The sequence below is a fragment of the Lonchura striata genome, chromosome 1A (genome assembly GCF_050655825.1).
Source record: "Lonchura striata isolate lonStrDom1 chromosome 1A, ASM5065582v1, whole genome shotgun sequence".
Classification (NCBI taxonomy): Eukaryota; Metazoa; Chordata; class Aves; order Passeriformes; family Estrildidae; genus Lonchura; species Lonchura striata.
In genome coordinates, this window is record NC_140741.1 from 25,536,475 (window position 1) to 25,608,563 (window position 72,089).

The following is a 72,089-nucleotide window of genomic DNA, read 5'->3' on the forward strand; positions in this document are numbered from 1 at the left end:
AATCTCATGAAAGTAAGGTGGCAAAGCAATAAACATGCAGAAAAGCTCGGTAAATAGGAAACAGAAAACTAAAATGCATAAAAGGTTAGTGCATCAGATGAAGTATTATGCGTCATTTTTCCTTTTACCACACTTAAGAACATGTCAAATATTTGTGCAGTTCTGCAGACACCTCCAGCTGAATGGCCTGGCAACTTCTCCTTGTCCAGGACAGACAAAGTTTCAAAAGTAGTATGTTCTTGGACTTATGCCACCTTATTCTGATTCCTCCTGGGAGAACAAAGCAGGTGACTGACAAGGATTATAAAACTTTGATATTAAATTCTTCCAATTTCCAGCTTTTTCCTACTAATACAGCATTGGGTTTGCTCTCCTATTGAGCTTCTTTGTCAGTCTCTGGGTCTTAACACTGTTACCAATAATTTGCCAAGCTTTTTGAATTTTTTAATGCTATCACTAAGATGAGAGTCACAGAATATCATCTAGTCCTAACTGGCAAAGATGGGGGAAGAGCTGTACATGCTAATAGATTAGCCGATCCAGTACATTGTATCTCTGGGCAAGAATCTCCAGCAAATGAACAGCTCCTAGGCTTCGCTGAATTACAACAACAATGCTTTCTTGTTCATTACCTGAAAATTCCTCCTAGCATAGAAACAAGGGCAAAATAAGAATGCTATATGCAGTTTTTGTTTAGGCATTATGTTATTGTAGTTATTGCAGTTGCTATTAGTGGACATTTCCCAGTATGTCCTAATATACATCTCCCATTCTGTAGCTTGTTATACTGGTTGGATGTGGTGTTATTGCTGATCCAAGACCTGAAGTCCATATTCTGCAATAAAGTAGCACCCACTGTATTCCTCTGGGCCTAGCACTATAATTTTTTGTTTAGGACTGAAGATGTTAAGACTTTGTTCCTCACTAGCTCCTGTTGACTGCAATTTCTGTGATTCTCTCCTTATTTCTCCTTCTTGGTGTTGTCTTATGAATCTATGTGTACTTAGTCTGGCTGGGATGGAGAAAAATTTCTTCATAGCAGGCTGTACAGTGCTGGGGTTTGGGTTTGTGATTAAAAACTTGCTGATAACACACCAGCCTTCAGCTATTTTTGCAGTGCTTGCACAATGACAAGAATTCATCTTTTTCCCACTCTGCCTGCTTTGGAGACTAGGCTGGGTAGTTAATAAATTGTGAGGGGACACAGGCAGGACATCTGACTAATACTGGCTAAGGAGATCCTCCATGCAACATCATGCTACGCTTAGCAATCAAAACTCAAGGAGAGGAGGAAGAAAAGAAAAATACTTTTATGACACTTGTCCTCCAAAATAACCACTGGCATTCAAAGTCCCTGCTTTCCAGGAGGGAGCTAAACATCTGGCTGCTGCTGAGAGAGAAGTAGTGGGCAAATTCTTCCTTTGCTTTGCCTGCATGCACAACTTTTCTTCACCTACTAAACTATTTTTATCTTGATCCACAAGTCTCCTCAGCTCCTTTCTATCTTCTTTCCATCCCACAGAAGACAGGAGGGAGGGAGTGGCTGTAGGAGCTTGGCTGCTGGCCAGAGTCCACCCACACCACATGCAAATACCAGGTTTCCACAGGGAACAGCAAAATTAGTTGCTCAAAAGGCCACTGCCCATGGCTGTTGATTGCAGTGAGCTGTTATAAGTACAAGCTGGTACAGCCATCCCTTAACCTCCCTTTGTATTTTACAACTAAGATGATTTTTATTTCCCATTTATGTGTCCTGTCCTGTCATGAGTCCATGACTAATGAACACAGGGGGAAGTTCAAGCTCCTAGAATTATTTAAAAGAAGAGTTTTACTTCTGTTAAACCAAATATCTATGAATGGGTACAACCTGATTTTTCTAGTCCAAACTATGTACTCCTAAATGTTTCTCATATTTAACTGACACTGACCATGCCAAGTGCTTTTAGTCACTGCGGGCACCAGATTTTACCAATATTTGTTGTGAAACAGTTGATGTAGAACATGTGACAATTTTTCTTGTGGGTTTGGAGAGAGAAATGTTTGAAAAGTGATTCTACTATATTGATGTTTTTGATGTATTGTCCCAAGTGCTTAGCATGGTCAAATAATCAGCAAAATTCAAATGTAATGATTTTCTTTTCTCCGAACTGGCAGCACCCACCCACAAATTCAAGCAAGGGAACAAGTGAATGAATGAATGAATGAATGAATGAATGAATGAATGAATGAATGAATGAGTGAAATGCCAGACTGAAGGCTTAGAAAACGAGCTCTTCCCTTTTAATATCAAAGCTGGAATTTAGCAAGTTGATTACATGTTTCTGTGCCTTTTCAATTTTGAGTATGTACTAACTAAGGCCATTTCTTTGGAGGCCCCTGGAAGTCAGTACATGGGACACTGACTTTTTCTCTGTAAATGGCCATTAATTCCTCTCCAAGGGATATTATCTTTCCTGGTCTCTTCAATCAACTGCACATCCCCCAGGTTTTCTGCATAATTTTATATTTTGACTAAACCAAAAAAGCATGTTTGCAACTGTCCATGGTAAAAAATACACCACAGTAGACCCAACTACAATTATCCTTGGCCTACTGATGTTCCTCAATTTTTCTGGGGCCATTCTGGTTGCTTTTTAAGTGTAGGGTTAATCACCAGTTTCAGTGCTATGTGAAAACACACCTTCCCTATGACCTGGAGAACTCCTCCAGACTTTGAGGTCAGTGTCCAAGAGAAGCTTTTGTTATTCTAGAGGCATTTCAGTCTCCTAAGCATGAAAGGGTACATAAAGCCTTCCTAGGCTACAAGCGTCAAAGTTCTCTTCCCAAGAGAGACCATGAGCATTTTCAAAGCTGTTATCTTGGTGCTTACTGTCCTAAATGGTTTCTTTGCTTATTTTCAAATACATTGATATTTTGTTTTGTTCTGTTTTGTTTTGCTTTGTTTTGTTTTGTGGCTGTTCTTTGAACTAAGATTAGGCAAGCTTGTTATTCTTCTGTTTACCTAAGAGCAACTCACCAAGATTAAGGTTACCTACTCTTCTGGTACGTACTCCATCATATGTATGTGCTTACCTCCAAGAGTTTGTCCCTGCCTGCCTGCCTTCAATGAGTTTAGCACTGCAAACTGCTGGGTGGGAAAGGCCAGTGTTTGTTTCAAGCTGCTTGGCACCAACTTCGCAGGGCCAGGCTCCAGCTGGCTCCTGCAGTTACCTCCACTCTGTGTTTTGAAACATGAGAGCATCTGACACACACCAATTACATCTAAGACAAATAGCCAGAGGCAGTGCTTTCTTACATGGCTCTCTTGGAGTGGACATAATAGGTTATCAGCTGACAGTCTCTCTAGGAATTTTCCAAGGGGGCTTTACATTTTACTGGGATGACACTCAGGACACTTAAATGCAGGGATCTTCATTCACTTTGTATCTCCTTGGGACACGTATTATGCCGTTTGGTGATAGATGAGTGAAGGGAAGGTTTCCCCTACAACTCTCTTTCTAAAATATGTCATTCTAAGTAAGTAATACAGACACATTGATCCTTTTGGGGCCTTGCTCCAGTACAAAAAATGTTTTGGATTAAATTTGTCTTCACTAACTCCTTGATCGTTTCCTATTTTGCATATTTTCCAGACCTCATTGAGTAATTTCAAACAATATAACCCACTGGGTGTTGTGAGCTTTCTTATAGGAGAGACAGAATATAATTTAGGAAAAGCTTTGGACAATATATCTCAAATGCAGAATTGTGACAAAGTTCCTAATTAGTCAAGTGCAATTGTGCCCAGAATGTGTCTTTGTAAGAATCTATCCCAAAGAAGAGCAGAAATCTTTTAAATTCAAAGCAGATAGATTTTATTAGACTATTAGAGGGATGGAGCACCTCTCCTGTGAGAAAAGGCTGAATGAGTTGGGGTTGTTCAGCCTGGAGAAGCGAAAGCTTTGTGGAGACCTTATTATGACCTAGTACTTGAAAGGAGCCTAAAAGAAAGATGGGGACAAACATCTTAGGAAGCCTGTTGTGACAGGACAAGGGGTAATGGGGTAATGGTTTTAAACTGAAGGAGAGTGATTTAGATTAGATATAAGAAAGAAGTGTTTTTAAAATGAGGATAGTAAAACCCTGTCACAAGTTTCTCAGAGAGTTGGGAGATGTTCCATCTGTGGAAACATTCAGTCAGGTTGGACGGGGCTGAGTAATCTTATCTAGTTGAAGATATTCCTGCTCATTATAGGGGAGTTGGACTAGATAGCCTTTCAAAGATTACTTCCAACTCAAACCATTATATGATTCATGGATTCCTATACCTTTTTTTTGTTTGTTTGTTTGTTTTCTACTTGAGTGTTTTCAATTTTTTTCTTGAGAGATATCTACCAAGTTTGGACTATTACATATTCTTAGAACAAGAGAAGACTGTTGAAAGACTTTTACAGATATCAATTTCTCTCCTTAAATTTGTCCTTCAGCAAAAGCATTTTTTTAGATTGCTATTATTTTAATTCCAAATTTTTTGTAGGAATTTTCCTCAAATAAATCTTTGTAGTCCAAGGCTTGTGCTCCTAGTCTGCTCTCTGGAGACTGTTTCCTAGTAACCAACATCCCTGTACTGGGAGATCTCGCACATTTTTCACTATATCTTGAGAAGGGAAAAAATCAGTTTTATTCAATAAATAGATTCTGACAGCAAAAGTGACCTAGGCATCAAATAAGCAAGCTAGGAAAAAGCGTGCATACTATTCTTATAAAACCAAAACAAGAAGAGTTACATGGGGTAGTTTTTTGAGGAAAAACTAAAAGAAATGTCAATTATTTATTGATAAATATTATAACACAGTAGTTTTCAAAAAGGATAAGATACCAGAACACTGGCTTACAACCAGAACCCTGTTATAGTATTAGTAGAAACATAATGTTAAAGGCAATTTTGAAGGGAAATGTGAAATGTATTTCAGAGGCAGAAGAAAGCATTTTTCTAAAGTCTGAGAGTTGTTTCTCCTCTCCAGCCCCTAAATATTGGCAAAGAATGCCAATTTTTAAAGCAATTTTACATTTGACATAAGACATTGGCTCATGGCTTTCCTTTTTCATCTCTTGGGTATTGTGCCTGTTTTGGTAAGTAGTTAGACAGTCTGCTAAGAATTATAGACCATTTCCCTATTCCTAATGATGGAAATAGAGGCATCTGTATCTAGGTTTCCATGTTGGGACTAGATCTAGGATGATCATGTAAGAATATTAAACCACTGCATTTACTCCAGCTTAAGAGACTTAGCAGGTAATTTTGAGGTATGCCAAATCATTAACTATGCCCTCCACCAGAGTGTTCTGGTTTCAGCTCAGACAGACTTACTTTTCTTCCCAGTAGCTGTCACAGTTCTGTGTTTTGGATGTCAGATGAGCATAATGTTGCTAACACACCAATGTTTCAGTTGTTGCTAAGCAATATTTACTCTAACTCAAGGACTTTTCAGCTTCTAACACCACCCCACTAGTGAGTAGGCTGGAGCACACATGAAGCTGAGAAGAGATACAGCCAGAACAGTTGACCCTAACTGGCCCAAAAGATATTCCATACCCTATGACATGCTCTGGGTATAAGCTAAGGGGGAAGCTGCCCAGGGACTGCTGCTCAGGAACAGTCTGGGCACAGGTTAGCAGGTGGTGAATAACTGCATCATACATAACTTTTTTGTATTAAAAAATAAATATATATAATAATAATAATCATTATTATCATCATCAATAACCATAAATTCCTTTTTTACTCTATTAAGCTGCCTTTATTTCAGCCCACAACTTTTACTTTTTCCCAATTCTGTCCCTCATTCCACAGGGTTGGAACAGGGAGTGAGTATATGGCTGTGTGGTGTTTAGCTGCCTGTCAGGTTAAACCACAACACAGAAAAAGCCATGGAAGTCTAGGTTTTGGACAAAGAACATCTCCATTGTATATTTTTACAACATCTAGTTGGACAGAACTGTAGCCACAACTTGAGCTCTTATTGTTATTTACAAACTCTGATAAAAGCAATGTTGTAGCCATTTATAATTCCTTCGACAGTCTACTTTAAATGTGGACTAATAAGTTTTCTTATAAAAGTTATATTTTAAAACATATTTTCCCTTTTAAATAGAAGTGTGGGTCTCTGCAATAAATGTTCTTTTCAGTTCTTCAATTGCATTGCTCTTTATTATTGCTTGCACATATGTTAAAACTATGGTCTAAATGTGAACAATAAATCTTACGCTAAAGTCTCTTAACTTTGGATTGTTTTCTAGCTATAAGGAATGACCCTTGAAAGGAGGAAAAGTTTAATTTCATCTTTGGATAACACTCTACCTTTGGATAACACTCTACTGCTACATGTAATACACATAGATTGCAAAAAATATCTGAGTGCTTTATACAGACAAAAAAAAATTGTTTGCATCCAATTCAGTTAATGTTCCTGTTTTGCAGATGGATGACTGCTGGTGTTCCAGTGGATCCTAATGATTTCCACCATAGGCAGCTACATGAAGCAGATATTTTTTTTTTTAAATGAGCTCTTTAAAGGCAGAGACTGAATGCCAACTTGAATGCAAGGCTCTTCAGTCCACTTACTGTCTTCAGCAAGGTAGGAACAGACCTGTCTTGCAATCTAACTCACACTCATCTTCAATCAAACCAACGTGCTCTCGCTTTCCCTTCCAGTTGGTAATATGCAAAATGCAGGGACATTGCCAGTTCCACCTGCTCCCTCCAGGGCTCCCAAATGCTGTGTTGTAAGCTCCTCACCTAGGCTGACTTCCCAGTTTCTTTGTCACAAGTTTAGGTCCATGAGGAGATGAACCACAGCAAGTATTCTTCCTTACTTTTTGTAAAGTTTTTATGGTGCTTTCAGAAAGCTCATGCACAAAACTTATTCCAATTGATTTGGAAAAGAGCAATGCTGGAGGTGAATGGAAAGATTAATGGCAAATCACAACATATTGATTTAAATAGTGTGGCTGTGTTGCACTCTTATATGGCTTTGATTTCCAGCAGGCATGAGGAGCAAAGAGACTCTCTCCATTTAGGACAGTATACTCATGAAATATGCACCAATCTTTGTAACACAAACTCATATTTCATATGCAAAGTCAGAAAATACCTGTGCAAAGACTGGGAAGCACAAATGGAAATGTTCTGTCACAGGACAGAGCTGGCAGTCCCCTGTGAGATGCTGCTGAGAGCATAATGGGTATACTGGCTCCTGTTCTGGACTTCTTTTTGTGAGGTGCATGCAGACAAGTTGCTTCAGAGTCTGTTTCCATGGGGATGCTCTGGGACTTCCTTATTACATGAGTTAATCAAAATTATGTAAAGGTATGAATTATAAAGTTGGTTAGTTTCATCTGTCATCAAACTCTCCTCCCCTTAAAAAATAACATGCCAAAGGCCTAAGGGACATGATAACCATCTACAAGCTTATTGTGACTGCTATTTTTACAACTTCCTGCATAATGGGGCTCTAGCCTGGTACTGAAGTTGCTACCTAGTATAAGCAACCAAAAAAATTGCTTTCTCTGTATTCACAGCTATTAAATACTAGCATAAGAGGAATTATCTATCATATTCAAGAAGAGTGTGATTAGATGAAATGGGGCTGATTTCCAATTGGAAATGGGTGATTTCTAAAATGTCTTAATATAATGATAAAGAACAGTTCCCTTACCAGTGAGCTCAATTACTCCCCCCACCCCAAGAAATGTGGAAGCAAATACTGGAGATGGCTGTTGGGAGTTTTCAGGAGGTTTTGGAAGTAGGATATATGGACAAATAGAAAACCATCAAGTACATACACAAGCTTTGGCAGCTCTCAAAACTTTAGGGTGCTTCAAAGGATAGTGCTTCCTCTAGAGTCACAGGTATGGCTCCTCCTGCTGACAGTGTATCCCTGGGCTGAATAGTATTATAGTAGTACAGAGACCATTTTTTCCAGCTCATTTATGCCAGACACTATGGATTCACTCAACTGAAAGACCTCCTATGGAGTCCTAGAAAGCAGAAGTCAGTGAAACTCTTTTTGCTTCCCAGGCACATTTCTAGGTTACAGCAAAGAATGCTTCAGACCTTCAATAGGACACTCAGGTGCCTTAGCAGGCAGCAAACTGCTTTCTACTTGAAGCTCAGAGCAGAGGCAGAGCTGTGTCTTGGTGGCCAGAACAGTCTGCTTTGTTCTGCAGCCAGTTCTTCATGCAAAGAGCTGTCATGCTTGAGCACAGCCACTGCCATCTGCTGGGTGTGTATGGCCCATTTGATGGTCTGGTGATCACTGATCACCGATTAGAAAAATTGGCCAGAGCAAGTACTCAAGGGAGAAGGCCAAAAATGTTGCACAGGCAGCTTATGTATGCCTGTGCTTGGAGAGATCATTGTGAGACAGGCTGAGAGGTCAAAGCAATGGGACTAGGCAGGGCTCCGAGTTATCATCTCAAGTCTTTTTTTCTGTATTTCTAAAGGTTGGTGGGTAATGACTGGAACAGCACAACATGTTACAGGTATGTGAATTGCTGTTTGGTAAAAGGCAAGGAGGACAGCAGAAGATTATCTTAGATTTTGGCATCAGAAACAACATTTTTAGCACTTTGCAGTCCACTCCTACTTTTCATTACACTCTCTGGCCTTCCTGAGTTTACTGGGTAGACTTTGGATCCACACATTGAATATGGAGGCTCTCTTTTCAATGATGAGAAGTGCACTGGCAGATCCACTTGGTCATCTGGAATCATAGTTGCCAATGCAATGCGCTAAGCTCTGTTTAGCACTGGAGGAGAAGAATAAAAGAGAAAATGAGGATGTGAGGATGTCAGTCTCCTGTTGCCATGTATACTTTCACTGCACAGGTGGAGTTCAGGAGCTCAGACCTTAATATGACATGTCTAATTCCCCTTAGTGCATCAAATGCTGGACATCTCAAATGATGGCACCCAGCATTCCAGACAATTTCTGTAACTTCCCTGTGCCTCAGTTTGCCCAGATGAGAAAGGGATAGATAATGTGTCAATGATTAATGTATTCATTTTTTAAGTGCTTGGAGAGCTGCAGAAGAAAAACCTTATATTCTGTGAAAGCTCAGGATGATAGAATTACAGAGAATATTATTTGATCTCCTAATCTCCTACTTAGGTATGAAATTTCTTCTTGCAATTCCTGCACCAATTCCATTGATACTTGATTAGCTAGAAGACACTTCCTAGAAAGGCTTTTGAGTGTGATTTAAAGTCTGCAGATCATCACAGACTCCACTATATTTTTTATAAATACTTTAGGGTTAAGCAGTTAATTAGTTAAGTGGAAAGTGGTTAAGGGTTAATTACATTAATTTAATAATTCCTTAAAAATGTCTTCTTTCCAGCCTGATCTTTATTTCACCTCAGAAGTAAATTATCATGTGTTAATTCTTAAAGCTTTTCTTAAAAAATGTGTGGATTTCAAAAGAGGCTATTTCTAGGTGATGAAAAATAGATCACTTAAACAGGAAATAGGTAATTTTAATGTGTTAAAGTTCAAACATGCATTATAGTATGTTTGATAAAATACAATAAAAACATGCCTGTTGCTTAGGCTAGCTACTATACAATATGGTGAAATACTAATTAGTAAGTTGCCCATACACCTACATAAGCCTACAACACACTATAATCAACACATCTGAAGCCACCAAATGGATCAATCATTTTGGTCCTCACCATAATCAAATTCTTTTGCTTCACCAGCCTTGTACACTGAGAAAACCTATCAATGTCTGACATATCTTGATGTACCCTGGGATGTGCTTCTTTCAAAATATGTTCCACATACCTAATAAACAATGTATAAAGTCCACAGTAGAGATTCAGCAGTACATTTCCATTACAGCACAAAACAAGAAGCAAGGGAAAGGCTGTGTGGGAGGTGTAAATAATAATGAGTGGTGGAGAATTACACAGAATTTGAGGATTGATCTGAACCTGTTAACTCTTTCTTTCAGGCTTTTTTTTTTTTTTTTTTCCCTGGTTTTTCTATTCTTACAAAGAATGTGTAACAGTAGTCCTGATTTTTTTTTTTTTTTTTCATTTGTTTGACACTTTTTTTTAACACCAGTATTATTCACTTCTTTGGACTTTTCATTTCAGCATCTTTTTAGTGGTGTTTAGCATACACATCTAAATGAACAGCTGGAAACTATTTGCAAGCAGCATACTCTTCTCCATTGCATCAAGCTATGAATCACTGGCTCCCTCATGAGTAGTTACTGAGCAGGTTCATCAGTGGTGTAAATGTGTTATTTGCCTGTGTGACTGCTTACCAATGACAGCAACAGGTTCCGGGTAAGCCTGCTGTAAAGATCAGTGAATCAGGAGCAGTTATGAGAATTTAGCTTGAGTCCTGGCAGACCAACAAGAAATAATTCAAAAAACACTGACTCACTTTTTCCTGAGTTAAACAGTGTTTTTCTTCCTGTAGGCTTGAAAAAAGACAATCAATAGAACTGGTTTTGAGATCTGTTTATTCTACCTGCATAGCAACTTCTCACCAAGTTTCATGCAGAAATCCCAAATTATCTGGTCTGGAAAGCAGCAAGTTGGATACAATAATGTTGAAAATAAGATGGTAGTGTAGAGGATTGAGTATTGCTATCAGCTTGGAGCAGTGAACAAGGCTGATGGTAATTTCTTCAGTCAATTTTTAAATAAAGCCCAAATATTCTTCCTCAGTTCAAGCTGGAATCTTTCATAGTAGTTCCACATCTCTAATCTGATGTTAGACTTAGTGACATCCTAATGGTCTTATATGGATGTGTGATTTATGAACATGTTCTCTACTGGTATTGTCCTGATATTGCTGTTCCCTGTATAAAAAATACTACATTTTTTCATCTTTCAGATGAAATATAAGTTTATGTTAATCAACATTAAAGCAATGATGAAAAAAAGGAATGAAATATATATCATTATTATGCATGGCTTTAATAACATTCCCAGAGCCATTCAGACAAATCATTCACAATTCAACATGCTCTTTGCAAAGGAGAAGTGTTCTTGGGTGACCATTCCAACACATGAAGACAAATAGGAGCTTTATTTGCTGGGATCCTTAATAGGAGCTGTGACCACCTGGTCTGAATGAAAGTCTAAAAACAGAAGTGCCAGTAATAGAGTATACCTTGACTGAGGGTCAGTGGCCATCATCTCATCAGTCTGCACACTGCTAGACCCCTATGGGAAAGGCTCATCTCCTTTCTGCTTGGAGGTAGTCATTGCTATTTGTCTTTCACTTCTTTTATAGACACCATATTGTCCATAATTTTCAGTACATGATTCGGAAAAAATCATGGGTAATACCATTGCAAGATCTCACACAGGAAATCAAAGTCCTATTTTCACACAGGAGAAAAATTGTTGGAGTAATAAGAGCAGGAAAAGAAGGAGAAACAGTAGAAGAAAAACATTTAGTTCCTAGCAGTCTAAGTCAATAAAAGCAACAATTGGTCTGGGTTTGGTGCTACTTAAATATCAATATTAAAATTAACAATGAAATACTAATATTTCCCTTCCATCTCTTCTTAGCATATCCCCCTCAGTAAATCAAGTTTTGTTAAGTAGCAAATATGGTTTGAACAAAAGCTCTCAGAGACAGAATTTATATAGAGTAAAGTTGACTCAATTTCTCAGTAATGGAGATAAAAAAGCACTTCACTGTCTTTTTGAAACATGATAATGATGCTTCTTTGTCTTTCCCCCTGCATAAAAGCATTTAAAGCTATAAATACTGGGAATCTGTAATGGAAGCATGATAAAAAGTTTCTTGAAAGATTTCTTCATGGCACACAGGAGAATACAGGGATTTCTTTCTTTTGGGGGGCCTGAGTTCAAATCCACAGGTCATGCTTGAAAATGTTGCTTACCATCCACTCAACCTGTGCTTGTTAAGAGCAAAGAGTACTCCAAATGGTACAACTTCCTGCTTTCTCTGAAAAAATTGTCCTTATGTAAGGAGGGACTTGAGGGCATTTTAATGGACAAGACCAGCTTGTGGGAAAGGCCAACCAGTCTTTGGACTGCATTAGTGTCAAAGGACAAGATTTTTTCACTCTATTCAGCACTTGTGAGAGAATTAAGAAAATTCCAGTTAGATACAGGGAAAAATAAATTCCTAATAGAATGATAGCAGTCAAATATGGGAACAGTGGCCTGGTAGATACTGGGCTGATGAGCAGTAATGGAATAGCATAGACAGTGTTTAGTGACACCCTGCTAGAAGTTCTCCACTCACTACCTTGCAGACTTTCACAAAGTGTAGCTGGGCACATTTTTACTTCCAAGGCTGAAAAGGCCAGGTAAATTAGTGATGTCATCATAGGGGTTTGTTAATTCAAAACTGTGGGACAAGTGTAATCTTGCCTGGCACTTGCCTTCTAGAGGTCTTTTCTTCAGAAGGAACTTTTTTGATGTATTGCCTTTTATTTTTCCTTTCTGTTTTCCCTCCAAAAATCAATGCTAAGTTTCATGATGTCCCATCAGATCGGTAAAATAAAAGAAGCATGTAGGGATATTAATGAGTCTTTATACAACTGAAATATTTTTTTTCCACCTTGACGGGCTAAAATACAGTGAGAAAGGCTGCTGAACCCTCTTTGAATTTCTACCTCTTTGTAGGGAAAAGTCAGAACTGGTGCTCACGTTTGCCTACAGATCAGCTCCCTGCCCAGGCCCCCTCCTAATTTGCTTGCCATTTCTGCACTGTGCCACCACAGTGATGGGGGTCTTGGCTTCCACAGGGCTTGCATCCATCTTTATTCTGAGGATCTGCTAAGAGCTGACCCAGAGATGAAACAACCATTAAGATGCCATCGACCACATTTTAGGAATTCACTAAATGTTGTGAATAAAGGTATAGATTTTATTGTCAGACTGCACAAACAGGGCCCTCATTGAGATATTGGAATTGATGCTGGCTGAATCTGAAATGACTGAAAAAATAAAGAAACGTGGAAAGCATCTAGTGTTTGTTTCAGATATGTGAGAGGAGACCCCGGTGATAAATCATGTGTTGAAACAAAGGAGATTTAACAAAAGCTAACAAATTGGCTCTGATTTGCCTTCCATGGGAGGATATAGATCTGTGATTCTTAAGGGGCTCAGAGGGTCTTTCACTTTATTCCTTATCTCTACCTTAGGAGCTTTGTCCTGAGAGACATATTTTACATGGGACAGATGCATGTAAAAGGAAAGATGGGGAAATGTGTGCAATAAAATGAAAGAATAAAGAGGAGAGAGTGGATAAAAGAGAACTTGTTAAAGTTGTAATCATCAAGAAGGATATGTAAGACATAAGATCACACAGTGAATTTCAACAGCTCATATGAGGAACGTCTTGCAAGTGACTGTCAAAAGCAGGCTGTCTGTGACCCACCAGAACACAGACACAGAGAGGAGCTGTGATCTCAAGATGCATTGAGGCAAGATTAATACTGAGAAATATGGGCTGGTGGAGTGTCCAGTTTCGGCTAGCTGTGATGTAGATGGGTTAATTTAACCTAGAATAGCCACAGAAACAGATTGCTAAAATACAAGGGGGACACTGAAGCCTTTTCCTGCACAAGACAGGAATCAAGCTTGGTTTATTTAGCTCTTATTTAGGGCTGATAGAGAATAGTGATTGCTGCCTAGCAATACATCATGTGGATAAACACTGTAGGAAGGGCGACTGCTGTCTGCCAAATCTAAAGGATATCAATACAAGACCAAATGGCTTTAGAGGATGGTCCCTTGTCAACAATGTGATGGAGGAAAGGAAAAAAATATCATCCCTTGCTTGATGCTTGCTCATTCAATCTATAAAAAGGAATGATGGCCAGCTTGCAAATGATGGATGCAGGGTAGATTAAATAATTCAGGTGGCTTTCTGTCCAGCTTCCTCTCTGCTAAGAAAATTGAAGACAAACAAATGAGGCTTCCTCTACTCCTAATGCAACATTACTTAATTCCTTCATCTCTCCCTACAACAGAGGAAACCACATGTGCTCACTGGCTTTCTTCAAAATCCCTCAACTTTGGTTTCTTATAAAAGCCTCTTGTTGACTTTCTGATACAGATTCTTGTCCTGGAGAGCTGAAGAAGAGTCAAAGATCAAATAAGGTCCCATGGGTGTCATACAGTTTCCTGGGATCCGTGTTCTTTGTTTCAAGGAGTGTGTAGCAGAGCTGTGTCTGCACCAACTTTAAAAAAATGAGTGAATAAGAGTACCATGTAAAGCCATTTTAGCATGATTTGCAGAACCAACTCATGCATATGTTTGTAAGTGCTCCAGTATCTTCCAAAACTGAAGATATTGGTGAACATCAAGAATACAAGTTCAGCATATTCATTTCATAGGTAACAAGAAAACATCTTAAAGGAATGCAGCCATGCCAATCTAAAACACTCTAAAATTATTTAACTATCAATCCAAGACCAGAGAGAGTCACACCATATAAACTTAGCTACCAGGCGAGCAACTGCAAGCCCTAATTTCAATCTAATTTAAACCATTTAAAAGGATATTTGCTTTGTTATTCTCAATACAATAAGGAATAGATACTTGATAAATTTTTTAGCTAAAATACAGATATCTTTTTAATAAGGCTGTTAGGCTGTTTTCTCATCTTCTTTATCGCTCATCCATGTAAATCTAAGTCTGCTGCTCTTTTTAATGTAACTCCTGACTTGGACAAAAAAAAACAACATATAAAATTTCTAAAAGAATACCACATCTACCTGCAATATTTATTGGGTTCTCTGCCTTTGGATGGGGTGATCTGGCATTTGATTAATGGATGAAAAAGTAGCCTATTTTCACTAGTTCACTGATATTTGCCTCTGGTGAAACTCTGTGAACTAACATTCTATCACTGCACCTGGAAAATCACAACCAAATTTCTGTCTTCAGTGAGAGCCAGCCTTGAGAAACCAATTTTTCTATCTAGGATAGAAATGGTTTCCTAATGGACTGATATCCATCAGGACTTTGATTTCCATTCCTAAGCTTCTGGCTTATATAACCAGCAGCGTTTGACATACAAGAGTAATGAAGGAATTATGTTGTATGGACATGCCAGAAGAGCATGGTCCCCTGCCTCAAAGGATATGCTGTCAAAGTATGATAAGAAACAACAGGATTTTTCACTTTTGAGGTACAGTTAACATTCTCTTCTCCCTATTCATTTGTCAAAAAATAAATATGGACCACTAGAATTCCTGAAGGAGAGCTTTTCATGCACAGCAATGATGAAAGGATAAATATTATGTTTCCCAAAAATGACCTGTGGACTTAAGGAGCACAATATAATCTTATTCTAAAAATCTCAAAAATCTTTAGAGATCCAAGACCTGTGAGTGTCCTGCCCTCTTGTATTACAGTCCAGTTGAGTGGATACTCAAGTGGAGAAAAAACATAACTATGAATTGTTATCCTTAAAGGAACAAGGAACTAAGTGGGTCTCTTTTACTGAAGTCTCCCTTTTCACTTTGTCTAAACATGGAACTTGTTGGACTACATTTCTTGAGTTCTAACTGCTCTTCCCCACATTAGAGACTGAAACTAGGCTTTATGGCTGGGTACTTCTAAAAAGAGAAGAGTTTTAAGTATTCTGCCATTTTAAGAATGCTGAGAAGGAAACCATCTTTTACAGGGATTATTTCAGGTTGATAGCAGCAGAGTCAAGTGCTGTGATTAGGAAGACTAGTTTCTGCAGTGTCAATTCAGATAGATTATTACAACACTTTGCCATTGTAAAAGGATGTGCTCTGCATAGTGCAGAGAGTGTTATCTGAGTGGTTTTCAGCAGAGTAAGACAAACTGAACTTTACAGTGGTTAAGGACTTATGATTTTCATTCTTCAGTATAGAGAGGGAAGGCAGGAAGGAGCATTGTTAAGGAAGACAGAGCCCTGGAGATCTGAAATTTCTCCTGCCACCAGCACCAGTGACTGCTGCTCAGTTTGCTGGAGCAGAAGGTTCTGCCCACCATTATTGACCCTTCCCAGAATGGCCTACATTGCCTTTGGGGAATCTCTGGAAAAAAATCAGTAGAAGAAGAGCTTTTGTCAAATATCAGTCAGATGTAAAAGCAGTAGAAATCTTTAGACGTGTCACCTTCCATTATATTTTGTGTGAAAGGACAACTGGGCAGAGAAAAGAGCAATGGCTACCAGAAAGCTACAAATCATCCATTGCTGGGACAAAAGCTACCTGCACAAGGAAGAAATGTGAAATCTGCTGAAATTTTTTACTAAGCCTGATGTGTGACACAGCTGAGAATCCAAGTAGAATTCCACAGGCTTGTAAGAAACATGGCATCTTTCATTATGGTGCTGATAGAAGTATTTATTTGGTTTTGTCTTTACCAAGAGACTCAGGAGTTGGGCTTTTCAGAAGCACCATTCACTCTTGTAGTATTTTCATTAAAATAGAAAGCACAAATTTAAACCCTTCCAGGTGTTCTTTACCTATACAATGCCAGGCAGGCAAAATTGATAAAGCACACCATCCTTTTCTTGGCATAGAACAGCCCTTAAATGGGAGGGGAGGGGAGGGGAGGGGAGGGGAGGGGAGGGGAGGGGAGGGGAGGGGAGGGGAGGGGAGGGGAGGGGAGGGGAGGGGAGGGGAGGGGAGGGGAGGAGAGGGGAGGAGAGGAGAGGAGAGGAGAGGAGAGGAGAGGAGAGGAGAGGAGAGGAGAGGAGAGGAGAGGAGAGGAGAGGAGAGGAGAGGAGAGGAGAGGAGAGGAGAGGAGAGGAGAGGAGAGGAGAGGAGAGGAGAGGAGAGGAGAGGAGAGGAGAGGAGAGGAGAGGAGAGGAGAGGAGAGGAGAGGAGAGGAGAGGAGAGGAGAGGAGAGGAGAGGAGAGGAGAGGAGAGGAGAGGAGAGGAGAGGAGAGGAGAGGAGAGGAGGTAATCAAAATTGTGACTGCCCTGCATACCCACATACATGTGCAAGTTGATCTTTCATTTCTGTTCTGATAGGACCTCCCTTTTCATCCAGCGCATTACTTAACTTCAATTTATTTTGTTTGGTTTTTATTTTAAAAAATTGCAAGAAGTAAATTCATAAGGAACAGCAATTAAATTAGCCTGTAAAGCCCCAGAAATGCCCAAATCTTGTAGCATCCTCCAGCAAATATATTATCACTGACTCTCATTTTATGTCATATTTAAGCTGTTTGTCTTCATGCCTGTTCAAACTCTTCTCACCTCCAGTATAGTGTGCAAAGGCAAATGTACACACAAGCAAGCTGTGCAAACCTTGTCAGCATATGCATCAGTGCTCTCAGCCCTCACAGGCACAAGGTGTCCTTTGTATCCTGTGCAACCTGCTTTTAAAAGTCTCATAATTTATCCTGTAAATCTGCCACTGGCGCTTACTCCAGAACATGCTCCCATCTGTATCCCCTCCTCCGTTAAAGACACATTTTTGAAAGTGTTTGCCTTATTCTGGAATGACAATTGACTTGAACAGAAAATTAAAATTTACTTGCAGATATTTTCCAGGCTTAAAAATAGTACACAAGGACTTACCCATGTCCAGCAATGAGGTTTTGTGGCCTGTTATTGGCCTGGAGTTTCTGGTGAGGCATAGGATAGTTAGAGAATTTTTTGGCAGTAGTGAAATGTTTATCAGTTTTAGCTTAGGGGATTTCTGATGAAAAATTAATGCCTAAGTGCATTCCTTCTGATTTTCTGTCTTTGCATTCTTTTAGAGGGCAAGTTTAGTGCTTGTTTTTGGAATCTCATATAATATCTATCCATCAGATAGTCATTACCTTTGCCTGTTCACTACCTTTTCCCATTGAGCTCATGCTCTTGCAGCATGCGTGACTGGATTTTTCCCTGAATTTAGCATTAGTGTTGCAGTCATCTTCAGGCTACTGGATTTCAACATTCAAATAATATTAATTATTTATGAGTTTTAATTAAAAATGAATGCTTTGTGTGCTCTCCTGGATGCTTCTTACAAATCTAGATATTTGAAATGGGAAATATATGAGTTCAAATTTTCTTAAATTTCCAAATATGCAGACTGAGTGATGGGCATGCTGACTTTGACTTAGAGAACATGAATCAGTCCAGTCTGATATCCCTTTAATAAAAGAATGGAAAGACTTTAAATGGATTTAGACACAATCTCAACATTTTTAGGACCTTTGGCTAAATGTGTCATGGGAAGGCTGGGAATCTAGGTGTCAATGACTGAACACAGCACAGAGGTGGAACTGATGTGTAATGAATATTTCTACCAGAAACAAGCAAACAACAACAAAAATCAAGACAGGAAGGAGAGAAGGAGAGAGAAATTAGAGATTTCCTAAGAATGACAGAACTTCTGTCACCCTTTTGGGAGCAAGAGCTGGGATTGGAAATTGACAGTGCAAAATTTATCTGCTCTGTGGGAAGCTCTTAGGGAGGGACAGAACTGTTTACAATGTTAAATTGAAATGTTCTCCAAAACCTTGCTCTGTCAGAAGCCTGTGTGGCACTCAAAGATTTCTTCTTCTGCTATAAGACACAGAATGTTTTTTGCTCATCTGAGGGCTTTCTGAAACAGATGGTAAGTCCCAGTGTGCCATGTAAAATTAGAGAGGAAAACTGTCTCTAGAAGAGAATGTGCAGAGAAGGGAGAAAGGTCTTTATTAGTGATCTTGTCCTTTTTACTGTAAACCTGTGTAGAGTTCTAGGGAGGACAAGGAGTCACACAGCTCTTCATTTCTGATGAGATGGAGGGTGTGGGAGCAATTTTACTCTGGGATCCAGGAATATTAAGTTGTACCCAAACCACTGGTACTGGTTTGGTGAACCAGAGCAGCTCTACTCACACAAAAAGCATGGAGTTTGCTGGACACTGCTGCTAGGATGGGTATTTTTGATGTTTTGGTGACATACAGAGTTGTAAGTATGTGCCTGTGCACAGCTTGGGAATATCACATGGAGAGAACAGCCACAGCCCTAGGACAGGCCAGTATAGACACAGTGTACATGATGTATCTTCACACAAGGACAAAACCTTCAATTTTCTACTTCCCTTTAAAACTTTGCCTGTAACTAGGCTGTACTCCTTGAAAACCAACAGAGCATTATTGGCTTTGCCACATAGTCTTTGTTGTCCTCCACAGCCTGCCAATGATGCTTTGACTGGCTAAAGTAAACTTTGCTGGCCAAATGGCTGTTTTGCTGCTTGGGTTTGTGTTTGGGTCAGTACTTGGGTCAGTGTTTGTCCTTAGGCCTTATGACATGCTCTGGCCAGGATGAAATGACTCTCTGCAGAGATATGGATTTTTTTCTGCTGTATGGGTTATCCTTTCAGAGCAGATGGGAAAGCACATACAGCATTATATCTGCAGTGCTTTAAGAGAGGGAAATCAGCATCAAGCCTGGTTATAAACAACATCTGGAGAATAAATCTCCATTAAATAAGGTTGGGGAGGAGGAGAAACTAAGGGGGCAGCTAAGTCAAATAGCAGAAATAGCAGAAAAGACCTGGCCTTAAATGCCCTCATGGACAAGCACCTATAGACTAATTAGCTACCTAATGAGATGGCTAAAATGTAAGAGTTGGCACTTTTCTGTTAAGCATTATCATAAAAATGTATTTTCCTGACCCTATTTTCATTATATCATGATGTAGTACAGCAAGTCTGGTTTTACCTCAGGCTATATTCTCCTGCACTCAGCCTTAAACCTAGTTGAGGGATAAGGGTGCCTAAATAATCTCCGTACGCCAGGCATAATCCTCCAATGGAAATGAAATGCTAAATTCAGAAACCAGCCAGGGGCATGGAATCACCAGGATATTCCTGAGAGAGGCAGTAAAAGTACCAAATCATGCTAGATATATCTGGTAACATCTATCATCATGAGCCTTTTTGGGAAGTGACAAGCAGTTGCAGGAAGGAATTCAGGTAGCCACCATGAACTCTTTACAGAGGATAAACTAGACTTGCTAGCATGGAGAAATGCTTTTACTCCTGCACATCCTTACTGCACAGAGAAAAGCAGTTAGCACAGAAAATTTGTCTTAATACAGTTTTACACTTTAGTATCCAATTTTGTTCAGGGAGGAGGTACCTGGGGATTTCCAATACATCTGTTCTAAGAGGGAGGGCAGAGGGAAATTACTTTAATTAAAGTAACAGGAGTACACTTTGAACCTTTACAGTCTGATCAAACTGGAACAGAAGGAGGAAAGTAGGGGGAGCCACAATGGAAAGGATTTATAAAACATAAATCATAAAGCAGAGGGGAGAGAACATAACAAATAGCAGGCCAGGTGCTTCTTTCCTAAGTGGTGCTGAATTTAGCCCAAATCCCTCATGCTTTTTTTCCCCTTGGCCATCTGAACAGATGTCTGTAGCCTTCAGATGAATTATAAAATATGGAGGGAGGAATTCTGCTTGGTGCTGTTGCCTTGCAAAAAAGCCACAGCTGCTGGTTTTTACTGTGTTGATATCAACTGCTCAGGAACTAGAGGGAAAGAATACAGTGAGCAGCTGGGATTTGTAGGGGACAATGGGCTCTTCCATCAACACATTCTTTTTCCTTCCTGTTGACCTCCCAGTGAGCTATCAGCTTTGCTTCCCCTCATGTTGTTTTAAATATAGGCAGCAGGGAAATAAAATGCTCTTTTTCTTATGAGTGTTCATTTTCTTACTCCCTGTGTTTACCATCCTAGGATGAAAGTTAGATTGCACCTCACTAAAAGATTTGCAGACAGAGTGAATTTCATGCAACACCTTTGGCTGATGCCTTCTCTAGGCTGCCTCTAGATGAATTCCTGCTCATCACTTCCATTTTAACCTCTTAAACTTCTCTTCAGTATGGCCTGCCTTTTCTGAAGCCCAGGCATGGAGATTGATGTGGAAACTGGGATTACCAAGGCCATAACCACATAGCCTACCAATGCCATTAAGGATCTAAATCCCTTTGTAAAGCTGAACTTCACTGAGTCTCTTTATTTCTTTGCTGTCTCTACTTCCTCATGCCATTGCCAACTTCACAGTTTATGGCTGAAGGGACAAAGCCTTCAGGCCCAGGGTGGGCAGGATGACAAAGTGTCATCAAGAAGGGTGGCAGGGTTCAGTGTTTGAATGATGAGTGAGGGATGAACTGTGGCTTTGCAGGGCACTTGGGCACATTTTACTGTCTGGGGGAAGAAAGACCATCACATTCAGCAAGTGCAATTCAGTTCAGACATAAACTAAAGGTGTAAACTTAAAAGATACAGCTTCACTCATCTACACAGATTCATAACCCAGTTAAGGGCTCTGCCTAAAAGCAAAATTCTCATGTGCTTCATCCCTGTTCAAAAGCACAGGGAAACCACTGCAACCACCATGCAAGCTGTACAATGACTTGTTGGTGTCTTGCAGCCTTAGAACCAGAAAGACAATATCATTACTTCCTACAGACTTAGCAGGAGTCTTCTTTTCAGGTTTTGAGAGCAACATATCATGGCAACACATGTGGAAGCCCTTCCTGCTTATATTTCTGGAAGCCCTTATTTCAGTCCCTGGTCACCATAATGTTATCCCTGACACACACACACACACACACACATGCTCACCAGACTCCATATTTTTGAGTTCTGATTTACAAGAAGATACAACAATTCTCTCAGCCTCGTGTCTGTGTCTGGCAGGCCATCTGGTGAGCAGGTTGCAAGAAGAATCTTTTCCATATAACTACTTCCTAATTCTTCAAATTGGATTTTTTTTCCTCTACTTCACCTTGATGAAAAAGTAATCTTGAGCTCCTCACAATTATGATCTCAAATGAGCTCTAGTGTATTCATTTCTTCTGTGAAGGATTTATTAAACAGAATGTAAAGGGGAGAACATAATAATACAACAATGAAGCTTTAATTGTCAAACTCTTTACCTTGTTGCCCTCCTGCAACCCATGAAAACCAAGAAGCAGCTGATCTTAGAAATACTAATTATTTTATAGATAATTAGCTGCAATTAGTCATAAATGCACCTGATCTCACTTAATAATGGCAAAAGGAGGCAGTGGGAGGGTGTGGGGAGAAGAAAGAACCCTTTTTAAATGTTGAGATATGTAAAGGCAACAACAGTAAGAAAATAAGCCTACAAATTAGAAGATTTGACAATGTCAGTAGTAGAAAGTAATAAGGCTGAAGAAGAGGCAGCATTCTAGAAGAGTTGAAACTTCAGTAGTTTATGTAGGGAACAAAAAGAGGCTGCATTTTGGTCTGGTTTCCTATCAGAAGTTTACATCCTTGTGCTTTGTGAGTATCACCTCTTCCTCCACTCTCTAGCAAACAGAGTGCTGAATTTTAACCCACTCATTCTGACAGAAGTGACATCATGTTTCACTGAAATAATTTGCTCATACACAAGTGCATCTCCCTTGAAGTCTGAGGCAAAGACCCTCCTGTGAATGAAAATCCAAAAAATCCATATGGAGATGAGTCTTCATTGGACACCTGGCAAAAAGTTTCAGGCAGACTTTGTACCTCCTTAAACTCCAAAGTCAGTGACCAAGAAAGATATCCTTAAAGATATGATGCTCAACTTGCACCAGTGCTCCCAGAACTCCTCATTCTCTTTTCTCACTGTAGCTCTCAGTGAGGAAAGAAGCCCCAGCCCTGCTCCCTTTTCTCTGTGACATGCAGTGTGACCAGGAGCTGTTGGTAGGTCATCAAAGGGCACGTTCACCCCTCTGGGTGCTGCAGTGCTGCTGCCAGGGCAGGGGGCATGGCAGAAGGCTCATGGGGAGAGACAGGAGGCACATACTCTGTGTGGCTCCCCAGACATGGCCCAGCTCTGTGACTCTACTGTTACTGCCACAGCTCCCCTTCCACATCTTCTGCCTTCCATGCTTGGATGTAGCTTTATAAGGACAGTGCTGCAGCTTTTCTTTTGAGCTTCCCACCCTTCAAAGGAAGACAAAAGAAACTACAAATTTTTATGGTATCTGGTAAACCCAGGGGGGTTGAATTACCAGTGCTATTTCTTACAGTGAGACCAACAAGTTACTCTGTATATACTTTAGACAATATTTTATGGCCTTTTAAATCAACATCTTCTCAGATGTCTCTCAGTATCACCTATGGCACAAATTCTTTTTCTCCAATTTTCTGTAAACTGCCATAATTAGATGGATTAGGGGAGTAAACAGTCCATCATTGACCTTCTTGAATGTAGTAGATGAAACTCTGCTCTACAGCATCACATCCCATTAAAAGCCTGCCTCACTGAACACAAGCTATTTCACAGTGACGGAGGTCTTAATAACTGTGCCTAAAGGGAAGTTATTATTGGAAAGAAATATCAGGCATATAAGCCATGGAAAATGCATGGATGATGTTAGGGCTGGAAACTCACATCATCAGGTTGTGATCCAGGCCAGCAGACAGCAGAGCAAATATGCTGTGGACTGCTGTGCATAATCTCAGAGTTCAGCATGTGTACCCCATGAACATCCCTGACTTATGTCCTGCAAACATGCAGAGAAGAACTGAATTTCATTTCTGCCTGTAGTGCCTTTTGACACGTGCCCTTTCTTATTTATGAGTTTTAACCCACAGCCTGCCACATTACCAAAGTCTCTGTACAGTACACAGCACTGCCTTACATTCCTTTTTATTCCATATGCAGATGCTTTTGACAATCCTACATCCTGGTTTCTTTTCTTTGGTCTTTTTCTTTTTTTTTTTTTTTTTTTTTTTTGCTTTCTAACATCAATGTGAGTCTCAGTTCAATAGCACAGCCATACAAAATTATCTAATTTTTTCTCTGATGTGGTTGACAGATAAAGCATTCCTTAGAGAGGTGATTTCAGCAGATTCAGTTACACCAAGAAAGGCTGCAAAGATGCAAATTCTCTCTGCTCTAAAAAAATGCAAATTCTCTCTGCTCTGTTTCATAGGACCCTCCTGTACAAGTGCTTATTATTTTACTACTTTATTCATAAAAATGTCAAATGTTTTCTGAATATTAGCATGGATGATTACTTTTTGACTCTGACAGTCACACAGCAAAATATTTTGTTGCTTTTTCCTTGCAAGTACTGACTTGTGGGACTTTTGAGGAAATGTATTGCTTTTGACAAAACTTTCTTTTTGAAAGATTTACATCCAGGATTAAAGCTATATTCATAGTTGGGTGAGACTATCCAAATTCAGATTAGCTCAATAACCCCATTAGTTGATTATTCATTTAGGATGTAATGCAGCTACAAAATTCTGGTGAACCAAGACAGCCAGGGAGCTGAAATTCTCTAGAAAAAATTGAGGCTTTAGATAATTCTGGATGTAAATTCTTCTTTCTTCACTTACCCTCTTGTTCCAAACTCATATTTAAAAAAAAAAAAAAAAAAAAAAAGTATAAAGAGGGTAAAACTTCTCTATTACTCCCTAAAGATTACTTACTTCAAACTCCAAAGGATGAAATTATTTCTCTTCCAGGCAATTTAAAAGCCTGTTTCCCACTCACTGAGCTGGTGCAGAAGACCACTCAGCTTTATACAGCATTTTCCTCTATTGCAAATAGAACCTTGAGTTCCCTATCTTTTTGCTAAGTTCTTAGAAAAACAGCAAGAGACACTTCCAAAGAGTTAGGCATATTTGGTGAATACCCTGAATCAGCTGTCATGGCCACAAATCTGCAAATACTACAAAATTCGAGTCCCAGCCTTAAACATGTAAAATGGAACTGGATGTTGCTCCAAATGGTTTGACAGGGAGACTGAAACATCACGCTGCCCTGAGTGAGTTTCTTGCTCAGTATGGCTGACCATGGCCAGCCAACATTCCACACGCTGCTTTGTGACACAGCATCACAGAATGGTTTGGGTTGGAAGGGACATTAAAGATACCTTGTTCCAACTCCTGCTGCCAAGAGCAGGGACACCTTCCACTGGGCCAGATTGTTCAGACTCACATCCCACCTGGCCTTGAACACTTCCAGAGATGGGGAATCTACAGTTTCTCTGGGAAACTTCTTTCAGTGCCTCACCACCTTCTGAGTAAAGGTGATGAACAATTTAGACTCAAATATGTTGGTGTTGTTTATCTATTGTTAATGAATAACAATCACAGCTCTAGAATAAGGACTAATTTTCACCAAAAAAAACTGAGGTTCATCAATTCATTTTTCAGCTGAACCATTTATCCATGAGTGATAAGCTTTAAAAGAATGTATCTCTACAGTAGAACTGGACATCCTAGATATGCAATAGGACCTTCAGATGTCTTAGTGTAAGCACAAAATAATGAAGTGTTTGAAATATATATTGTCTCCTAGTAGTTATAAAAAAATGCTGGAAGTCATAATGAAGTATTTCTGGAAAAATAAGACTTTCAAGAAAGCACCCAAAATTTTGGGCAGCATGAGGTTATGGTCTTCCTAGTAATAGCATCTCTGCCAGTCAGTGTGGACTCTGGATCTACCTTTCTTCTGATTCAAGAGTATGCCTTGAGTTAGCTAAGTCTGGTCCAACAAATAAGCCAAACCACAGCAAAATCGACAAACGCTGTGGCCCAATATGACATAAGGAAATGTAACATTTAGACATGATGTGCACAAACATGTATGTTTGGGAAATGGAGTGGGTCATGGAATGTGGCACATTCTTTGGATCCTGCACAGCATCTGGGTGTAAGTATAGAAAGTCTTCAACTGAGAAGGAAGGAGTTGAGGGAAAGATGGAGATGAGAGGGACAGTTAAGAGCATTTCTCTCCATGCTACTATTTTCAGCACTGCTGCAGCTAATTTGTGTTTGGATATGAGCAACTGTCATCTCTGTGCCTTTTACATCTCCATAGAAGTCAATCATGAGCTGGCATATCCCTCTGTTCTCCCCAGGTCTGACTGCTGCTGGAAAACATTTTTTCAGCCAAAACATTGCAGTTTGTAGTATGCATGATTTTAATGTGAGCACTCAGCAGTAATCTCATATCCTTTCTGTTGGAGAGTTTTGCATTGGGTCATCTAGTTTTGAATGTTGCTGAGTTTTATAGGGATGTTTTCTCAGTCTTTAAAATGAATAAAATGAGTCCTTTAAAACCCAAGCATATTTGAGGTCCATCATGCCAAAATAAACATACAATGACTTGTGAATTGCTGACATGATGCACAAAGATGCCATTTTAAGTCACACAGATCCCATACCAGAGTAAGTTTTATCCTAGATGAGGTATAGATAACACCAGTAGAAGGAAAGAGAAGTGACTAGGCAGCATATTAGATATGATAAAATATCAGTGGGAAGAGAGCTTTCAGAACCTCCATGATAATTAGCTTGAGGTTGGAGAAGATATGGAGGTCATGGACTCTTTCCAAGCTTGCTTTTACAAAGAGCAACTAGCAGCTGGAAGGAATGCTGTGAGTGGTGCTCAGCCCACCAAAGCAGCAACCAGGTGCCAGGGTGTGTGAAGATGCTACAGCAGAAAGATTTCAGATGAGTTGGAGCACTGGCCCTGTGAATCAGAGCCCGTCATGCTCAGGAAGGTGAAAAAGGGAAGCTGGAGAACTCATCAAACATCAAGCTTCTCCTCACTCCATCTCTTCCTCTAGATCATCCTTTAGTTTTAATTGCCATAACTCATCTGCCATTACTTAACTGCCTTTTCTCATCCCAAAGCACCAGGCATTCACACTGACTCCAGACAAAGCTCTTTTTCACAAAACATAATGGCAGTGTTTTCAATTCACAAAATAGTTCCTTGCAGTCTTCAGTATGGAGCCTGCCAGGGCTAGGGCTGTCTGTTCTCTGTGAGCTCGGAGTTCACAGCTTTCCAGACAGTTCAGGAAATGCTCTGATGTTTGCCCTGCTTCTCTTGGAGAGCAAAGTAATGGTTGGAAGCGCTCCTCTAAAATAAGGGGCAGGAATACAATGAAGGGGAAAAGGAAACACTGCATTCCCTTGGGCTGTGCATGCACAGGTATGGGTGTGGGTGTGTGTGGGTATGTGTGCCTTCCCTGCCCTTCCCCTTCCATCTCATTTCTTACAAACAGGCAGGAATTACAGAGAGATAAAAGGAGGTGACTTGTCTTTCTATCCTTCCCCTTTAACTATAAATTCTTAAACAGGCCCAAGAGAGTAAATTGCTTTTTCAAGCTTTATCAACAACAAAGCAACACAGCAGAGTTACAGTTCTGTGCTCAAAGATTGCGTTCATGCTTAGCATGAAGTTTCCAGACCAGGAAATAATTAAATAATTTTATATATATCTCAGGAGGGGTGACTTCCCCGTGCTGACCTCCTGATGGTATAGAATTTGTGTTTTGTGGATGTAACTCGTATCCCTGATGCATTTTTAAGTGTCTTGTCTCGTCTGAAGTAAATTGCCTTCTGTAGTCAGGATTATACAAAGATCTACCCCAACTGGGACACAGGAGAGATGTGCTGGACCATGGAGACAGTTCCACTTAGTGCAAACTATTTCACAAGGCATTTTCCAAAAATGACCATTTGGGCTTTTCAGATATGCAATACACCACAGAAAAGTAGTTTTTTAAGCTTGCTCTGTGCCATAATTCCTTACTTTAGAAACATCAGATGCTATTTCATGAGTTCTAATTTTCAATTAGTAGCAAAATTGAAAGATGGGGACCACTGAAAAGAGGACATATATCCACATATATGTACATGTGCTAGTCTGTGACAGAAAATTAGAGAAAAGGAATGCTAGTAGCCGATATCAGAAAACAACATGAAAGAGAACCATTTCCTTGAAAATTAAGAACATATATTTGCAACATTAATTTTTGTCTATTCTGTTCAAATCCATTAGGTTTTGAGCTACATTGTTCTTTCAGAAGAACTGACCCTCTTTTCTGAAAGCTAAGGATAACCAGGAAGGGTTTAATCTGGTGTTGGTTCCAAAAATGAGCCTTGAGAAGAATTTTAGTGTCCCTGTGATAAAGCCCCATTTAGAAGTACAGCATGGCAATTTCTGGTTCCTTCTCTATCAAACTGGTTTGCCTTCCCATTAAAGTAATAGAATAGAACTTAAGAAATCCAAAGCAAAGCATATCTCATCAGTTCTTTAAAAGAAGAGCTTTTTGTAACAGGAAAAAAAAAAAAAAAAAAAAAAAAAAAAAAAAAGCTTGTTTTTTTTTGAAAAACAGCTGTGCTGTATTACCAGCCACTCTTCCCACAGCTTTCTGTGGAGTGAGATGGTGAGACAGCAGCAGAAGGGGCAGAGATGTTGAGGGTCAGGTCACAGCTCTGTGATGATCCTGACTATAGAGTTTGTGGCTGAACTCTTTTACTTCCTGAAGCACATCCCCTGAAGCCAAAGGGATTAATTTCCACTAAATCTCCCAGGAAGTTAGGATTAATAAAGTTCTCATCATCTGGTCCTTTAGACATAGGCTTGGAATTAAACTCCAAACCTATGCTTGGAGTCCTCCAAGCTTCTGGTTTAGGCTGCTGTCATATTTAGCTTGATGTTACTATGCTAATTATAATTTTAGTAAAACCAGAGAATTACAGAAACTTTTAGGTTGATGAAGACCTTTAAGATTATTGAGTCCAACAATAACACCACCAAGTCTGCCACTAAACCATGTCCCTGAGTGCCACCTCTGAACAACTTTTAAGTACCTCCAGAGATAGTGATTCAACCACTTCCTAGGCAGCCTGTTCCAATGCTTGGAAACCCTTCTGGTGAAGAAATTTCCTAGTACCCGATCTAAACCTCCCCTGGTACAACTTCAGACCATTTCCTCCTGTCCTATCACACATTACCTGGGAGAAGAGACTGACCACCATGTGGCTACAGCCTCCTTTCAGGCAGTTGTAGAGAGTGACAAGGTCCCCCCTGAGCCTTCTTTTCTCCAGGTAAAACATCCCCAGCTCCCCCAGCTGCTCCTCATGCAAATTGTGCTCCAGATCTTTCAGCAGCTCCATTGCCCTTCTCTGGTTTTGCTCCAGCACCTCATTATCCTTCTCATTGTGAAGGGCCCCAGAACTGAACATGGGATTTAAGGCACCAGTGCTGACTACAGGCCTGCTTATGTTCAGTTGCTGTCAACAGCACCCCTGTGTCCTTTTCCTCCAGGCATCTTTCCAGCCAGGCTTCTGTGGAGCTCAGCCTGTGTCACTGCATGTGGTCATTGTGACCTGTTGTGACTGTAGGACCTGGTACTTCACACTGCTGCCAGCAATGTGGCAGCAACAACAACGTGTTTATCCCATTCATACAGGGGAAAAGGCCCTTTGCAGTTCTTTCATTCCTGGAAAAAAGAGCATAGGCACAAATCTGTAATCTCTGATGTAAAGATCATTAAATAGTAATCCCCCCTTTCAGTATAGGTGAAGCCCATTTTTACCATGCCTTTGTCCACCTTAGTGGACGTAACAGAAGACCTGTCATTTTTGTTACTGACTACTTCTGTCAGTGCACTAATATTGCTATTTAAGTGTTTAAAATAATAATTAGAATTTAATGAATAATGAATAAGCTGAATAATTTATTCAAATATATTTCAAAACTTGAACAACTTAGTTGATTAATATATTTAATAACTCACTCTGCCCCTATTTTTGTGAATAATATTTTTAAACTACATGAGTAATTTGTTTTTTAAAAAATGTAACATTTGTTATATAAATCATCCACTTAATATTGTTCAACCAACTCTAAATAATAGTTAATTACCAGCAAGGGCATTCTTAAATGGTCACTGGTGGCCCAAATAATCATGTCTGAGCATTCTGGGAAGACTTTTTGCTTATAAAATACTTATTGTGATTAAATATGATCTTTCTAAATCAGGAACTAATTTTTACTTTTTAGTGGACTAAAAGAAGACCAAGCAGTAGCAGAAGGGAATAAGGATATCACTCTTTTTCCTGAAACCATAGCAACATGCCCATCTTCAGATGGGATGAAAACTACCACGTATGAAGTAGTACATGACAGAAGTGAAATTATGCCCAAGTTCCTGTTTCCTCATCTCGTGTCAAACTAGAGAGAGAAACTCCAGAGAGAAAGCACTGAGCTCTGTAGAAGTGATCCTGAAAGAGAGTGTTGTACCACAGGCTAGAGGGTTTGCAGGGTGTAACTGCAGAGTTAGCATCAATTCAAATCAAGAGAGCTTTCCTCAGTTGAGATATGAAGAAGGAGAACTCCAAGACAGAAGTGTCAAATAAGCAACCCTTTCACCCAAGGGTACTTCCACAGTGAGAGTCAATGATCCCACATTAAGACCAAGAAAGCAGTAGCTCTTTGTGCTGCCTGATAATCACCAAAGGTCATGAGTGAGAGATTTTCTTGTCTATCGATCTAGCATGCTTTTCCCAACCCTGGATGCTTTTGTTCAGCTCTGATAGATTCTCAGACCCAGGACTGAGCTTCCCCAAGGAACCATGCAGTGTACTTGGTAGCATTCCAGCTTTTCATATTGAAGATAATATTTATTGCTCAGGGAGAAAGAGCTCACATTTTTTTCAATTCCTACCTGGACTGATTTAGTTGGGTTTAGACTTGAAGAAGAAAAATATAGCAAAGTGCCCTTAAAGATTAAAATTGATTTTACTTTTTACAGCTTTGCTGTAAAGCCTTGGGCTGAAGTACAATTTGCAGTTATAATTATAGTATTTTAAACACACAGTTCTTACTTGTAGCCTTTGTGGTTCTGGCTCAGATACCCCTGGATGTGTGACCTTAGGGGTTTTATTTAAGTTTTCTCTCCAGAATTATCTCATTAAAAATTTTATCATGTAAAAAATGAAGCGCACAATCCTACTTTTCTCAGTTGCCTGTAAAGCATTTTGTACAGATAAACCCAAGGGGCCAGATACAGAGCCTCTCCTAGGACCACTGGGCACTGCCACGTGAAATGAAATTCACAGGTTGTTCTTGTTCTGAGACAGTTCTTCAGGATCTTCCATGACAGGTTTATTTGTTTTGGTCGCCCACTTGTGACTACTAGTCTAAGTCCTTGACCTTTGAACATCTACCTGAGGAAAGTACAGGGTGTCTTTTATAAGGTTTGAGACCTTTGTGAAAATGAATGTCTCAAGGCACCTAGGTCAGTACTGCGTGTGAAGATACAAGGCTGGTGTGCTGGAGCACTCTTGAGCTTTGCCTTAATTTTCTTACCTACAGAGCAAGTTGCCACATTTCAGCCTGTAAGAAAACATTGTTAACTGAGGAGTTGGGGTTCCACTCTGCACCCATGTCTTGAGTTAGATGGAACCTTAACAGTCAATAGGTCAGTTGCCTGAAGATCATATTTTATTTAACATGCTCTGTGTAAGGACTGGAAGTCTTTTTATATATCCTCACACATACAAGGATTGTCTCTGCAGCAGTTGGGGTTGAAGAAAAATTCAGTCTAGCTGGTCCTGATTAATTAAGAAGGACTTGGAGAAAGAACAGTTTCTGTATCAGGCTCAGCTGGATATTTTATACAGAAAAACAAAGTACATGGATGGAAGAGTCATAAGATATGTTAATAGCATTGCCTGTGCTGGATTTATATATATTTCCAGAGGGCTGAACAAGCAATTACAGATGGGAGAATGTGGAACAGCCATGACTCTTGTTTTGAGGAAGGTTGATAAGGTTATAAGCAAGTCCTTCCAGCATTGGTAGAATGTCTACACACCACCTGGAGTCCTTGTCTTCTGGTGCAGGATACTAAGGGAATTTCACTGACTTCAGTTGCTTCAGTTGTAACCAGTGGCAGGAAATATCTTTCCCTGACATGCATTTCTCTATCTGTGAAATAATGGGTTTAAAACATGGACTCCAGTATGAGTTCTCTTGTGAGAGCCACTGCTTTAGGACATGCAGACTGTGACCTTCTCATCTCTAGTTTTATAAACTCACTATTCCATCTCCCTTGCCTTAAGCCTTTACAAATGCTCTTGAAGATATCACTCATGTTTCCAAGTATTTTTAAAGGTTTAGTTCAGCTAGAACTACACTTCTCATTTTTGTGCATAACCATAACCTGTATAACTTATCTGTTATTTGAGCAAAAGGGATTAGAAAAGTTCACAGACTTCCTCTGTGTGTGTGTGTGTGTGTGTGTGTGCACTTCCGTATGCATGCACGTGCAGGGACACATTTCTCTGTGGAAACTTTAAGTGAACTCTCAGTCCCCTAAAAACAAGTACAGCCAGTGGATTTGTTTGAGAAATTCAGCCACTGAATATTTAGTATTAGAAGAGTCAATTTCAAGCTGTGCGCTTGCAAAATCAGGCAATGAACCATACAGACATCTGCTATCTTGCCTCAATTTATAATGTCTCTGTAATGCAGAGACATTACACTAACTGGTGCAAAGTGGGTCTCAACCTTTAATTGGCAACATGGAATGCTTACAGCTCAGCTTGGCTGGACTTCCACAAATGCAGCCTATGAACGAAACCAGTGCAACCTCTCAGCTCCTTCTACAATGGTACTTCAATGTTATTTCACCTCACAAGGTAGAATAGGTAAGCAGTTCAATTTGCTGCAAATATAGACATGTTTGGGAACTTATTATATCATTTAAGTTGTCTGCTTTTATGATATAAAATCATGGCAGCTAGGTACATACAATGTTCTCATCTCAAGCATGTCCACAATAGTAAATGTTAAATTTATTGTTACAGTTGTATTACTGACCTTTCCATAATTTCAGAGAATACTGGATATGCACCAAGGTTGGGAAGATTGCCTCATAAGGTGTAGTGCTTGTTTGCTTTCCACAGTACATAATCACATTGTCAATAAATGACCAGAACTGCTCCATGCTTCCTGTGTTTACCAGATCTACATTTTGCTTTTTCACCCATGTCTCTTTTTCTAGGTTGAAGAGTCCAAGTATATACTCCCACAAGCATTTAATTTTTAGTGCAGTCAGAAAATTTGAGTTTTCTGCTATAATTTTTTTGTCTTTGAAGCCTCGTGCTCCTTGATCTTTCCTTGGCCTTACATAATAACTAGCATCTCTGCTTTTTTACAGTTCATTTTTTTGGTCCCTCTTGCTGAACTTCAGCATTCTCAGACACTTGTTCCTTTAGGGTTTGTTTTGGTTTGGTTGGGGGTTTTTTGTTTGGTTGGTTTTTTGTTTTAATAGGACACAGCTTTTTTAAAGTTTGTTTAATAATTCATTCTTATTCCTAATAAAGCTTCCTTATCCTTCTTCTAAGCTTGGCCTGCTATCTTTTGGTCTTTCTCAAATATTTATGGAAAGGTAGTGTTCTCTGTGACCATGTACCATGGCAAATTTAAAAAAATTTCAGTGCTGTCCAAAAAAAAATTCTTATATTGTAACCACTTATTTTAGCTTCTTTATAACAAGACCCCTTATTTTTTTTGTGTTGCTAGGTTTTTTGTTTTTTTTTTTTTATTCATCAGTACAATAGCAGACCTCTTGGCTCTTGCAGGAGAAACGAGAATGTTGGACATAAATAGAGTATTGCCACCATTCCCAGCAGCTCCATGATAGTAACCAAATCCTATACATTAGTGATGACTTCTCACTCCTTTTCCTTGTATTATATTTCCATAGAAAAAGAAATTGTCATTGTCTGAAAGTTCAGCCCACACATCACTCCCCACAGTGAAGTTTACTCAGTAAATGAGGGCAGTTGTAATCTTCTTTTATTGCTCATTCCTGTCTTCCTGGATCTGCTTCAGTGTGTCAATCTCTATCACCATCTTTATCAGGCAGTCTGTAATACAGCCTTAGTGCTATATCTTGCCTACATAGGACTGGATTTTGATTAATAGGGTTTCTGTTACTTGCTGACAAGATTTCCTTGATTGTTAATTTGGTTTTACTCAAAGTTTCTTTCAGGCAATACTATGATCCATTCATCTATAGAGATAATTTTGTCTTTTCAGTATAATTTTTCAGATTAGTATTACATTGTCCATCTGCTTCTCCTTCCACAAAATTGCCAATATATCTTTTATGTATTTCTATTCATTTAAATCTAAATATTCCTATCTCCCTTAACTGCTACTATTAAGGTAGATGTATGTATAAAATTACTTTTCACTTTCTTCTATCTGTGCCATTGTACATTTGTTTGTAACTTGGCAGTTTCTAGGTTTTGTACTTTGTTTCACCTGAGGATGAAGAGTTATTGTAATGTCAGGATGTTCTCCAAACCCTGTGCTCTTCAGCATCCTCCTGTGAGCACCCTCCTATGCACCATCAGCAGCTGGAACTGCCCTGGGCACACTCTCTCCCTTCCAGACATCTCTCTAGTCTTGATGGTTTTGGTATCTCTTATGTATACGATTTTCCAAACAGCATTACCTGTTCATATCTGCCTGGCCCAGAGTGAATTACAAGAATGTATTGGGGAAAACTGCCAAGGAGATCCTGATCTTTTATCTCCCTATATATCACTGGGGACCGTGGCCACCAGCTCCTTCCCAATATTTCCCAGAACTCTAGCAAAAAGCATTGTGAGATCTGATGCTTCTCAACTTACAGGCAATCAGGAAACAATATTTGCTGGAACCACAAGCCCAAACAGGGATATGTTTAATAAACACTATCCACAACACAGGTGCCCACTCCAGTCTCTCCTATGCAACAGTTTCTTGTAATGTCACCCTCACAAAATTCAAAACCAAACCTACTTCCCCTTCAGGAAGAAGGTTTTCAGACCCACAGGCACACAGACCACAGTAGCAATCACAGACAAATAACAAATAGAGAAGGAAAATGGCAAAGCAACAGTGACAATAATTGTGATCTCATAGCTGATCACAAGTCTGCAAGATGGCAGGATCCCTCATGGACTGAAGAAATTGTTCTTACACCACAAAATCAATGCACTATTTTTAAAGAAATGGAAAGGTAGAAGCACATCCTGTCTTGGACAAAGATTTTTCTCTGTTGTTTTTCCAGAGCTGACCAAAACAGGGAGGCAGAGATTTTAAACTGGTGCTATTCTGTCTCTCCTCACACCCTTTGAGGAAGATTTGTGGTGGGGCTGCAATTAGGCCCTTGCACTGCAGCTGACCTCATGTGCTGGGCTGCTTAAACTGAAACAACTCCAAGACTTTGTAAATCATGATAGAGACCAATTTCCCTTCCCTTCCCTTCCCTTCCCTTCCCTTCCCTTCCCTTCCCTTCCCTTCCCTTCCCTTCCCTTCCCTTCCCTTCCCTTCCCTTCCCTTCCCTTCCCTTCCCTTCCCTTCCCTTCCCTTCCCTTCCCTTCCCTTCCCTTCCCTTCCCTTCCCTTCCCTTCCCTTCCCTTCCCTTCCCTTCCCTTCCCTTCCCTTCCTCCTTTCCTGAGGCATTGCGTATAACAGCATTCCCTTTTCAGTTATTTTCTCTGAACTGAGGGAAATGTCACATTTTGAAATAAAACATCTGGCAAGAAGGAGAATAAAAGAGACAGGAATCAGGGAATTATTCTGGTTTGTCCAAAAAGTTGTTTTAGGGGGTTAAATGGTTGTATTGGAAAGTGTTCTGAACTGCTCTGAATTGGAAAAATTTTCACTGGATTTACAGTTAGGCCCTTGTTGGCAGAAAGACCTCAATGTTGGGAGAAAAACTCCCATATTTTTAAGTTTTCAGAAACTAGCAGGATCCTCTCTTTCATCTCAAAAGGAGTGTCTTTTTGGTTTTACTTTCTGCATTACTGTGTAGTTTCTCCCTTCTTTATCATCTGCTGCTCTCTGTAACTGGGAGATACAGCACATCATTAAGAACAAGTAAACACCATTAAAAAATTCCACCTCCTTGTCACTGCATTGTTTTGAATTAGATTATTGACTCTTGAATAATGCCAGGGTTAGAGAGAAGCAGGCAGAAATTAGTTTTGAACCCCTCTGGGTAAACAGCCTGCTTACAGCATCAAAAGAAATGGGTTTTACTCTAACTGCATGCTCTAGGTGGGAGAAATTTAAGAGCTTTTCTCAACTGTAGCTCACACTCAAATGGCCCTATTTTGGACAAGTTGCTGCTGACTAGCCAATTTTCGTCAAACACCATAAGGAACATGATATCACAACACTAGAAATTTAAGAAAGGGGCTCCACAGCATCTGTAAGAAGATGGTGGGAATTGCAATACTAGTCCTTTTTCTGCAACAGATAAAGGATCTCATAAAAATTCAGAGTGCAGTTGATTTGTGACTTTTTGAGACCATAAAATGGCTTCCTTACAAAGGAACAGAGAGATGGATCACTCTCAGCAATGCTGGGAAGATGTTTTTGTGTGAGTAGGAGGGAAAAATCACTTTAGTCAGGTAGATCCTGTGGTTCCAGGAGGTAGGGGTAAATACTTCCTTAAACATCTGATCTAGGATCTAAGATTCTGTAGTGTTTTCCTTGAAATATTTTCCAACTCAGGGTGCACACTCTTGGGTGAAAGGGAAGATGAGGTCTCTGTCAGACGCTGCTACAAGGTTGTCCCAGGAGAAATGAGGAAGAGTGTGAAGAAATTGATCACTGTTATTTAAAAGGACAGAAAATAAAAAATAAGTAAATGGTAATTCTGCAGGTAAAGTGTCATCTTGTGAGTCTTTCACAGAACAAAGTTGGCTTCCAAGGTCTTTTCTCACAGCACATCTGTCCGTGGACATGGGATATGATGGGACTTGTTTAAACAGGCATTCTCCTGCTCCTTTTGAATCAGTCTGCTTTCAGTTTTGTGTATAGAAGCTTTCTCTTATTTTTGTATCAAGAAGCACCATGGCATCTTTTAAAAATCTGTCTTTGGCATTTTGTAGCACAGACAAGATGGGGTCATAGTTTCTTGAGAGATGATGTGCTCCTGCTGTTTATTCCCTACTTAATCCTCCAAGTGTGACATCAGTCATCTCCATGCAACTCACTGAGACTTTCCAGGCACAGGATTATCAATGATATGGACTCCAGTGGGGAATGCACAGCAGGAGCAGATGCACGGTAGAGGCAGAGAAAGAAAAGCCTGTTTTCATGCAAACAAGAACTCATAATGAAGTGGATTTTTGGAAGATAAAATGTGGAAGCAGCATATGCAAAATATAGAAAATTTACTTGATATCCTGAAAAAAGGAATTGTCAGGGATCCTGGCAATTACAGTTCCATTAATTTAAATTCTATCCTTGGGGCGAAAATGAAGCAAATATGAGAGACAGGAGGAGGAAAGAGAATCACTAAACAGCTGGAGATAAAATTTTAGTACTGTAATTTCAGTAACATGACAATGGGTCCTCAGCCCAGTTGGATCCTCTAGGCGCCAGTAAAGTACAAATAATAAAAAAATAAATCTTCACAAACAGATACAAAAGGGTTTAAAATCATTAAAGTAGTAGTGCCTACTGGAAATTCAGTTGCTACACCGCACTTTGGTTTTCCATAAAGTCTTTGATATTGCATCTCCCATGAATGTACTTGAATAATTAATTGAGATTGGCTTCAGTAGGAGTACTGCCATGGGGTCTACAAATTGGCGGAAAGAACATTAGCAAATTGTAATGATAAATGGCAGTGTTTGAATTTGGGGGAGGCAGCTACTGGGGTGCCACAGAGATTGGTGTTATGTCCTACCTCATTTATCACCCTCATTAATTGGTCTGGAAGAAAAACAAACAGCACATTAATGAAATTCACATTCAATGCTGAACTGAGGGGGAGTTTTAAATCCTTGTAGGGATTAATAAAAAGCACAATCAAAAACATTCAGGAAAAAAGTGAGGTGCAAGGACAGAGAATTTTTTTTTCCCTGAAGGAAGTAATGTAAGTGCTAGGTCTTGCTTGGAATATTCAGGGGGAAAATGTTGACAAAAAACTGATTCATTTTAGAAGCCAAGTATTCTAAAATATGTAAGAACATGTCCCCTGGAAATGCATCCAGTCTTAATTACAGATCTCAGGTGATGAATTCTAATTATATGTTAAATATTTTGAAAAAAAAAATTAAAAAAAAAAAACAAATTGACCCAGAATAATCAGTTTATTAACTAACTACAGTACGGAGTGATCAGTCATTAGGCAATGTATTTTATTACCAAAATTGTGGCAACTGTCTTGTTCTGGTGTTTTTTCTTCTCTCTCCTCTTTATGTGTGTTCAAACCTTAGCAATCCTGAAGGGTCTTATTATATTTTTCCTTTATTTTTCTGGACATTTTCTCTCAATTTTTTCTCTTTGTCTTTTGCCTATTTTTGATTCTCCTTTCCTGATATAATCTGCAATTACTCACTAAGAATTAACTTCTTGGACAGACCAATTACTTGATAGATTGCAGTGCTTCCAGAAGCCAAATACATCTCAAGAGCCCTAAAAGAAAACTTTTTGTAAAATAGTGGTAGAAGCATAACAAGGCATTTTTGTATTTTCCTTTTGATTGTTCTTAGTATAATATCAAACAGATTTTGATGCTAAAATTAGCACATGCTTGGGTTTTTAGGACTGTACCTTGGTAATTGAATACTTTCAATTAAGTATGATTCACAGATTTATTTCTTACTAGATTAAGTCATAAATGTAAATCAGAAAATATTTCTCAATGTGGCATACTGCTTTAAAAAAGTCAAAATGGTTTTCGTTTCCTGCACAGAGACCTTGCATCACTGGCTGTTCAGGATTCCAATGGTGCTGCCACCAAAAGGTTGACCAAAGCAGAGAAAAACCAATTAATTAATATTCAGCATTATGTCATCAATACCTTCCAAGAAAGAGGCGCATGTCCTCCTTGAGGGGTGCAGTACTGGTTTTTAGGGAGAATCACAATACAACACATCCAGAGGAATTTTCCATCACTTTCACAGCTCTCCAGCACTGAAACCTCCTCTTCCTTGGCCCTTGGAAGTTTTGCATTGAAAGGTGGTAGAATCACAGAATGATCAAGATTGGAAGAGACCTTCAAGATCATCTAGTTCAACCACGAACCCAGCACAACCATAATCACTTCATACCCATACCCTCAGGTGCCACATCCAAATACTCCAAATCCTTCCACAGCTTCATTACTCTTCTCTGGACACTCCTCAGCACCTCCTTGTTGTGAGAGGCCCAAAACTGACAGAAGGTGCAGCCTCACCAGTGCTGAGAGGAATAATCACTGCCCGGCTCCTGCTGGCCACACAGTTGCTGATCCAGACCAGGATGCCATCGGCCTTCTTGGCCACCTGGGCACACCTGTCTCATGTTCAGCCACTGTCGACCAGCAGGCCCTTTCTGCTGAGCATCTCTCTAGACATGGGGGCATGGTGGGCAATCTTATTCAAGACACTCTGCAGTAGAGCAGATGAACACAGAATCTTCTCTACATGGCTGCAAATGCAGCTGGCACCTCCTGTGCTGTTCTGAGCACCACAACATTGAAAAGATACTGAAAAGCTGGAGGGGCTTCAGAGAAGAGGCACAATTATTATTAGGTAGTGTAAAAGCTTGATTGATATGGAAAGATTAAAAGAGCAAACTATGTACACTTTGACAAAGCAACAACTAAGAGGAGATATGATAATCATCTCCAAATAAATTCAAGGAAAATCCCAAGAGGAACAGACTTTGTGCAGACTAAGTACAATGGGGCATTGCATAATAGGATGAACTTCAGAGAAGAGAAAGTTGTGAAGTTTGAATGTTAATAAAAACTTTCTTTCGAATAAGATCTAGAAGATCTCCAGAGAAACATTTCTCCAGAAGTGCTTAGACTATAGTGGTCCCAGTACAAGAGAAGAGTTCAGCAGCCATTCCACATGGAACAAAAGAGGGAACACTCTCCTGAAGTCAGATGGCCTCTTCCTAAAGCCAGAAACCCTAAATGGCTAGCTGATAATTTTCATGAGAGAGGCATCCTCTTGTCTTTGAAGCTGCCATGGCATGTGCTGTTCAGTGAGAATATCACCGGTGCTGCATGCAGTGCCAGCCTGCTCACTGCTTCAGCAGGGTGCTGTATTCTAAGAGAAAGGCCATCTGTGAGATGTATTCAATAGATTCCTCTATTAAGAGTTGAGATACATTACTGTGTAATAAAAAACAAAGAAAGTGGAGGTGGCATTGCCCAGTATATTACAGTAAAACTATTGAACTGCTTGTCAAAGGGAGACCTTGATTGAAATATTGCAGCAAGGATATTTGAAAAGTATCTGCTGGCTCACAGCCATTAGTCAGGGCTGGATTCGTCATCATATACAGTAAACTGCTGCACCAAAGATGTTGATTTGCCAGGAAGGGCCAAGAGGGAGGGTCTTCTTTTTTTTCATTTATACAGAACACTTCAGATCTAGCCACACACAGGATTGCAAGGTTTCACCCACTGTGTCAGATGCTGATCTCTGCAGGAGAAGAACTTGAAGAGCAGAAAATAGCTTTTCAATAAAAGAATCTAGGATACATTAAGTAAGACATTACTCATTGGGTCATAAGTCCATTTCTTTAGATGCAATAGCAGTAACAGCAAAATGTCTAAGCTTCTCAGCAGTAACTCTCCTAGTTGTACTTTTACCTCACGATAGATGTGAGGTTATTTATTTAGGGGTGGCCTTACTGGGGAATGGAGGCATTGTAGCCAACTCTACTAGATCCCAGCACAGCTGAACTCTGCAGCCTGAGGATCCCAGTTTCCCTCTGTGCCTGAGCTCTCTCAGGTTACCTGACATTTATTCAGGGATGAGTGCAAAGGTTCCTGGTTACCTCTCTCTTACTTAGTCAAGTGTCCATAACCCAGCTAAACAACATATTTTTCCAGAGAAGCTAGATATTTCCATTATCTTTTTGTTCCTTTATTTACCCAAATACTGACTCCCTGTTTCTTTTTCTTCACCTTTCCTAGGCCTGTAGAATAACTGTAGTGTTAGCAATTATTTATGGGAGAGCTGCTGATGCATGTGACAAGAAATAGTGCTAATGGTGATGTCTGGAAGCCTGTAAAACAGGCTCCCCCAAGTAAACTGGTGGAAGTTGCATCACTTGGATGTTTTAAAGCCATCCTGGACAAAGCACTGTAAAATATACTGCAGGGAACAATCTTGGAATGGCAGCAAGATTAATAATGGATTACACTTTTATTCAGCCTAGAAAAAAGCCATACGAGAATATTTAGAATACTCCAGGGATGGGCTAGTTTGGCTTGTCCTTTCAGGGGTCTATATAGGCAGTGCTTCTTTGCAAACACCAGATTAGATTTGTCTTTGGGGAGGCAGAGAGGTAGAGGAAAAGGGGAAAGAGCAAATATGAGAGCATGGTGCATTGCATATATTACCCTGACCACTGTTTTTTTAGGACATTCCCCTTCATTGCCCCTGTGCTAGTCATCACTCTCACACTGCAAACCTTTCACCTAATTGAAACATTTCTTTACTCTAATAAACTTCACATCCACCTGCAAGAGTCCTGAAAATCTTGTTCTTTTCATCTTTTAGCTCCACTTCCCTGTATGTCATTGCTGGAGTCACTGGTGAACCAATGGCAGACTACTGAGAAAAGGCTGATATGCTTAACTCCCAGTATACCACCCTGATGGTTTTGTACAGATTTGGCCAAAAATACACACCATGAAGAGGTTAACAGTTCAAAGAGTTACACCACTGTGCAGAGAGCACACTTTAAACTAAGGAGAAGAGAACATAAAAGTCATAGTGATTAGTCTCTGCTAACCTGACAGGGAATGATAGATTTGATAAGTGATGCTACTTTTCCACTCCCTGCTATATAACACACCTTTAAATCAGGTTAAGGCTCACCAGACAGGAGAAATCATTGTAAAACATGTTTGGCTAGGCAGTGTCCTGCACTAAAATATCTTTCTGAGCCAAAAGTGGAGGGCTCATTTAATTTCTACAAGAAGAGGCTGAAGGAGCTGGACTTTTCAGCCAGGAGAAGCAAGGCTGAGAGGATCTAACTCACCTCCACTACTACTACTGCAGGGATACTTGCCACTGCAGCACCCAAACTGGCTGGATAGCCAAGCCCAAAGTATGGAGGTGAGTAGAGTTAAATCCAGTTGACAGCCAGTCACTAGTGGTATTCTCCAGGGCTCAGTACTGGGGTCAGTCTGGTTTAATACCTTTATCAGTAATTTAGATTCGATAGTAGTAAAAATTTCTTCATTAAAAAGATTGTTAAAACTTCCCAGGGAAGTAGTGGAGTCACCATTCCTGGACGTATTTAAAAGAAATGTAGATGTGGCACTTAAGAAGACATTTTTGGTAGTGGACTTGGCAGTGCTGCGTTAACAGTTTGATTTGTTGATCTTACAGTTTTTTTCCAATCTAAATGATTTATGGTTCTATGATACTGAAGAGTGTGCATGGTAAAAGGACAAGAGGCAAAGGTCACCATTTGCAACAATGGAAATTTCAATTTAATATAAGGAAAGATTTTTTTTACTATAGGTGTGGTGAAAGAAACACAAGAGTGGCCCAGATAACTTGTGCAATCTGAGACATTCTCAGTGCTCAGGCAGGTAAGATCCTGAGCAACCTCATCCAATTTTGTAGTTGACATTCCAGAAGCAAACCTTCAGATGTAAATAGTTGTATTATTTTCTGATTTTGCATTTTAAGATGTGTCTGGATGCTTTTGTGTTCAGATAAAAGCTCCAAAACCCTTCTGAAAGTGTAGGTCAGGCACAGCAAACAGTGTCACTTGGGAAATTACGACTTTCCATCTCTTTTGTGCCTCAGTTCTTCACTTGTTGCCCCATTCACAAAGCTCAGTGCTGCTGTGCTCCCCAAGTACTTGGGATGAAGGAAATAAATACAAATGCTTTCCATAAAAGTGAAATTCTAGGTAGGAATCACACACACATACACTCTTTAGAAAATTTAAAGCAGAATTTATTATTCTATTACTTGGCTTGCTGGCTTCTTGCCTGTCAAAATGGCTCTTGTTGATTCCCTGAAGACAGAAAACTAAGTTGACAAATGCCTGCCGGGCAGGCAGCACTAGCACCGTCATTTGCATTTTCTTAGTGGAAAATTGGAATTTGTTGTTAAACCTGAAATTTCCCATGACAAAATTTCAGTTATGCAAAAACTGGTTTTAGGTAGGACAGTCCCTAGCTAGCTCCTAATCAGAATTTATCATTTTCCTTTTCTCTTTCTCATCAACTTAGCCTTTAAATTATTACAGCTATTGTTATAAACTTAACAGACAATGTAACATAATATATATCTCCCATCAAGGCCAGGGCATCTAGGTTTTTAATGTAATAGCATTATTTAAAAATAATGGCTGAAATGTTCAGTTAAAGTCAAATGGAAGCTACTGCTTATTTCAGCTGCAGCCAGAGTTTGCTCTGTTACTTAAGGAAAGCTATTTAAAACTGTCATTTGTAAAATGAGAATACTCTTTTCTATCCATAAGGAGAAGCAACTTCTTAGCCTGGAAGGTCCAAGTTTGGTGCAGTTTGCAGCCCTGGCTGCTTCTGTCCTCTTTCTTCTCCTGACCTCATTTGACAGGAAGGCATCATTCAGCTAGGAAAGATAACATAGATAGGAAGGTAAGGTCAGATGATGAGAATTTATTTTTGCTCATATTGCTGCTGCAACCCAACAGCTTGTTGCTTGATGTTCTTACCCTTTGGTCTGTGGGGTCATTTAAATCTTGCTGAAAAAAATTCCTCCTCTCTCTTAGCTCCTATGAAACCCAGTTGCTGTATTCCTGCATCTTGGTCTCTGCTGCTTCATTTATGATGTTGGCATAGCTGACAGTTACTTTCTTGCCTGTTGGAAAAGGACTTAGACAATAGTCACCCTCCTGTCACCATGCTCAGAAGTAGCAGTATGAATGAAAATTTTCTCCCTGCTATAACTCAGACTGGTCAATCTGACTTTGTTTCCAAGAATCCATCTCAGCAATGATCTCCTGTAGACTCCAAGAAAGCTGGTGATGCTCAGCTGGTGATGCTCAGTCTTTGTAAACTCAACCTTGCTTCTCATCTTGCTAGAGTAAAGAGTGGAAATGCTCCCTGTATTTAGAGGGAGGTGGTTATAGAGGTTGGTATGGGTGTGCTCCCCTTTAAAAGACATTCTGCAAAGACCTTGTGGTGTTTGTGTTTCCCACCCAAATCTGCTTTCTATGGAAGCACTGAATTAGCCACAGGAAGGGAATGGGTCCTGGCACAGACCTCTTAGACCCACAAACAGACTAAAAGGCTTCATCTACAAGATAGGCATAGCTGGCTGAATGACAGAGTTGTCTGATAGTTCAGAGACAAACCTGAGACTCCAGCTGAAATTCATTTGATGGATGGAGTTCAGCCTCTGTTAGGCAAGAATCCACATTGAAAAGTGAATCAGCTTTGCACCTGTTTTGTCCCTAACATCTCTTGGCTAAGAAAGGCCCGCCATTGTGGTAAAGGGCATTAGAAAAATAGTAGTAAATGCTATTTAAAAAAATACTTTTATCAAATATCTTTTTCTTTCTTTGTTTTCTTTATTTCTCGTTCTTTTCCTGTCCCCCTATTGTCTGATTGTTCTAGACAACTGGGTCTGATGGCCTGGGAGAATTGATTGTGGCCATAAAATGTCCATGAGGCTGGAAGGTAGGAGCATATATAAGTATCAGATAGATCATGTGTGACATATATACATGTAAGACTCATATGCCCTAATGCTGACTCACAGTAAAGACAGCATCTAAAATGATTAAGTACAGAATAGCTTTGGTGGTCTGTGTTTCCATTTCCAATTGCTGACTTTGCTGTGTCTCCTGGAGTCACTTGAAGATATTCACCTGCCTCTGACAGGCATCTCTCCTGACTCTCATCTTCCTGCTCCCACCCCTCCAGCAGCCCCTGAGTGGCACTTGGATGATCTGCGTTCAAGGCCCTGCTTGACCATAATTTTTTTGCATGCCATTGTTTGGGGGTTTTGTGCCACTGCCACCAGTGTGTCAGCTTGTACATCTGTACAGAGAGGGAGTAACTTTGCTTGCTCTGCATTCCTGCGTGTGACTCCTAGGATGAGGCCTTACCTCCAGCTCTGAGCTGGGCTCACCTAGCTAAGCCCAGAAATAGATCATTGCCCACACCTTGCAGCAGGCTCCCATCTCACTGTGCCCCTCTGTGGGGATGTGCCCTGAGTGACTGCTCATCATGCTGACACAAACAATCCCAGCCCCTGAGGGGCTTTATGGCACATATCACACAGGTGATGTACAGCACAGCTTTTCTATTTCCTTAATGTGGAGGTGTCTCCCCTGGCCCTGTATCCAAACTGTTAATCTTGCCCTCTTTCAGAAACCTGCTTTGTGATCAAGGGAGCTTTGTGTCACATTTCACAGATGCCTAGTTGAGGCACCCAGGCTGGGATCACTGAAGAGAAAAACTTCCATTTGTTCTAAAGGCATCCCTCCAAATCTTGTCACAAGCAATCAGACAAGCTTGGCAGAAAGATCCCTTAGTTTTGTGTTATAAGCAGAAAAAAAATAGTGTATGATCTAAGCTCCTAATCATGCTTATATCTGTTTATTTTGATATTTCCCTCAGTGCATATCATAAAAAAAAATCTTAGAATATTTTTTTCTCTGACTATCTTCCTGTCTGCCTATTTTTAATTATATCAGAATTAGGTGATTGCTGCTGTGGATTATGTTTACCTGAAGAATTTGCACTGTGATGATGGTATTTTCATAACTTAGCATAAGCCTTTTGGCTTGGAAAACATTACAGTTCTGAAATGTAATGTTCCAAAGGCAAAATACCCTGAGAAATAATGATATGTCTGCAACAGCAACTTATCTGCACCTAGACACCCTCTATATTTGAAGGTAATGAATTAACAAAAGCCTTAAGATGACATCTTATGTGTAACAAATGAATCTGGAATAGAAAACAGTTAATGTGTTCGAACGACTGTGGTTAAAATTTTGAACTTATTTTTTGTCTGATGCTTGAACGATTATGGACACAGAAAGATCTTGCCCTGGTTGTCAGTGATTCTGTGGCCAGTTGACCCTGGCTGGTGCCCACCAAGGTCGTTCTATCATTCACCTCCTCAGCTGGGCAGGCGAGAGAAAATAGAGCAAGAGGCTTGTGGTTCAAGATAAAGACAGGGAGAGATCACTCACCAGTTACCATCACAGGCAAAGTAGACTGAACTTGGGAAAATTTATTTATTACCTGTCAAAATCAGAGTAGGCTAATGAGAAATAAAAGCACTTTTCCCTCATCCCAACTTCTTCCTGGTCTTAACTTCACTCCCCATTTTCTCTACCTCCTCCTCAGCCACACACGAATTTAGGGTATGGCATCGGTTGTCAGTTGATCACAAGCAGTCCCTGTCATTCCTTCCTCCTCGAGGAAGACTCCTCACACTCTTCCCCTGCTCCATCATGCAGTCCCTCCCACTGGAGATAGTCCTCCATGAACTCCTCCACCATGGGTCCTTCCCATGGACTATAGTTCTTAAACTGCTCCAGTGCAGGTCCCTTCCATGGGGTCAGTCCTTTAGGAACAGACTGCATGCATAGCAAGCCAGGAGGCCTGAAGCAGAACTACCATTGAATGTGCAAGCCCCTGCCTCACCCTGGGAAGAAACACAGAACTCAAACCCACTCCAGGTAAAGCAGCAGCCCCATGCCCCTTGCTGAGTCTTCAAAGCACCGAGGAGAAGGATGCCCTGTGCTGCCACAATTCCTTGACTGATGGCAGGGCAGCAGCTTCTGAGTCTGCTCTGCCCCAAATCAACAACAGCTCAGAAGACACCAGAGTCAAGCCTGAAGCAGCTAACAGGTGATACCTGAGTATCTGCAAGCAGAGTGCAGAGGCTTGCTTGGTGTGTTGGCTTTTGTTTGTTTTTTTAACAAAACAAAACATTATAATATACTGTTTACTATAACAATACTAAAATTAAAACGTCTGGCACAGTTGGTAACCCACTATGAACACTGCTGAACAGTGAATCTTGTTCTACCACCTGTTTGTTAGAAAGGTACCACAAAAGTGAACAGGAGAGTCAGAAGATGCAATTCAACAACTAGAAGTGGAGAAAGAATGAAAGAGCCTGCTGCCTTTCAGGGAAAGACTTAAGGAGCTCAATCTGTTTCAGTTAATCAAAAATAAGATTGAGAAGCGGTGTGGCTACAGGGTATAATTACCCACATGGGGAGAAAGTACTGGCTACAAAAGGGATCTTTAATCTAGCAGAGAGAGACATAAAAAGAACTAATTACCAGAAGGTGAAGCCCAGCAAATCTAACATAGTAATGGGGCACAACTTCTTAGGAGAACAGATGATTAATCACCAGAACAAAATACCCCGGGAAACAGTGGGTTCTCCATCTCAGTGGTGAGGCTGAATGCTGCTCTGTAAGACTTGCTTTCAGCATGAGATGCCAGACTCCCTAAGGACACTCATAGTGGAAACCTATGGCCTGTTTTGCACCAGACCAACAATTTTTCACCTCACATCCACTTTACCTCAGGATCTCTTCTGCACAAAGGCCTTCAATTCTGCACCAATAATGGTGCTTTCTCACCTTAAGTTTGCCACTTTTTCTGCTATTTCTTCCATGGCCAGTTCTGGGAACAATTCTTGGATACCCAGCCTTTTATTGTCCCTGATTGCAATGCTCTCCTCAGCCTGGACATCTGCCCAATTTTCCCCACACCACACTGTGATATCTCTCCACTTTTCTCCTCAGAGCCTGCTCTGTTGCTTTGCATGCATCCCTAAAAAAACTGTCTGTGTTACAAAACAGCTGAACAAACCAGGGCAAGGAGCCCCAGGACAAAATCTGTCACTCTCTGCTCTCACTTGCCACCCCAGAACATCCTGTCCACAGTGACATCTACACTTTGAGGGACATACAGACTCAGAAATGATTTCCCAGGCAGAATTCTCCTTGTGCTACCACTTAGCAGCCTCTGGCCTTTGGAAAGTGTCTGCACTGCCTCTCCCTTCCTACCCTGCAGATGGACATGGGAGTCAGGCTCGCCACCAACCCACCCCCACTTCTTCACTGGCAATATATTCCCTGCCACAGCCGGAGTGTTTGTAACCTGGCAAGTTCCTGCCACTCTGCAGAGAGAAGGTTTCACAGACTTGATGTAGTTTTGTGAAATGGCCCACCTGCTGGCATTTCTGGGTTAAACAGGCTTTTGAGGGAGGCTCCATTGGTGAAGCTCATTTGCCAAGAGTGGTGCAAAGCTCCAGTCCCACCAGAATCCTCATTAAACTATTCTTTTTTTTTTTTTTTAATCTTCATCTTGCAAGGCAATTTTATCTCTTTCTAGGAGTGGACATAGCTAATGCAATCTTTGCATTTATCAGCACTGGGATGGATTATTAGAAGAAACCTCAGTTTAAGGTTGCCTCAGCTTAAGGTTGCCACTCAGTTTTGGATAAGAAAAAAAAAGCTGCCTTTTATTTGGCAGAAGCCTCAGAAGGCATGCAGAGCTTCTTTCCCAGTCCCTTCTCTAGCTCTTCAATAGCGTCTGGCATCATTTTAAAGTCTCATTTCTCAAAGGAGCTGAAAGATTGAATCCATTCTCCAAGAAGAACCAAATTTCAATCTGTGCCCCTGGTGGACAGCTCATCTGAGCCAATGTCTCTGAGAATGAACAACAAAAGAGCTCTGATGGAAGGGAAGTAAATCTATGTGGAAATTGCTTAATTGGGGATCAAGCATACTCCCAAGCCTGGAGGTTTCTAAGGGATGTCACTCAGCTTTCCTTGGAGGCAACTTTATTGTCACCATTGACACTAACAAAAGAAAAACCTTTATTCTCCAATCATTTCCTCCAAAGGCAACAGCCTTTCATGAAGAGTGCTGACCCCAAAAGGGAAACCGCAGGAGAACCCTTGAACCCTGTGTGGGAATTAATGAATTTTCTTCACATGAAAATTGCTTGGAGGCTGCAGTAATAGATGCAATATAAAACTCTCTACATATAAGAAGGAGAACTTGACCCAGAGTTTCTAGGTCAGCTGTCAGAGCAATAAACCTAATATCTTGCACTCTGGAAATGAATGCTGAATAAGGGAATTGCACAGATGAGGACTGCAGCTTGTACAAGATGAAGTCTAATCCAGCCAACTTCAACTTAATTCTAACCTCAAATGCTGTTCCAAAGCTCACTCCAAAAGCACTGTCACTAGACCTGCATCATTACCATTGCCCCAGGAAGATGCCGCAAATGAAGAGTTTAGGTGGAAGCCCGGGATTCTTCTGTGGCTCTCCTATCATCAAGATTCCTGAACTTACACTTTTTTTCCCCCTCTACAGTTGGAAGGGCTAGAGGAAGTAATGAAAGAGCAATAATTCAGTACATTAAATATACATGCATGTGTATATATATTTATAAAGAGAGAGCAAGAAAAAGAGTGTTAAGAAACTGCAAATCCATGAGCCAATTACAACTGACTTCCTCCTCCCCATCATTTCATTTACAGTGCAAAATAGACCTTAAGCTCCAATTCCAAAGTAATCATTGCAGTAATTCCCTCTAGAAGAGAATCACTATTTACTACTTGCATTTTTACCTCAAATAGAAAATATCAAACTGCAAACATAGAAGAACTAGGGTCAAAAAAAGGTATCCCCATTTTTCTCAGAATGGCATACCTAGAATGTATATTGTCATGTAAAAACTGAATTGTGTATTTTCCACTGAGTTTTCAGTAGCAACAAAGTCTAGTATTTCCGGAGCCTTTGTTGGTGATATTTATGTCTCCACAGTTACATGGCATGGAGTAAGGCCACAACCCAAACATTTTATCACACAATTACTGCATGTTGATGCACAGCAGGGGGAGGCTGCGGTGATGAAAAACAGAGATACCCAAAAAGAACCATCTTTGTAACAAATGTAGCATCACTGGTGATATCAGCAGCCAAATATTGGTGATAACCTACTGGAAGTTATCAGAAATCAAGTATCAGAAGATATAAAATTACATTAGGATCATGCTTGCAGATGTATTCAGGATAACACAGTGATGTGTTTGCCATGCGAACACTCATCAATTAACAAACCTTCCAGGCCAAACTAGAACTGAAAAAAGAGACGCTAATCCAGTTTCTGAAGTGCAGCAGTTCACAAAGCATGGGCTCACTCCATATGCTCTCTCCCTCCTTGCAGAGTAAACCTCAGTATTGCGTTTGCATGTTTAATGACAGTTTTCTACAACTCCCTGAGCCTAGGAAATATTGGAGGAGCTATGAGTGATTAAATTCAACTGGAATGAAGCCAGCTCATCTCGCCATTCTTCAAAGTTGGTGGAAAATGTGCACCAGTAAGAGGTGAGGGTAGCAAGTTCTCCAGCACTAAAGAAAGCTGCCACTCTGCTTAAAGTTTGCCCCTGAGAGGCTGTCCTGCATGTGGTCATGCCTCAGCCCCTGCCAGTCTACCCAGCCTCACCCTCATCTTTCTACAATGAGATTGAATGTTTTGTGCAGTAAACAAATAACCTGAGGCTATGAATCATAAGGCTATTATTCCTTCCTGGCTTTCTGTTCTAATCCAGAGCAGAAACTTCCTAATGATGCCATCAGCTGCAAGAAAGGAAGCTTGAGCTACCATAGCCCCTGGATAAAACAGTATGCATGCAGTACACAATTGCCTGTTTGTTCAGATAAGGTATTGTTAACAGAGAGCCCTCTGACCGCCTTTAATAAGGAAAATGGTTTTGATACCTGGCCCCACTGCCACATGAGAGCCAATGGCCTGTAACACACCCACTCTTTTCCTTCCACTTACACACTAAGAGACTGATCACAAATGGCCCTTTGTAAATTATGAAAAATGAGCCTTATTTGTGCCCAGCGCAGTCCTGTCATGCATTTACTCAATCTCCACAGACCCCCTCACCCATTTCCCTCCCTCCCTCCTTTCCTAGAAGATGCTGCGTGGGTCAGGAATGTGGCAGTTCACACATGGCTCTCCATTCCCAGCTCTGCCATATGGCTCTACAGGCCAGAACCAGAGAGATCATGGCAGCTGCAGCACAGAACTTTTGGGCTTGTATACTCAGACTGGCATCCAAAATCCATGCTAAGTGCCCACAAACACTATGATGCATGGAAAGAAGGGGCTGGTGTGTCAGAGCAGCCTGAATATGACACTGAGCAATTTGGTGAGTACATAGATGTGCCAGCTTTAGCATTGTCTGTCTTTCAGGAGAGTAAGAGGGCTCTCCCTAGCATTAAAGGAATATGTTGCCATTCCTACTTTCCAAGGATGGAGAGTAGAAGTTTTGTCCCTATCCAGTGATGGGTTTGGGGCATTCTCTTCCTAGTGGGAAAGCAAGTTTTCTTCTTTGCCTAGTAAAGACAGACTCGTATATCTTTTCAACATTCATTTGAGTTGTTTAACAACCTGCCCATCTTCTAGGCTTTCCCAACCCTTATCAAAGGGTCAGACAGTAAGGAAGTACTTTTGCTCTGTTGCTCTCTACTTCATTGATTGGAGCATTTGCCTCAGCAGGTAGAATGTCTGGGTTTAGCATTTTACCCTAAGCAGTTGTTGAAATGTAAGGTAACAACTTCCCAAGGCTGAGCTTATTAGCTTGGTCACATGAATATGATTTGAAATCTTTCAAACTGGAGCTTGCCTTGCAAAGCGCTGCTGCATTGAGGAGATACCCAGAGGGCAAATGGCTGGCTCTGCTCCCTCTAGGCAAGTCCATCATTATGGGAAGTGCCACAGAAGAGCAGAGAACAGAGCATGTATGGAAATTCCAAGTGAGTGGCAGTGCTCTGATAGACCATCCCACACATACTTCTAGAGCTCTTACAAAAAATGAGCACAGATGTTATTTATAAGATCTTCAGCTGTGCCCTTCTAAGCAAATCCTTGTTTACTACCTACCTTTCAACATCTATTGCTAACATGCTGTCTCTTGTCTTCACAACCTTTGGCAGATGCCTGCAAGAGTTGCTCAGAGGCTAGAAAACAATGCCCAGTAGAAAGAGTGTCCCCAGCATTTTCCTTCAGTGGGCAACTTCCTTATCATCTGTAATCTCTGTGGGATTGGACTCAGTTTTGTTTGCCAAAGGCTCACTGTCAGTTTCAGTGTAAGAATTGCAAATGTTCATCTCTTGATCAATTGCCAAATACTTCTTCAGGAACAAGGAGAGGGATGGCTGCTTATTGATGCCAGTCTGCATCCTGAACTAGAGATTTCCAGCTCCCACAATTTAGATTGCACCCTGTTTAGAGTGCAGCAAAGAGAGGCCATAAATTACAGTAAGCTGTGAAGTCCAATCACAGAAGAAAGATCAGAATAAAATTCAGGAGTATTTTTCTTTCTTGTCCTGTGTATGCTCCCTATAGATCAGTATAGCAGTAGGAGGGAAATGTGTACACCCTGACAAGAGTTCTTTATTTGCTGGGAGTCTGGGTCCTTCCAACATGTTTTAACTTGTTGAAATATTTGAAATGTAGCCAGCTCATTATGCATTGAGATTAGTTACAGGGTATTTCAGTAATAAAAGGTAGAGGCATGTAAACCTATTTTATAAAAATCTCCTCCCCACACATGCTGGACACATGGTGGTCATTCTGCTGGAACTGCTCAAGGAATGTAAAGTTAAGCATTTCTGTAGGTCTTTCCAAAGTTGGGTTATAAGGCAAAATTAGTGGAAAAAGAGCCTTTACAGTGCATGGTTGGTATATGATTTTCAAACTTTAAATTTCAGCTAAAGAAAAATCAATTTCCTTCACAATAAAGCTGAGCACTGTGCAGAAGTACAGTTATTTACATGGCAAATCACAGTTTTCAATCTTCAGCCATTTTGCTCATAAGAGTGTGGAGAAGAGTCACAAGATACAATGGGAGAAATGCATTCTGCTTTTCATTCTCACTTATAAATATTCTGAATACTTTCTATGTAAACTTTTCAAAACTATTCACCAATGGCACATTTTAGTCCAGAAGGTAGATACTTTACAAACTACAACTATTGAAAAATACATTTTTTAAAAATAAATAACAGTTTACCCTCTTAAATATAGAAAAAGCTTCCTCTTACTTTGATAGCTGGTACTCTGTCTTCCTAAACATAGAAATAACACATCATTTTGCATCTCATACCTTGAATCTAGGCTTTTAAGACCTCTAGGATGAAAAAAGTGGCCAAATAAAAGTGAAAAATATGAAGGAACATGGAAAAAAAACAGGTGGGGTTTTTTTTGTTTTTTGGGTTTTTTTTTGTATTCACTTTTGAAGCACAAGAAGCATGAAAGTACTAGTGTTTGCAGGTGTTGCAATAAGGCATTGATTATCTGGTTTTACAGTGAGATCATTCTTCTCCAAACTGGTAAGGATTTTTATGTGATCATTGTAAAGGATTTTTCTCATGGCTTTTCTTGCACTAAACAAGAGACCCACACAACATTTGGTAGGAATTCTTTTTTGATTTTAAATGGAAGATACAGTATGATTCCTTGTGTCAGCAGATCTGCTCCATAGGAAGGGCTGGTCCTTCAAACACAGGACAGGCACTTTCCAAAACTGCACGTAAACTCTGGCTTCTGCCAGGACCAAAGCAGCTATGGAAAAACAACAGAAATGTCAACAAGCTTAACAGACCTTTCTGATAACCACTCAGCACACAGTACCAGAACATGCAATTCCAAATCTGCTCCCAAGAAAGACAACTTGCCATTTGTCAGGAGAGAAATGCTGCCTTCTTTGTTGAGATATGTAACTCCACCTGAACTGCCAAAGATTTTCTCTTTTGTTTTTTGATTCCCTGACCTTTGGAATAAATGTGTTCTTTAATATCAAAAAAGGATACCATTCTTGGCCATTTGCACAGCACATGCACTGTCCTGAATTTCAGTTTTGTGCAGATATATGTGAAATGCATATTCTGCAGTTCTGCCTAGTCCATTGTCCTACCTCTGACAGCCGTGGATGCACAGTTACAGCCAAAGAGACAGTCTCAGCTCCACCCTCACCTCAGAACCATTGCACCTTTCTTCCAATGCTGTCCCAAAGCTTCCACAGCCACTGGGGGTCCCAGGCCCTGCCTGTACAAGCACTGCACCCCTCAGTTTTGTTATGAAAACCCTGCTCTCCCAGAACCACCACTAGGTGACAGAATGCAGGGCAAATGCCTTTTGAGAGCAGAAGCTCACAACCAAATGAAAAGATGTCACACTGTATCACCTCAGGCAGACACTGTGGTAGCAGCAGTAGCATCACAGCTGCCAGTAGTATTTTCTTCCTTCCTGCTTCTCTTTGTACTGCTCTGGAGTTGCTAAGTTGATACTAACCATGCCTCAGTTGCCATTTGGGCATATGAGTATTTCAGAATGTGGCAGACTTTGCAAGGATGCAAAATGACAATCAAGTCAGATCTTGCTCCTGGGCAAAGAAGCAGACAGTCAATTCAGGCAAATATTATCAAGTGATTTTAATACATTTGTTGTTCTTACTCTTTTGGGTAATAATGAGTAACAGCTTTTGGGACAATTGCACAAAAGGTGACTGAATTCCATCAAAATATAATTTTGTAGAAGAAAAAGGATAAGGAGGAATGGAAATTATACAGTAAAATTCATGATTTATGAAAAGTTCTTCATTTTACTGTGAATCATAATAGACTCCTGCTGCTTATAACCTTACTGTAATCAAAGAGTTATAGTCATTTCTTGCACAGTTACATGCACATAACTGTGATTGAAACAAGTAAGCATTTTGTGCATGCTGTGAGGAGTAGAGGTGCCACACAATTAAATAATTTACTACAGCTGAATTAGAAACAATGAAGATGGCCTATAAATGTAGATAACATTGCCCAAGGATGTATAGCATTACCCCTTTGACCTTTTGCTGGGGTTAAGACAGAAATGGTCACAGGAATTGGAGGCAATGGGAGGACAGGTTTCTTGAATACAGAAGTCACAGGGCACTCCAGGAAGCAAGGATAATGCAGAAATCAGGGGGGGAAACCACACAACTTTGTTCTAAAGCTGAATTCTTCTGAATTGTGTCATTTTGAGTTTAGACAGTCTAATTTTTGAAGAAAAGAAACAGCAGCAGAACTATCCTTGCCCTTACTTTACCTAAGAGATCAGTATCATTGTCTTCTAAAGTGAGAAACAGCATTTAATGAAGGAGCTGCCACCAGCAATTAAAGCATCTAGATCTTCAAAGCTTACACAGCACACAGAAGCTCATGAACGTTGCAATCTTGAAATAAGGACAATCTTGAAATAAGGACAGATATCCAAATCCCTATTTAGCTAACAAAATAAGTAGCACTTGTTCTCAGATGTACCAGACCCCTCAAGGCTCCAGTCTAATTGCTTTCAGAGGCTGTGGACAAACATGCTCCTTCAGATCCAGCTGTGCTGCTGGGTTTTACTGCTGCAGCTGCTCCTCTGTGGTGTTCTCCATCCTCTTCCCACCCCTTCCCTCCTCTAGTGTTAAGCACCCTTTTGAACCAGCCCACGCAGCAGTTTGTGTCAGCATTCCATAGTTTGTGCCAAGCTAATTCATTCCCGTCAGTTTAAATTATTTAAATAGGAGGTGGCAGTAGTGATTGTAGCCCTGAGGCACAAACTTTGGGCAGCAAGACAAGGATAAATCATCATGCAGCAGCCACCTGGAAGCTGATGAAGAGAGCGAAGAAGCTCAGGTGCAGTACAGAGGTCAACTATCAGTTCAGATCGAATAAACCATTTTTTGATGATGGGAAAAGAAAAAATCCCACAGAATTATCTGCACTGGGTCACTCACATAGGGTGGATGCACTGGACCAACAGATCTTGTGCCATCCTGTATATCTGATTTCCAAGCTTCTCCCCTGTTCTGGGACGTCTCATCTGCAATTAATGCAAATACACTGTTCAAGTATGGCTACCATCTATCCACAGTACTTGGGTCATATTCTTTGATCTTCTGCCTGTACATGCTGAAGCACCAGTGACCTTCGAAATCTTTGGGGTTTGGTATTTTTTAGGGATTCAGACAAATATTTCTTGTCAAGTATCATTGTTTAGCATAATCAGCCCAGAAAAACATGAATTTTCTGTCTCCAAGACACACCTTTAGCAGCTGTGATCTGAAAGAGTGTCTAGCTCCTGACACCTGGTGTGCTCTCATCCAGGGAACACCAGTCCAAAATGTGACAGAAATATCTGGATGAAGGTATTTAACTCAAAAGGCTTGGTTGGCCCTTAAAACACTGGCTGTACTGTATTTGAAGAAGCAGCATTTGCACCTACAATATATATTCTCTTTTGGTCAGTGCCTCTGAAGAACAAATCTTGCAGCCTTTCTTATATACAAAGTGATTTAGGATGACTTTATCATCTCTCCCCTTTGCCCAACTCCAGCTGTTTGAAGATGCTGTCATGCAGTGTTTGCTAATAATATTAATGTGGAAAAATGTCAAGACAAAAAAGTAGCACTCATGCAAGAGACAGCCCAGTCTCTATATCCATGCCTTTGGGGAGCTGTGTCCAGTGATGCATGAGGCATCCCAGCAACTTTCTCATCAAGTGATTCTCAACTGCAGAGAAGTTGGGGATCCCCATCCAAATCAGCTGACCCAGCTAGAGAGGAAGTGCAATCAGTAAGAAAATGTGGGACTCAGATTCAGTCAAAGAAAGAAACTGAGAGTTTCCATCCAGGCAGACGCCTGGGAAAGAGCTGGAGAGGATATAAATAATTCTTTATCTCTCTTGTTTTTCACATTGTTTATAGTTAAGTTCTATCACTGTGTGTCAAGCACTCTGCACCAATGCTGTGGGTTGTTTTCACTTCAGGACCAATGCAGTTGGTTCTCATGAAGCTCTGTATAAAAGAGTGGTGTATTTTGAATAAATTTGAGTTTTAGTATTACAACCTTCTGGGTCAGAGTCTCTTCATTCTCGACCTGCCCCAATGGCGACAAGAAACCAAATCAAGGAAGTATTAACTAAAGTCATCTTGCTCTCACTGAGGACAGGTCATAATCCTCCCTGAGTCCCTCTGGGAACATAAGAGCTTAAATAATGACTCTCTAAGTCTCCTTTGGCAGACACAGTAATGTGACACCTCTGTCTCTCCTCAACTGGTCTTCTGCAGCTGACTGATTCCCAAGGAACAGCAGTAAACTTTCAGATTCTCCTCCAGTACATAGAGGGGCAGGGAGCATCTACCAAAGAGCTGTTCTTACATTTTCAGTTGTCTCCTATCCTGCCCCAGTCAATTATGCAGTTGTAATAGAGGAAGTTAGAAAGTGACAATATTCTGCCCCAGAGCTTGCTCCATTCATAGATGAGAGTGAAATCTGGGTTTCTCTCAGTTTTAGCATCCTCTAGATTAAATTAAAGAGACAATACTTGTGTTAACTTATCTCATAACCTGAGGAAGAATTTAAACCATTTGAAACCTCAGACAAGTTCAGAGAGTGATTCTGCAGTTATGCTTTATAACCCTGAAGAAGACAATGCAAAGGCTTATAATATCAAGCAGCCCTTTTATGTATAGAAATGCTGATTGTAATTTCTCCTACCTTTACAATGGCATGGGACATTAAGGTGAAAGTAAACACTATTTTTGCATAATTTTTCCTTGCTGTTGCAACAGGGACAGACTTACGGGGAGAAGGGCTGATGAGGCTATAGATCTGATTACAGCATATCCTGGCTGCCATGTAGTCTCTTAGCCACAGGTTTGGGAGTGGCTGCTCCTTTTTCCCCACTTTCTTAGATTGTGGTCACATTCCATTCAACTCTACACTACTAAAATTTTTTAAAGACCTTCCTGCAAATGAGAGCGAAGGGCCGTACACATTTTCTTAGATCAATCCCTCATTTGTTTTGCAGTGAACAAAATTATTTCTATGGTTCCAGTTGTGTTCCAGAGTTAATTCTGGAAACTTTCTTGAGAGGGATTAGAAGTAGAAATTATCTTCTTTTGCTCAATAGAACCTGCATGGTGCAGGGTGCTCCAAAACTTTTGTCCTCATTATATGAATTAGGTGCTAGTTGTTTACGAAGCTTCAATAAATTATGTCCTTGAATAAAGATGTTCTGCTGTCTGTGTACAACATTACTAATTTCCTTTGTACAAGAAGAATAAACATTAAGCAGTGGTATGAAGGGCACCTACAATATCCCTCCTTTATGACTCACATTCACCCATCTTCACAATCTTTTATTCTAGACTTACTGTTTGAAGTCTTTTTTGCTCTTCCCTTTCCAGAAAATATTCACACTCTGAATGGTTTGATTTGCTAGATAAATTCATCTAAATCACTGCTATTAGGAACATGGTAAACTTCTGCTCGTGTACAGATGAAGATGAAAGGTAACAGCTAGCAAGTGATTAATTCTATTACTAGGTTTCTATATCAAATTTCACACAAAACACTCCTGCTCTCAATAACTTGAATATCCCAAAAGAAATCCATGGTAATGTCATCAACAGTGTCTGAATCTTTTCACAAACTGGATGCTTTTCAATAAATATTTTAATCACCTTTCTTAATGAAGAAGAGAAGATCAGTACAATGTGCCAGTTCTGTTGCTTAGCCACTCAAAGATGGCACTGGCTTCATGTTAGGGTTGTTCACTTGGTAACTGCAGGATGCTGAGGCGTCAATCCAAGAATGTAATGAAGCATGTGGGCCTAAACATAAGCCTGAAGGTAATTTTTTAGACTGTCTTGTGTTCAATGGCATAACCCTATTCCAAGTACCTTACAGAAACAGTATGGGAAAACCAGAAGGGAAGAGAGATGGGTGTTATTTGCAAAGAGGTTTGACAGACAATTCCCAGTATGGAACAGCTAATATTACACAGCACCTGAAGTGGTGGTCTCCTGAGCAAATCCGTGGGATCTGAATAATTTATGTCAGTCTCCTTAACTTTCTGGGCAAAGCCATTGTACTGAACTGCACTTCATTGGACTGCTGTAAGTGGCACCTCTCAGCACAATAAGCCCATTGAAGCAGGGATCATGTTACTTGTCCTGCTTTTCTTCCTGTGAGACCTGTGACAATCAGTCAAAAATTACAGTTAAAATAATCCCTACATCCACTGAGAGGTGGGAAGTGGGAATTACAGACAGATATGGAGCACAGGAATTTTCTAAGCCTGAATTCACCCTGGGCCAGAGTCTAGCAGGCTGTTCAGGCACCCAAGCAGCAACTCCAGGCACAATGACCTCTGTGGGCAGAGAGGGGATTCATCTCCCTCCAGTTTCTCAGGATCAATGACCAGCAGAATCTGATTTGCCCTGTCAGCAAATCTTCTGGTTTGAGAAAATAAGAAACCTAGACCTAAAGGAATGGATCCTGACCACATAAACCACAGACTGCAAGGTTCCCACACTGAGAAAATCCTGTGATAATTGTCAGGACCTTGTGGCTCTGCAGAAGCCCATTAAAGTAGGAATGTGCCTGTGTACAAAAAGGAGGATGTGAGGGTTTGGATGCAGTAAGCTAGGCACACCTCAATTTGGGGGGACAGTCTTAAACAAGAAATTCTTGCATTTTATTTCAAGTTAATTGTGTGCATATTTCTCATCATTATCCCATCATCAGTCTAGACTATTGAAATTTTTTTTTTCCTTAATGCATTCCTATTATTTGCAAAATCACTCATGAATCTTAAACAGCTTTTTGCGTGGAATCAGCTTAGCTAATGAAAAAACAGAGAAGATTGTCATAATCTCTTGAATCTAAGGAGTAATATAGAGAACTGATTCTATCAGGTTAAGGAAGGAAGAAAGACATGAGAAAGATGGCCAGGTGCATTATGAATTTTTTGCAATATATTTCTTTAAAATATGTGGGGGAGGGAGAGGTGACAGTATTTTAACAATACCATTATTTTTCATCATCCTTCTCCTTATTATTTATGGACAGGCTGATGATGAGATTTAGCACAGGAAACAGTTTTAAGAATCCATATATTCTTGGCTAGAGTTCATGCCCTCAGACTGTGCCAGAACACCAACTGAATGTTAACTATCTAACCTAGCTATGCATTTTTAATGTAGACTTTACATTGAAATAACACCAAGCACTAATGGCAAGTCTTTTTCTTTTTTTAACACAAATACAAGGCAGTGTCCAGAAACTGTACTGAAACAGTAGGTGTAGTCAGAACCAACATACACTGCAAAAACCTGTAATTTCTTCCCAGAGACAATGTGTCATTCACAATGACAATGGCTTGAAATTAGATGTGACCACACTCATGAATAAGGTTTGCTGGACTGAGAGCTCTTCATTTAGAAGATTTAGGCAGGTCTGCAATTTATTCTAGTGCTGCCCATCTGTATGCCTCACCTATGCCACTTGAGGTGTGTTTGTCACTGACGGCAAAATGAGTCATGGCTCTTCTGCCAGTGCTCCACAGACTTGCTTTAGATGTAGAGTGGAAGTCACATCAGCCTGTCAGCCCTCCTACACCAATCTGGTGGCCCAGCATCCCATCAGTGAGGCTTTTTTGGGATCCAGGCTTTGTTCTGGGGTCTCTGCACAGCAGTGCCCTGGGGTGTTTTCAGGCACTAACTAGGTCAGAGATCTCTGACCAAGCACTGCTTTGAGTAAATGTTCCTTTAGGAACTATGAGGATTGTTACATGAAATTAAACAGAGGAGATAGTTCTTCTTTCTTTCCACGTCTTCAAGGCAGGGATTCTTCCAGTGTTTGTATAGATAAGGCATCTTCAGTTTCAATGGCAGCTGCTAGGCACCAGTGCAATACACAATAATTAATATTAATTAATTGTATATACCAAAGAAATTAGCTGACTGGCAGGTCCTACATACCCATTTCTGAAAAGATGATTGCATTGTTATTATTCTCTTTGCTTTTAAACACATACATTACTGTATTTGTTCTCTGTGGAAAAATTTCAGTGATTAACTATTTTAAAAATAAAGTATATAAGGCCCAAGATCTGTAAAGAATGAAAGGGATGTTCCTAAGCCATGAAATTTTCTGTATTTTGAAAGGGTGTCTTCAATTTTTAAAATTTAAAATTATTTCTGGAACAAACATACTAAGCTTTCATTACTGCACAAGTCTTTGATTCATTACGCTTTTCTGTTGACAACAGAAAAAAAAAACCTCAGTGTAAGGGGAAGAACTGGAGATCAGTTGTTACATGAAAAAATTAAAAAAAAAAAAAAAAAAAAAAAAAGGATAGACAATCTATATCCCTGCAAAAGATTCCACCATACCTAGTCTTCTTCTGCCTTCCTAAAACATGGAGCCTAAAGGATTCTTTCATTGGTATTGCCTTTTGCATTATTCTGCTTTGTGTTTACCTGCTACTACTTTAAAATATGCTTGCCCTGGTATTCAAGACCAGTTCTGAGAAGCAATGATTCCTCACTGGCAGAAGGTCTTTCTCCAGTAGACAAGGATGAAACCATGCCAGGAGGAAGCAGTTACAGCTCTGCAGCAGTTCACTCATGGCCCGGAAGTGGGATCCCTAGTCAATAATCAGGCATCAAACAGAAATACTTGTTTTAATACAAACAATGTTTCTGGATTTTGCTTCCTCATTCTGTCACTGAGACACCTGAAAAGGATGGGTGTATTTATGTACCAAAACAGTAAACAGCAAACAGTATCACATTTATTTTCCTCAGGGAAATTAAGTTCTTGTCTCATGTCTTTACCCCAAGGTGTCCAAACACCATCTTAATTTCCTATTTCAGATGCCAAAGAGCAAGTAAAGTTACTTGTGCTCCTGATGCCTTAGTTGTTTTTCTCTGGAACATGCTATGTATTTGGTCATTGTTTCCTCTGTCAAAGCTCTTATCATGGACACAATGTGATAGGAAGAAGTACCTCAGTTGCTTTAAGAACCAGCATCTAGTTCTCACCACCAGCGAAAGTTAGTTTAAATGAATGCCACTCTTCGTCACTGCTACTTTCTGGATAGCTCAAGGATACCTGTTATAAGCTGCTCATGCTGTGCCAGCAGTCTTGCTTCAATCAATGCAACACCTCACACAGTGAGACATGACCCAGCTACAGGCAGAACTGGTTTTCCTGTTCTTGAAATCAATGCATTCTGCCATTGATTTTCTGTAGGACCAAAATATTTCTTTATCTTCAGTATAATGATATAAGTATGGCCTGAATGGTTAAAAGCAAAGGTCTATGCAGCCCAACAGATAAAAAAAAAAAAAAAAAAGAAAGAAAGAAAGAAAGAAAGAAAGAAAGAAAAAAAAGCAGAAACAAGGCTGGGATAGAGTGATTTTCCCCATTCCTTTCCAGCAGCTAGAAAATATGTTATTACCTGAGCTTGTAGGTCTGTCTATATCACTCAATGCAAACTTTTTTTTACCTAATGCCAACACATTTATTTAGTTGTTGTTTTAATTTAATTTCATTTGAGCTTTCAAAATTTCCTGTGGCAATGAGTTCCACAGTGTCATCTCTTGAAAATATATGGTGCTTCTTGTAAACTAAGTGTCTAAGAAATTGTTCCCTCCCTCCTGGCATTTAAGATGTGAGAACTGCATTGGTTTCATGGTAAAAAAGTATGCTTTTATCATGTTATCTATTTATTTCCTAATAATTTCTAATACCCCATTTGTCTTTTTGACCAATGCTAGCTTTGAGGTGATTGTTTCTGAAGAATTATGTGTAATGATTCCCAAATCTGTTTTCTGAGTGGTAATAGCTCATTTAGAGTCCATCACTGTGAATGTATAGTTAAGGTTGTTTTCCTCCATGTGCATTACTTTGCATTTATTGACACTGAATTTAATCTGCCATTTTATTACCCAATCACTCAGTTTCTTGAGCTCCTTTTTTAAGCCTTCACAAACAGTTTTATCTTTGACTTTGGTAAATAATGGGATGTCAGCAGCTGGATACGCCAACTGATACTCACCTCTTTTTCAAGGAGAGTATTTAGAGGCATTCTGTTCCCGTGAGAACACACCAACAATCTTCCTCTTCTGTGAAGCTGCCCCGACCTTTTAGCATCTACAAACTGTGTCTCCAAACCACCCCTATCCAGGAGTACCAGGCCACGTGACTTTTCCTTGCTCCTTTGTCCATAACTTTTTTCTACACTAGAAGTCCTTCTCTCAAAGCCAGGCCTCCTGGTCCCAGCCCATCGCGGGGAGGTGACGCCCATAGTTACAGTTTTCTCCCCAGTGCGTCTCATCGGAGGATGCCGGCCGGCCCTGCCGCGGCTCGGCCCGCGCGGCTCAGCCGCTGGCGGAGCCTCCCGGCCGGCCGTGCCCAGCGCTCCCCCTGGCGGCAACGGCGGCACGTCCCGGGTCCCTGCTACGACCCTCCGTCATTCCCGGCTGCGCTCGCTGCCGTAGTCCTTCCCAAGCCACGGCGCTGCCAAAGCCCTCCAGAAATTATGTAACTCCCAGCAACAGTAGAAGATTAATGCTTTTACAGGCGGAAAAAGCAAAAAAAAAATCCTGTTTACTATTCTGTTCCCATCTTCTTCTAGGGGAGGTGAATGAAGAAAAATTAACTGAAGGCCATGAAAAGGTACAGCTGATGAGCAGGGAGCCCAGGACCCTGCCAGGGTAGCACACTTCAGCTAGGAATTTACCTACTGTAACTCAGAGCTCAGTGCTTTTATCATGCTGCTAACTCACAGTAGACTGGCTGTGTCTGTAGAGTGCAGACTCAGAAACACTGAAAAAGAAGTTGCTTTCTAGTTTATTCCTCACTTGCTCAGAGATAGGGCACTGAGAACAAGGGGGTTCATTTCCCTCACTCTGGGCAGCACTGTGTGTCAAAACAAAACCCAGTGCTGTAAAATATAACTACCTTCCCAGTCTCGTACCCCAGGACTAAGTCACTTGTTTGGCAGTCTGTGTTAAAAGAGAGCTCCACAGCAGAGGCAGCATCATTGTACAGCAAAGTTCAGCACAATTCTACCTGGAAAAACCAACATGTTTGAAACTATTCTGAACATCTCGGAACTGCATGGTGCTAACATGCCCCATGCATGTGGAAAAAAGTTCAGATACAAATATTTAAAGTACAGGCATGTTTTAGCTCATCTCAGTTCAGCCCAATTCCACAAAGGGTAGTGTGGAGACATAAGAAGATTTTTGTAGCTTTTTTTTTGTCTTAAGATCACTGCATTAATTGAGCACTTCTCATCTTACACAGAGAAGTGTTTCCTTTTTCTATGATTTTCCAACATCTAGCACAAGGAAGTTCTTAGGTGTTAAAAGGGAGTGCAAACTCAGTCTAGTGTCTTGAGAAGCCCAGCTGGAAGATACATTTTGGATCATTGAACAAACACAGAACACAAAATCAATTAATAATATGACTACAGTACCCACAAATAAAAGTGCATCAGATTGAAGCATATTTCCAAGCAAACAGCTTCCACCTTTACTCATGTTTGCAGGCTATTGGTCTGAAAGATTCATGCCTGAACTGCATGGAAAGGACCTACTGCAAGGCTGAATGCAGTCATGATGTGCAGGAGTGACTGGGAAGACACAGAGCCATTCCCTTTTCCTCTGACCTAGCACGTGCACTATTTGACCTGGGGAAAACTTCAGGTGCCAAATAAGGCATTAAATCAACCTCGATTGGAAAGCTTTGTTAACAGTTGCAATTCTAAGCCAAAAAGCAAAACTGTCACCTGATCAATATTCCAGGCCAGCCAACACCTGAACCGTGTACACTGCACAATTTATAAGTGTAAACTCCTTTTGTCTGTTTTCCTCCAAATGCTGCCACTGCATTTTGGTAGTGTGATCCAAAACTTAGTGTTTTCTTCAGCTGTGAACAAAGTCCATATGAGGAATGCAGAAGGGCATTCATCTTATTTCTTCCACATGTAAAGGTCATTAGTGCACTTGAGCTATGTGTAGTCCACAGCTACTGAGCCATCATCCCAGGCAGGAAACCTGCTGCATGGATCATAAAAATTACACAGATAATTTGTTAGTTGTGTTTTGTCATGCAGAGGGTGGCTAAGCATACCATGAAATCATAGAATGGTTTGGGTTGAATGGGACCTTAAGGATCAAAGGGACCTTAAAGTTCATCTAATTTCAGTCCCCCTGCCATGGCCAAGGATACCTACTAGACCAGGTTGCTCAAATTCCCATCCAGCTTGGCTTGTTCAAAAAAATTACTTGTTATCATTCTCTTTATCTTTCAGAAAGCAAATAAAAATACTCTCAAAGTGCATTTATCACAGCTTCTTCAAGAGAGACTCAAGGCTGTGCAAATTCTCTTTCTCTCTATCTTTAAAACACTCTCTCTGTATTTGGTCTTCTAAAAGGTCACCAAGAAGACTTCATGAACAATTGCTTCTGGAGACAATAGAGGGAGGAGAAGCTGACCATTAGCACTAAAAAGCAACTGCAAATTGGGCAGGCATGAGCCAGGTTAAGGAACCAGCTTGTACTTAAGGTTTAACATGTTGTTTCCTCATCTTTCTCCCTGCAGCAACTGCAAATAGAAGAGACATGCAAGTTAGTTTAATCGTTGTTAAAAAAAAGGAGAGTCTGACAGGGTCCATACACTAAGGATCCATGCACTCTCTTTGGATTGAAGTATTCTGGATTTGATTAGTTACAGATGGTGAAAAGGTCTCAGTAAAAAGATGTTTGTGGAAGACATAGATTGTCCTTTTTGAGAATGAAAGTAGTAAAAAGATTATGCTGCAGCTCCTCTTGATTTTCTTTATGTCCATTATCCATAGGCTGGATATTAACTGTGGATGTCACCTGTGGATGCTCCACACAAACCACTATGATATTTTCTCATCCAAAGAGAACATCAGCATGGTGCTGCAGGGTCCCAAGAGGGACTTTGGTTCTGCTGGGCATTAACTTCAACATGACTTCACAGACAAGGTCAATCACCACATCCTTTTTTCTGCTCTCTCCTCACTGCATGTTGTCCACGCTATTTCAAATGCATTCCATTGACAGCATGCCAGCTATCTTACTCCTTTTTGTGAATTGTGTTATGCCTTCTCTATCACTTTTACCTTGCATTACCAAGAGAAAAACGTCCTTGCCTGTGGATGATTGTTTATGTCAGTGTAATTATTTTACTGCTGTGTAGTTGTGTTGTATTGAGGTGATGCCAACTGAATATTTAGTGATTTAGCTTGTTATGCCTGAGGTGGATTTTTATTGAAATGTGATATTTCCATTATGAGCTATAAGCCCCAAGTCCAAAATGTGCATCTTCAGAACTCTTCTCAGAATAGTCTCAGAAAATTAATTTCAGATGTATTTGGTAGTTGCAACACTTCTGTAATAATGAAAAAACACAGACATGCTGCGAGCTTGATCCAACCAGCATTTCAATCAAAGGAACTTTTTATTTTACGTTTATGGCAGTCAAGGTGGGTCCATAACTTTTTAAAATATTTGAGTGAAACTGGAATTCTTCATGTATAAGCAGGAAGACACTTGAATGCAGCATTCAAATTGCTTGACACTACACTTTGGCTTATGTAGCACAATTTCTAAATAACCATTGCCAGAACATGAAGTGGGATCTAGAGTTACTTCCCATGTCACTATTGTTAGTCAAGTGACATTACATGTGTTGTCAATTGAGCATTGAACTAAATGTGACAGATTTGGAGATGCAAAAATATTATTTTGCTCTCCATTTTTTTCATAGCTCATCAAAGAAGTAATAGAAACTTATTCTTTAAAACAGAAATTGATAGGTAATACAAGCTGATTCTTAACCACATCTCACTCCTACCATTAGTGTACTATCATGTAAAAAAACTTAGACAGTATTTACCAAAAGTACCCCTACCAAGGTTGGCAGTGACTGCCTTGTGTCTGCAGTACAGGGATGGCAATTAGTATGTAGTCTGCAGGGAAGATCCAGAGGATAGAGCACAAGGATGTACCTGCCTTTGCAGATCCAGAGGAGCAAATCTACATGATGGCCAGGACAGATTAATGCACGGGAGTGTGCCTGGGGCTCCAGCTCTGCTTTGATGTCAACAGCATTTCTGTTTTCCTTATTAAGAAATGCTTTTAGCCCTCCTGGCTATGAAGGAAAGCTGAAGATGACAACTTGTGTGTCATGGATAGAGGAAACATCTGCTTGAATCTGCTGTCAGTGTCCAGCAGAGAAAAGGGCTGTACCTAAAGCTAAAAGAAAATCACAGGGACTTTTTTTTTCCCCTAAATAAATAAAGAAGACAGAGAAGATTTTTCATTTTTAAAAAATTCCATTCTCATGGATTCCATAACAAGAGTACTGACAATCTGAAAATGTCTTCATTTTTCAAAGCTTACTCCCATAATAAGGCAACTGAAAGGAATATTTCAGACAATTGGTTTTATTTTTGGCAACCTAAACTGCAAATAAGCTTCAGTGTTCAGCCAAAAAGGAAATAAACTGTCCTGTCACATTACCACTATTGTAGGCAGGGGTGGGGGGAGAGAGACAGACCCTGCACAAGCTGCCCCAAACAACCCTCACCAATCTGTGACCAGATTTCTCTTTGGCTGTGCAGGGGGATCCTCAGTGCCCTGTTCTGGCCATGCAGAGCTCAGTTCCACTGTGCTGTGTTGATATGCAATGGGGGTAAATTTTCGCTTTCTCTTCAGAATAGGCTGTGGAAATACTTACTAGATCATAAAATAGCACTACTCTAGTAGTCCTTTTCAGTGTCTCACCAGTGACTGAGAGCTCATCACTGAAGGAGTCTGAATGAGTAGAGAACAAACCACAGGAAGGGGTGATCTATCAAGCAGCTCTTGTCTTGTGCTTTCTGGGCTGAGAAAATGCCCTTTCATCCACTCAGAAGTTGTCTGAACCAGACAATCCTCATCTGCTTGCTCCTCTTCCTCCCCCTCCATCTGTGGTAGTGCCATAGTGTGTGTCACAGCCACGGTGGTTTTAGCACCTGCTGGGACCTGCAGAGGACACAGACAATGGACCAAAAAGAGCACAGGGATGGGGGTTGGGGGCCACAGCTGAGGAAGAAAGAGTTCATGCAAATTAATCCTTTTTCAGGTAATTCATCAGTCCTGCTTGTGAGATAGGCCCTCTCACCTTCTTCAGGAGTCCAACCATTTATAAAAGCTTTTAGTATGTCCTAATGCATCTGCCCCTTAATGTATGATCAGAAGCCATCTCAAGTCTGGCATTGCCTTAGCTTGCCAGTACTTAACTCTGTAGCTTCAGCTAATAATGTTCTTTAGGTAGATTTTCTGGTATGTGATTTTATGGATAAAAAGCAGACAGTTCACTTGAAAAGAGGCTGGGTTGGCACAAAGCTACAGAAATGTTGTTTTCCTATAACAAACTGCAAAAAAAGAAGAAGGAAAAAGTCCAGCTATATATAGCCCAAACAATTTTCATAGCCTGTGCCAATGGCACATCAGAAAATACAGAAAAATGTTTGAAATGTCTGTGGTTATAAAAACATGAGATGGCTTCTTGCAGGAAATTTATTTGAAGTGCCTGAAAGTGGCTTGTTAGATGTCACCCAGAGGAACCAAACTAGGGCTTTTCTGCCTCAAAGGCATAGACAGCTTTAGCAGCTGGATCTAAAATTTTGGCTCAAGTGTATGCAGTTCGTGGGCGAGACCACAGAAGGATCTACAGTTAGCTGCAGGTCAGAAGTGCCCATTTCTCTGAAGTTTGAGTTCTGGCGCCACTTCATGAGTGGAAATACCATGATTCAAACAACAACTTCAGGAGAAAAACCATGCAATCTATGCATTTGCTCTGTAATTGGACATTTTACTTTGGTATGCAATTCAATTTCCCAGCAGACCCCCACGGGTCCATCCAAACCCTAACAGTGACTTGCTGCTCTCCTCCAAAGATCCTTGAGTCACAAGAACCTCTTTCTACCCCTGCTTCTGCCACTTCAGCACTTGGCCTTTCTCTGGAAGGATGCAGCAAGGAAGCGCTTAATGGGTCCCCGTGGGGCATCACAGGAAGTCCAGGACTGAGGAAGAACATCAGGCACATAATTCATGACCTGCCTCAGGCAAAAGGGGGCAAACAACAACAGCAGCAACAAAAACAATAAAGCTCTTCCCTCCAGAATAGAGTAATAGGAGCTCCCACAGGAGCCCATTAAACAGAACAAAATGCTGAGAGCCTAGGAATATTGTGCACTTCATCATTTTCTCAGGATCCCCATGGATAGGACAGGAAAAGTTGCAATGCCATCTAAGTGGAGGGAAGGAACCTGGGAGGTGTGTGGGCTCTGCCAGGCAAGAGGGAGTTGTACCTCCTTGGCAAGTGGAAGAATGTCTCCTTTGTGTGTCTGCAGGTGATATTTTTCCTTCTCTAGTCTGTACATGGATATCTTGTGCTCTCCCAAGATTTTGCAGAGCCTCAGTGGACTGTTTGCTTGTTCTGCCATTTTGCCATCTGGCCAGCCTAACACAACTGTCCCTGGCATAGATTGAAATTTTGATGTTTTGTCTAAATTTGGACGTGACATTTTGTAATTAGAACTAATGAATTGCTATAGTGCAATCTGTTTTACTTTCTCTTCATGGAATTTGACCTGAATTTTATCACTGACGAAGATAATGTGTTGACAGGATAGGCTGGAAGGATAATATCTCCAGTCTGCTCTGCAGATGTGTCTTGCTCCTGCCCAGAATCTTCTCCTGCTATTAAGATTTTATGCTCTCACTCCTCTGTCAGCAAAGACTTTATTCTCCTATTGGGACTGCATTTATTATGGCTCTGAGGACATATCTTCATGCCTTCCTGCCATTCCTATTCAGACCTGTAGAGAAATTAATACAAACCATCCCAGCTCATCCTGAAATAACACTTAGGGTCTTGTCAGGTAAGAGGATTCAGGATCAGTTCACTCCCTTCACTGTATGGGATAAGTACAGTTGGAGTATTTGACAGACAAAATCACAAATTATTTTAATCTTCCCCACTATAAACTTCTTAAAAAATTGCATGTATGGGTGTTGCAAAGACTAAAGTTTAAAGACAGGAAAACTCTCAGCTTCTCTTCTGCTTTCTAGAATAAGACACCTGAAAAACAGGTTTTAGCAACAAGTCTTTAACTGATTTTAATTTACTGGCTTTCCTTATAGATACTGGATCCTCTCTAAAGTTTTCTGAAGAGGGGAAGTGGAGAAGAAGGTGCTGATCTCTTCACTGTGGTATCCAGTGCTAGGCTGTGTAGGAATAATTCAAAGCAGAGCCTGGGAAGGCTTAGACTGGACATTAGGAAGCATTTATTCACTGAGAGGGCAGTCAAACACTAGAACAGTCTTCCCAGAGAAGTGGTTGGTGCTCCAGTGTTTAAGAGGCATTTGGATAATTCCCTAAATAACATGCTTTAATTTGGTCAGCCCTGTGTTGTTCAGGCGGTTGGTCTGGATGATCACCGTAGGTCCCTTCCAACCAAAACAATCTATTCTATTCTATTCTATTCTATTCTATTCTATTCTATTCTATTCTATTCATATAACTCTTTCCCACCCTGAAAAGCTACAGAAACCCTTTTATGCAAAAAATCAAGGTTGCTCTTGGCTTATAAATCACAGGCTTTACCGTATGAAGTAACTGCAGGAGAATCCTTGCATGCAAATCAGATAGGTAAGACTACCACTTCTCATTCTGTGACATCTTTTAATCACAGGAATGTCTCAAAGTGGAAGATGAGGATGTAAGACAATTTTCACTTCCCCATCTGGGCTGTCACACAGCTGCTTATCCCACAGGACATGCTGCCCTCTCCTGCTTGGCTTTGAGAGGCAGAAATAGTTCAGGCAGTGATCCCCCAATACTGACTCTGTCAACCTGAACATTGAATTAATTAGTGGTAACTAAAAGCACTGTTTCACAACACTGTTTGCAAAGCCCATCATGTGAAAGGTGGTTAAAATCCATATAGGTTATCAGAGCCAGTTGGGAACTTTATGACATTGTAATGCTTTTTCCTTGTGAAAATCACAGCAATTTTAGAGAAAGGTAAGGTTACAAATCCATACATACTGAAATCTGTGACCATTCCAGACAAAAAAAAAAAAAATCTCTTACGCATGCAGTACAGAATTTCTTTATTCCCACATAAAGTGCTACGCAGTAACTGTTTTCCAGGATACCTCACAGAGTAGACTGCTGAATTTGACAAAAAATATCTCCAAAAAATTTGGCTTAACAAGATAATATGATAGTTAACTATGTATCCTGTTAATCAGGACAGACAGCACCCTTAGGAAAAACATACATACTACAACTTTCCCTAAACGTTTTTTTCCATCTATGAGACCAGGAAACTGGGTCAGCTGCAAAAACGTGCATTTGCTCTGCACACACAGAGCTTTGTATTAACAGGCTGAGGTTGTTTTGATTCAATGTTCATTAAAATAAAATAATTTTTTTAAATTCTTCATGTTCTTGAAACATGCTGTTCCAATAGTCTTTAAAAGGTCATTTTGCCATGTTCAAGATTACTGCTTTATTTAAAAATGAATTGATTGCAGTGGAAAAGTAATTGAAAGTTCAACAGCAAGACAAAACATTTTATTATGATCAAAATGAAATGTTTTTATTGAGCTGAGACTAATAGACTGAAAAAAAAAGGGCAAACCCAAAAAAAAAAACCACCTTATTTTTCAAGTCTATCAGTTTGACTTTTTGTTCTGGTTTGGTGTGAGAGTTTACAATCTCAAAATCTTCCCAGCACGAGAAGGCTGCTTCCCATGAAACTGTACCCAGGCTGTAAATTAATTCTAGACCAGACTTCTCAGGAATGAGACAACAGATGCCAGCTCCACCTCATCACTGTAACATGAACATTTCCCTCATAGCCAACACACTGATGGCCAGCTAAACCTTTCTGACTTCTGCCTTAGTACTCACTTGGTCTGACTGTGCTTTTTTTCATACAAACACACTTTAAAAAGCACATGTGGTTAAGAACACAGAACAAAAAAAACTTAGTCTCACACTCCCAATCTGTGCATTGCATGGTCAGTTTGGGAGTAGAGGATGTATGTACTGTACTCCAGGCATGTAACTTTTAGATAATTAATCTACACTACTTCTTGAGGCTTTTTCTGTTGAAAATATAGGAAGAGAAATGCATCCTGAGGGGTGATAGGAACATTTCCCTCAGACATTTGCCTAAGGATACCTTTATTTGACCATTAGTGTCACTATAGGACACAAGAAAACATGACACATGCCACTGCTATTGTAAAGGCAAAAAAGGCAAGTTTATTTTCTGACTCCAGCATTTATAGTTTTCTAAAGGTGACAGTGGATTGGAGGGTGAAAGTGCCACCTCTC